The 52,522-nt window shown below is 37.0% G+C and overlaps 3 protein-coding genes and 4 long non-coding RNA genes across 7 annotated transcripts in view; all 7 read left to right on the top strand.

The window, feature by feature from the left end:
* The first annotated feature begins 4,174 nt into the window (after positions 1-4,174).
* On the top strand, positions 4,175-8,991 carry LOC106964805 (uncharacterized). The gene is made up of 4 exons (XR_001428508.1): positions 4,175-4,247; positions 6,218-6,296; positions 6,381-6,464; positions 8,896-8,991. It is a non-coding gene; the product is annotated as an uncharacterized LOC106964805 (long non-coding RNA).
* A 4,544-nt stretch (positions 8,992-13,535) lies between these two features.
* LOC106964804 (uncharacterized) lies at positions 13,536-14,315 on the top strand. Its single transcript, XR_001428507.1, has 3 exons — positions 13,536-13,880; positions 14,062-14,191; positions 14,300-14,315. It is a non-coding gene; the product is annotated as an uncharacterized LOC106964804 (long non-coding RNA).
* A 2,393-nt stretch (positions 14,316-16,708) lies between these two features.
* On the top strand, positions 16,709-27,769 carry LOC106964800 (uncharacterized). Its single transcript, XM_015060511.1, has 7 exons — positions 16,709-16,798; positions 17,256-17,316; positions 24,799-25,038; positions 25,164-25,401; positions 25,476-25,529; positions 25,620-25,883; positions 25,979-27,769. Exons 2-7 carry the CDS (start codon positions 17,269-17,271, stop codon positions 26,011-26,013), a joined length of 879 nt encoding a protein of 292 aa, XP_014915997.1. The 5' UTR covers positions 16,709-16,798; positions 17,256-17,268; the 3' UTR covers positions 26,014-27,769.
* On the top strand, positions 21,181-22,081 carry LOC106964801 (uncharacterized). The gene is made up of 4 exons (XR_001428506.1): positions 21,181-21,220; positions 21,507-21,646; positions 21,828-21,957; positions 22,066-22,081. It is a non-coding gene; the product is annotated as an uncharacterized LOC106964801 (long non-coding RNA).
* A 1,428-nt stretch (positions 27,770-29,197) lies between the features above and the next one.
* LOC106964798 (uncharacterized) lies at positions 29,198-30,474 on the top strand. Its single transcript, XM_015060509.1, has 4 exons — positions 29,198-29,571; positions 29,700-29,934; positions 30,009-30,062; positions 30,153-30,474. The coding sequence occupies exons 1-4, from the start codon at positions 29,494-29,496 to the stop codon at positions 30,434-30,436; spliced, it is 651 nt and encodes a 216-aa protein (XP_014915995.1). The 5' UTR covers positions 29,198-29,493; the 3' UTR covers positions 30,437-30,474.
* A 3,643-nt stretch (positions 30,475-34,117) lies between these two features.
* On the top strand, positions 34,118-36,393 carry LOC106964799 (uncharacterized). Its single transcript, XR_001428505.1, has 3 exons — positions 34,118-34,188; positions 35,701-35,793; positions 36,338-36,393. It is a non-coding gene; the product is annotated as an uncharacterized LOC106964799 (long non-coding RNA).
* Positions 36,394-37,521: 1,128 nt separating this feature from the next.
* LOC106964802 (NACHT, LRR and PYD domains-containing protein 12-like) overlaps positions 37,522-52,522 on the top strand; it is a 26,810-nt gene continuing 11,809 nt past the window's right edge. The window contains exons 1-13 of the mRNA XM_015060512.1: positions 37,522-37,566; positions 38,646-38,871; positions 40,131-40,400; positions 40,497-40,533; positions 41,833-41,893; positions 42,183-42,413; positions 42,536-42,770; positions 42,862-42,915; positions 43,005-43,274; positions 43,371-43,404; positions 45,772-45,827; positions 47,968-49,720; positions 52,303-52,479. Of these exons, the coding sequence (XP_014915998.1) occupies positions 37,522-37,566; positions 38,646-38,871; positions 40,131-40,400; positions 40,497-40,533; positions 41,833-41,893; positions 42,183-42,413; positions 42,536-42,770; positions 42,862-42,915; positions 43,005-43,274; positions 43,371-43,404; positions 45,772-45,827; positions 47,968-49,720; positions 52,303-52,479 (3,449 nt within the window). The remainder of the gene's footprint in view (positions 37,567-38,645; positions 38,872-40,130; positions 40,401-40,496; positions 40,534-41,832; positions 41,894-42,182; positions 42,414-42,535; positions 42,771-42,861; positions 42,916-43,004; positions 43,275-43,370; positions 43,405-45,771; positions 45,828-47,967; positions 49,721-52,302; positions 52,480-52,522) is intronic.

The raw sequence follows: 52,522 nt of genomic DNA, 5'->3' as shown, positions 1-52,522 counted from the left end.
AGAAACTCACAGGAGGAGCCAGCAATAAGTACAAGGAGAAGAGGTACTTAAGTACTGGGAAGGTGAATGCTCAAACAAAGCACCTGGACTGATTAGCTAACTGAGAGCAGAAGGCAGGCTGAGGAGACAGAATAAGAGTGGCACAGGGAGAGTACACAGAGAGCTAGGAAATAAATCACATACTGAAGAATGACTTGACCTAAGAAAACAATTAAGCTAGAGTAACAAAGAACTAGACACAATATATAAACATAAGAAACTAGAATCACTAAGGAACAACTGAGTGAAGTAAAACAGAAACAAGACTGATCTAATAAAAAATAAACTAAGGAATACAAAATGATCAAACTGAAATGAAATAATCAAAACAACCCATGATCCTAACGAGAACACCTTCCAAAGCATCCAGTTAGAACAGTGTTTCTCAATTCTGGTACTCAGGCCCTGCATGTTTTAGGTGTTTCCCTTCTGCCACACGTGGATTGAATATTTTGGCGATTAACTGGCTTCAGCAGTACTTGATGGTCATGCAATCATTTGAATCGAGGCACATCTAAAACATGCAGAGCAGGGGAGGGGGCTGAGGACTGGAATTGAGAAGCACTGAGTTAGAGTGAGATGTGGGACATGAACCACACAGAGTTAAACTACCGAGATGCAGCTGCAACAGCGCAGGAGGCAAACTCACAGAGGTGCCAGTAGTGTGAAGGATGCACACTCCACACTTTGTAAAGTCTGGCGCCCACCAAGCCTATAATACACTATAGCTTTCTGCCCATTTGTCTTGGCAGAAAGAAGTATGCAGAAACTCAGAGAGTCATATAATGATGGAATGAGGATGCTGCTTACGGTGGTAAGATGGACTAGTGCATAGGGATGGTAATTGAGAACCTGTTCTTGTAGAGAACCAGTTCTCAGCAGTTCAATTCCTGGAAGTTGTTCATCTTCCTCCCCAACAATTATGCTTCTCAGTTCCCGTAACTTAAGACTTACTTGCCTGAAGACATATCATTCGCAATCTGTATTTTGTTTTAGAACATATCCAGAAGTGCTCCAAAGTATTGTTCCATTTCTCAAAGACAGAACATACTGTTCTCAGCTGCTTCCCAGGAGGTTTGAGCTCAGCATCTTCAAATGTCCCAGGTAACATCCTCAAATCTTCAATGACCTGGTCATAATTTTAACCCCATATCTTTCTCTCATATCGGGAGTCATATTCAATAATTTATAATATGATTTCATTGAGGCTCATTAGCAGATTGAAAGTATCTTTTGAAAACAACCTTTAAGCTGATACTGAACATATTTTTCATTTGACACATTTCTCCATTAAAAATGTTTTTATTTTTATTTTTTGGTAATATTCTAATCTTACACATCATTCTTCATTAGCAGAAAGCAAAAATCCTCATCAATAAAAGAAACAAAAGCTTTGAAACAGTCTGTGTGGAATTAATCTATATAATTTGTTTAACTTGTGAGCTGAGTCACTGAAGTACATTAACGTTTCATTAATACTCAAATTTATGGAACGGGTATGTAGGTGATGAGGACTGGCAGAGTGAGACTGGATCAGAGGTAAGGTCTCACACTTTTAGCTATTTATTTCATTGAGGCAGGAAGACGGAAAATGACAAAGGAGATAACAAGTTAGGCCTGCGACAGACTGGCGACCTGTCCAGGGTGACCCTGCCTCTCGCCCAGAACGTTAGCTGGAGATATGCACCAGCAACCCTCCTAACCCCTCTAGGGACAAGGGTGTTAGAAAATGCATGGATGGATAACAAGTTAGGGTGTTTTCATTCCTTCCTGAAATGAAAACAATGGAAATTTTTTCTGATGTGCAAAAATTGCATTTTATGTCAGAGGGATTTTTATTTTTTAAGCCAGCTTTATTTATTTATTTATTTATTTATTTATTTATTTATTTATTTATTTATTTATTTATTTTGCCTCAAATACAACATGTTACATATTTGAAAGAGTTAATTTCCTAACTCTGTTAAAATATATTAAAGTGTCACTAAGGAATGAAATCAATAAGTGAGATCCATCATGGACTTGTTATTGCTAAATTCTCATAAATTCCCACCCTTCTTCTCCACACATAACATTTTGTATTTTGGCCTAAAAGTTCATTTTTGTTCTGGTCTGACCAAAAGTCCTTCTTCCACATGTTTGCTGTGTCCAACATGACTTCTGGCAAACTGAAAACACAACTTCTTATTTTTGTCTTTTAACAATGGCTTTCTTCTTGCCACTTTTCCATAAAGACCTTGTTTGTGCAGTGATGACTAATAGTTGCCTTGTCAACAGATTACCCCCCTGAACTTTGGATCTCTGCATTTGGTCCAGAGTCACCATGGGCCGCTTGGCTGCCATCTCCTTGTTCATCCTGGAAGTTTAGCTGGATGACTTAGACTTGTAGGTTTACAGTCGGGCCATACTCTGTGTGTATGCTGATAAAAATAAAAATACATGGTACTGGTTGGCTAGTGAGTTAGTGGTTAAGTGGTTCAGCCTGTGGAGCTCGTCCTCATAAATTACAATGGTTTTATTTTATCTTATTATTATTTATTTTTAGTATTTTTTTCGGGTTACACCACTCATCAAACCATATCAGATACTTTGTCCACTTAGTCAGCTAGAGTTGATGTGCGCGGAGATCTGAAAAACTTGTCCCATAAAGCTTGGGCAACCAAAACAGTTTCTGTGGCGCTTATTAAAACTTAACAGACACAAAATGGAAGAGCTACTAAAGCCACATTAGCAGCATTGAATTAAATCTCCTGTTTGCTGTGCATCTCTGCACTTCACATCTCTGCCTTGAACATTAGCACCTCTAACAGCATTTCAACATAATTTTAGCGAAATCTGGGAGAGGGGGAGTAATTTAAAAAGCCATCAGTGATAATTGTAGTTTATTGAGATTTATTTGTAAACAAAAGGAGCTCAAACTCAAGGAATAAACTCTCAGCATCAGATTGTTGCTATGGTAACAAAACAATCTAACTATAAATATTGTTCTTTGAACTTTTACCAAGTAAACTTGCCAGCTCCTTAAAATCTTAAATTTAAATGTTAAACAATTTAAAATATTTTAGTTTATGTATGCTGAAACCATTATATCAAATGTAGCAGCATTGATCATCTCAATAAACAAGTGTTACATTCATGTATCTGTGGTCTGTGTTAAAATATCAGCATTTATGGGCCCCTGAAGCTCTGGGGGGCCTGATGGAGCCACTGACTTAATTTGCCTTAAGCAGAATTGTTAAAAATTGATACTCATTTTAATTGCATTTTTTTCTTGTTTTTAAGACTAGTTATGGATGTAAATAGCATTTCACTGGTGATGTTTTCCCATAGTGGCAGTTTCTGATATGGGTGACATGGGCAACTCCCCAGGGTGGGATTTTGCTGGGGGCAGCATGAGTGTCCGCTGCCCCCCTTTGGTTGTCGAATCAGGTCAGGTAGTGGTCAACCAAACACTCAAAATGTTCCCTCAAAATGTAGCTAACTTGTGCGGATGTGAGAGAAACAGTCACAATGTGATTTATAAACAGTTTTTTTTACTTTAAAAAGAGTCTGTTTCACTCTGCCGCTCTCTGTAGTGCATTCTCGTGGGTTAATTTGCCCTTCTCAGTGTCTGACAGGTAGAGGTGGTGAGGTTTGTCCTGTGTATTGTCTTGAAGGGATAAAGTGAGACTAAGGGGGAGGGGCGCTGGAAAGGTGGTTCGCTCGGATGCCAAACATTCTAGGATCGCCTCTGCCACAACATATAGTTACCCAGTAATATTTTACATTTCCTGTCAATTTAACATCTTTTAATACAAAAACACAGTGGACTGCCGGTGGATCACCTTGGCACCCTGACCACCGGGTTTAGCAAGTTCTTTGTGGGAAACCCTGTAATTATTTAGGATTTAACTGAAGTTCAAAATATTTATATTTATTTTAACTGTATTTTTATCTGACCTTTTAAAGACTGTATGGATGATATTTAGGTATTGAGAATAATGTCTTACAATAACATGATTAACTACTCTATCCTAGCTCTCCTACATCTGGATTTAGCAAGTTTCCTGGGGGTAAATCCTGGATGCCCACACCTCTTGAAGAGAAAGGGGCGGAGCCTCAGGTGGGCCAGTTGTAATAAGTTCAGGAGAAACAGGTGCAGTTTGTTCAAACTCCAATGTGTGTAAACAAAGCAGAAGGAAAATCAAAGATTTGGATCAGGGTATAGGGTAAGTTTTAACTTCATATTGTTCTTCTGTTGCTCTCAGAGTCCTGAGTGGGTTTTTTCTCTCTTAACTCTTGGATAGAACCAGAGGCAGAATTTAGCCTGGCACTGCTTCAGCTTTATGGAGGAGAGCTTGACCATGTGATTTCAGTCATCTGTAACCCAAACAACAAACTAAATGTACCCACACCAATGTGTCATCACCATCTGGTGTTGCAGTTCATCGTCAAACCAGTGGTTTACGGATTCTAACTCCCATTCTGTCCATCTTCGTCAATGTAGTCTGGGGGAAGACATTTCACTTGCAGTAAGTTTAAACTTACTGCTTAAACTTTACCTTTAATAATATAAAGTTACCTAATTTTTAAAGTGCAATCAATAATACTTTTATAACAAATTTATATAAGTAATGATTTATTGGTTAATGTCAAGTTGTCATAACAAAGACATTTTGAATAATGTCAACTTTGTATTAAAAGTGTCATAATTTACTGAATGATGTTTTATGACAACAGTCATACATATTCATGTTCATGTTCATGACAGGTGTTTATGACAGTGTCATGTCAGTCTTATTCACCCCCTTTCAAATAAAGTGTTACCAAAATTCCTATTTCAAGCTGATTGCAGGTTAGTGAATATCTCAATGGTCAATACCTCAAACTGTGCAGTAGGTGGTGACAGCAGACAGCTGATTACATTTTAATCAAGTCTCAAACATTTATCCATGTAAAATGATTGTGGTCATGGTGAAATGACAACAGAGAGCCACTTAGATTATTTCAATAGATCACACCTCCCTCTACTGCTTTTATAAACATATGAAAATGTTTGCTAGAGATCTGTTCCACACTGTAGTTTCAATGAGGTCTTAAAATTCCAACCCAGACCTGCTATAACTACTTCTCTTGTAAGAAGGGGCGGAGCTTAAAGTGTGTAAGTATGGTGAGATCAGGAAAAACCGGTCTACAGTGATTACATTTTACATGGTGGAATGGCAACAAATACAGTTTAACAGAAGAGAGAATTGATTTTCTTGAAATACATAGTGGACTGTGTATTGATTGGGTTTAAATATTAAGCAAAATTCTTCAAACCAGAGATTGTTGCATTTCATTTTCAAAGGAGGTCACTGAGACACTACAATGAATGAATGAATATACATTTTTAATCTCTGGGAGAGAAATTGACATTTCAGTACGCCCCATCCAAAGAACGAAAAACAAGGACATGGGTAGACAGGTGCCTGAGGCTGGAGCCATTGGACGTGCTAGCCTTTTGTTAGATAATAATAACATTAGGGTAGGTTACATGAGGGAAATAAGGGACACACTGTGGGGTTGCAAAAAACGTCTGCACATCAAAACAAGATATGGACAACAGGGTGAGGGCGGCAGCGAAGGCTGTGAGTTCAGGGGGTGTCCTTGATAGTAGTCCATATTCCTTGATGAGTAATGGAGGGTTTATCAACCAGCCTCGGTAGAGGTCCACATATGCCCCTAGAAAATATAAAAAAAATCAGCCCTCGCTGCCCCTGCTTTTATTTAGACCTGTGTAAATAAGTTAACACATTAAAACCCATCTATAAAATACCTCTTGGAGCTAAAATGTTTCCAACTGTGAATGGATTGACATTTCTATACAGTCACCCAGAGTTTCTCCATTCCAGTCCTCAGGGACTACTGCCTTGTATGTCTCTCTGTTCCAGAATACTTGATTGAAATAATTACATGACCTGCATGTCAAGTTCCACAGATCCCTGTTATTCACCCACTTATTCAAATCAGGTGTGGTAGAAGGGAAACACCAAAAACATGCAGGGAAGTGGCTCCTCAGAACCCGAAGTGAGAAACACTGCTTTTGGCCCTAACCTTCAGGTCCAGGACTTTCACTAGAGCAGACATACAGCAGACTATATATGCATTCAAGACACTTTGGAAAAGAACAGAGATGATTATGAAGTTTCTTCTACAGGAGAAGGTGAGGCCAAGTGGTCTGACCTCATGGACCAGAGAATGGACACGGAAAACAAGAGTCTGAGCAAAGCTCAAAGGTGGGATGACCCTCACTTTATTTATTTACAATGTCTCAAGAAAAAAACTACATCATCTGTTTCATGTGTTCTTATGTGCTCCAGCAAGAAAAAGGCAGCAGGACCTAAAACCAGCAAACAGTCCTCTAAGAACTGCTCAACATGTCCTTCATGGTGTTGTTGTTTTCGGTAAGTTCTTCTGAAACCAGTCTTCATCATGGCAGCAACTTAATTTATAAAGGAATAGATCTCTACTATTTGTTTTGGGTTTTGTTTTATTGACTTTAAAGTAAGCATTTTGTTTTTTTAATCAGTGCTCATTCATTATGGTGAGCTATTTTACAATATTGTTTTTGACTCGCATTCACACTGTTCTGTTTGGCTCAGTTTTTGCAACAATGATAGACCTTTAGAACCATCATAATGACAAACATGATGGTTCTAATTAAATCAGAGGTTTGTTTAACAGCACCAGTTTTACATTTAAGATTCCCATAAATCTTTTCAACTGTGACTGTCAGGAAAACATTTTTGTGAACCAAAGACACTGAGACCTAAGTGTCACCCCTGAATAATAATATTTTACAAAGCAAGAACTTTTACATATAAGTATTATCTGTGTTTTAACCTCACAAATGTGTGTGTCAATCATCAATACTGTGACAGTGTTATTGTCACAAATCAACCTATTAGCCTTCTTCAAAGTTAGTTAACACCAGTTATCTAACCAAGCTAGATAACATTGCTGCCTATACTTTATTGTGCATGTGTATTATTTGTGTGTGTGTGTGTGTGTGTGTGTGTGTGTGTTTGTGTGTGTCTCTCTGTGTGTGACACCTTAGATGAGAAAACCAAAAGGAGAATGTGTTGAATGACATGCAAAACCTGTTGATCAATATTTTCAAGGTTCTTTCTGTTATCATCTTTTATCTCAATAAATAAAATAAAAAATCATAGCTATATCAATATATGCATAAATAAATGAGCTGAAAAAGAATAGAGTGCCTTCTCCAGGTCGGGGAGGGTGTCCTTTCCAAAGTGGAACGGGAGATCGACAGGTGAATTGGTGCAGCGTCTGCAGTGAAGCGGGTGATGTACTGGTTTGTCGTGGTGAAGAGAGAGCTGAGTCAAAAAGGAAGCTCTTGATTTACTGGTCTAAGTTCCTGCCCTCATCTATGGTCATGACCCTTAGGTCATGTCTGAAAGAACGAGGTCACAGATACAAGCAGCCGAAATTAGTTTTCCCCCTAGTGTCCCCAGACACCCTATCTTAGAGATATGTTACAGGGAGTAGTTGAAGTTCACTTGATTCGTATGTTGAGAGAGAGAGAAAGAATGAGAGAGAGAATTTCAAATCAAATCAGACATAGATCTCCACAAAAACAATGCATTTGATGATCATACTTTACATGTAGTAAAGTTTCCTACAACCTCATGCCTTGTTATATACTTGCGTTTCTCTTCATTAAAGGTGAGATTTTTAAATGTAATAAAAGGTGATTTTAAGACAGATATGTGTGTAATAATCAGTGAGTGCATTAATCTATCTTTGGCCAATAACTGGTTCAGGATGTTGTTCATTGATGATGGTATTATTAGTACTATAATCATATTTCATATGTTGTGACTGCTGTTTTGTATATTTTATAATCCCCCTTCTGGGTAATAGGCAAGATGTGATAACATCAAACATTTAACTGCTGTTTTCAAGATATTTAAATTAATAAAACTTGCATGTTCTCCTATAATTGACAAGCCTCTACCCTTATATACAATCATGTTTTTGATGTTTTTTTCCATAATAATTCATCATCAACCCTTAATTTCATAAGTTATTTTTGTCAGTTGCCTGGTATTTAGGGATGTTGTTAATTTAATATTAAATATTGAATTACCACTATTAAATTATAATTTCACTGCAAAATCATACAATTAGTTTTAGATAAACTCAGGACCATCTTATTTGCATTAACTCATTCTGTCACTGTTTTTAATTCCTTGCTCATAATGGTGTCTAGTTTTGTATTAGTTAATGCTGATGTATATATGCTTAAATCATCTGGATGCATTACTATGTTAGCTTTATTTAACATAGTGGAGTGCAGATTGTTAATTTTGGATAAAACAGAAAAGTAATAGCAGAGTGATCCCACCAGTAGGTGTCACCAGCACTGCTGTCCAACATGTGGTGAAGAAAGAGCTGAGCCAAAAAGCAAACCTGTTAGTGACTTATCTACATTCCTACCCTCACCTATGGTCAGGGAAAATGGATTAGGACCAAATGGAGGATACCCTGGATATAAAAGGAGCTGAAATGAGCTTCCTGCTTTTGAGGTTTTCCATGTAAGTCCCAGATGGAGGCAATTCCAGGCAAAATCAGACCTCACTGGAGGTATTATAAATCCTTTCTGGCCTGGAAAGGCCTTTGGGATCTCCCAGAATGAAACACAGGATGTTGTTAGGAAGAGTGAAGTCTGAGGTTCCCTCCTAGACTTGCTGCCCCTAACAAAATATTTCCTGAGAAGCATAAGACAATTAATAAATGGGCATTTAACCTGAATGTGAGACTCTAAATACTTACCTGAAAGCATTTCCTTTTTGGTTGTCTGGTCATGTTCAGACGACAGAAACATCATGAACCTGAACGTGCTCAGACACTTCAACCTGGACCAGTACCTGAACCTCAGAGTGAAACTTACACTAAAGCTTCATTAAATCAGAGGTAAGTTTAGGCTATTTTCTACACTCCATCTCATATCTCCATGGAGACACAAACCAATCTAAGTCTATAAGATCCTCTGTCTGACTGAAAGTATTGCATTTTATACTCACCACTTTGGATCAGGTTAGGACAGAAGAAAGAACAATTTATCTGCACACTGAACTCAACATGATTATTCAACATTACATTATATCAAGAGTTTGAATGTACTCTGTTAGTTTGTTAGTCCTTATAGTAATTTTCAGATGTTTGATGTTTGTATGAAAGTATGCAGGGGGAGGTTAGGAATTTGGTAAAAATCCAACCAGATCATAAATCTCCTCAGAGTGACTCATATTCTAATATCTAGTGGCTGGAACATGATTACAACATGTATAATAATTTTATCTGCTGTAGCTGATAACATTTTTACAAAAATGAACCGTCACTAAAATTTGCATCATCTTTTGACCCAAAGACTTCCCGAGGACATGAAGAAAACCTGGCAGGAGATTTGTCCCAAAGGGGACAAGGATGCTGTAAGTGACCGTCCATCTTCTTTAAGCTTGTTGCTGTTTGTTTGTTCTTGTTTGTGTATTCTGGTTTAATTCTGTCATAGCTGATTTTAAAGTCAGATTTTCACTGTTACTCATACATTTGCAAATGTCACAGTTCCAAACTAAATTCTTAGTTTACAAAGTATATATTTAGAAGCAAATAATTCAATATGTACTTTAAATATTTAGTTCAACATATATTTTGAGAAATAAGTATTAATTTTCCTAACTATATTTACTTACTTACTTCTTCATGTATCATCACAAAATGGCTGATGCAAATGGGATACTTATGGTGAGCCTAACAAAACAGCCTGAAGTGTTAAATCAATAATTTCTTCATTCTACACTGACTGAAAAGGTTTGCTGGCCTCACAATGGGTAATGTGCGAATTATTCCATGTAAATCCTGGAAACTTACCTGGCCTCCAGGATTTCATGCAGCAAATGAAGCTAGTCTGAAAAAAATAAATGAGACACTTAGTAACTTAGTATACTTGGACAGTACGTCAACTAGCTTGAACAAAGAGTCAGAGCAACTGTGGATGACATTACAGACTTGGCCAAGCGTGTAAAACTGAAAATGAAAACTCTGACCTGAGAGAATGAATTAAAGACGTGGGGAACTGAAGCATATGCTAAAACTTGCACTTTATCCACATCCCCGAGGGGGCATTCAACTGATAAAAATCAACAGCCATTCTTTTGAAAGTAAGCCATAACTCTTTAAAGTGTAACTAACCTCTGAAAGCTAAACCGCACCCATGGCAAATTTTGAAAAATTCCAGCAAACGTGGCGGAGCCGAGAAACACGACCGAGTGAGGGGATGAGCATGGAGATGGATGGGAGTGTGATCAGTACGAAAGAAGCTGTTGTCAACTTACCAACTTTGTCACTATTTTTGTAAATCTTTCCTCTAGTGACTTCTTTTTTTCAAAACAATAACTAATAATAATTCTTATTCAAATTCTGACTCGCCATCAGGCAGGTGGGGTAATAGAGGTGGAGAGGGAGGAGGCTATGTGCTTTTATAGGTAAACAGGGGCTGTGACGAATTTATACAAAGCTGTACCACTGAAAACTGAACCGTGGAAAGCCAGTAGTGAGACACTTTAGGCAAAATAATGCCAAACTAAACAAATTGCGCAAACTCGTCAAAATTGAATCTAAACTGAAATAACATTATTAAAACTATCTCAAGCTAGGCTTCAGCCCAAAGCCTTCATCTGAAGGGCTATGCTCAAAAAGAGATTCATAGATATACCGTATTTTGAAAGGGTAATTCATTGAGGCTGAGATGTACCACCATATGTCATCACATGCCTTAATGTGAGGGAACATACTTAGAATGGAGTTTCGCAGGAGTTAGTTTAAAGTACAATGTTTTACATTACTCTTAAGATTTTACTTAAATCTAAAGTAACAGTATACAAACTGGATTCCAAAAAAGTTGGGACACTAAACAAATTATGAATAAAAACTGAATGCAATGATGTGGAGGTGCCATCATCTAATATTTTATCTACAATAGAACACAAATCACAGATCAAAAGTTTAAACTGAGAGAATGTATCATTTTAAGGGAAAAATATGTTGTTTCAAAATTTCATGACGTCAACAAATTCCAAAAAAAGTTGGGACAAGGCCACTTTTACCACTGTGTGGCATCTCCCCTTCTTCTTACAACACTCAGACATCTGGGGACAGAGGAGGCCAGTTTCTCAAGTTTAGAAATAGGAATGCTCTCCCATTCATGTCTAATACAGGCCTCTAACTGTTCAATCGTCTTGGGCCTTCTTTGTCGCACCTTCCTCTTTATGATGCGCCAAATGTTCTCTATAGGTGAAAGATCTGGACTGCAGGCTGGACATTTCAGTACCCGGATCCTTCTCCTACGTAGCCAGCAATGTTGTGATTGCTGCAGAATGTGGTCTGGCATTATCTTGTTGAAAAATGCAGGGTCTTCCCTGAAAGAGATGACGTCTAGATGGGAGCATATGTTGTTCTAGAACCTGAACATAGTTCTCTGCATTAATGGTGCCTTTCCAGACATGCAAGCTGCCCAGGCCACCAGCTCTCATGCAACCCCATACCATCAGTGATGCAGCTTCTGAACGGAGCGTTGATAACAACTTGGGTTATCCTTGTCCTCTCTGGTCCGGATGACATGGCGTCCCAGTCTTCCATAAAGAACTTCAAATCGTGACTCATCTGACCACAGAACAGTCGTCCATTTTGTCTCACTCCATTTTAAATGACTCCTGGCCCAGTGCAAACGGCTGAGCTTGTGGAGCTGCTTAGAAATTGCTTCCTCTTTGCACTGTAGAGTTTCAGCTGGTAGCAGTGGATGGCATGGTGGATTGTGTTCACTGACGATGCTTTCTGGAAGTATTCCTGAGCCCATGCTGTTATTTCTTTGACAGTGACATTCCTCTTTGAGGTGCAGTGACGTTTAAGGGCCCGGAGATCACGAGCATCCAGTAGAGGTTTACGGCCTTGACCCTTATGCACAGCGATTGTTCCAAAATCTCTGAATCTGTTGATGATGTTATGCACGGTTGATGATGATAACTTAAAAGTCTTTGCTATTTTACGCTGCGTAACACCATTCTGGTATTGCTGCACTATCTTTCTGCGCAACAATGGTGGAATTGGTGATCCTCTTACCATCTTGGCTTCAGAGAGACACTGACACTCTAAGAAGCTCTTTTTATATCCAATCATGTTGTCCATTGACCTAATTAGTGTTAATTGGTCTTCCTGTTATATTCAATTTCCTTTTTCCAGCCACTTATCGCTACTTGTCCCAAATTTTTTGGGATTTGTACCCAGGTGAAAAAAAAGTATACTTTAGTATATTTCAAACATACTTAAATTTGTGAAAGTACACTTTAAGTATACTAAATATTATGTGTACTACCTATAAGTATATCTGAAGTATACTAAAAGTACCAATTTTGAAATTAGAACTTTAAACACACTTAAACATAATTGTACCAAAATACACTTTTAATATATTAAATAAAGTATACTTTAAGTGAACAAAATATATATTTGCCCAAGTGTAAATATACACTTGCTCAAGTATATTTAAAATATATTTAAAATATATTTTGTGTATATTTTAAAATATATGCTCAAAATAGAATTTTTTAAAATTCACTTAACACTACTTTAAATTATTAATTTTACTGTTTTAAATTACATCTCAGTGTAAATTGTAGGCTAATAAAGTATGCCTTTTTTAACTTCTTTATTTAACCGGGTGAACCCCGTTGAGATCCAGATCTCATTTTCAAGAGGGACCTGGGCAGAAGTCTGCAACACGCAGCAACCTGATTACAAAATAAAACTAATTAATACATATGCAGAAGTATGTCTTTTAGGCACCTTTAAAGTGTGTTTAATGTAATATGTAGGCATCCTTTTTAAGTATCTAAAAAGTATGATTTTTTTAAGTTCCTTAATAATCTTTTACTATTTACTAAAATTGCATACAATAAAAAAATGATAATCATGATGTAATTTTTAAGAAAGTACCCAATCCATTTTCAGATGTGTGATGTAAAACCTTATATAATCAATGGCATTAACTCCAGTTCATACTCCAGACCAGATGGTGGTGTATTGCACACTTTCATTTTTTTAAACGCCATCAAGAGAAGAAAAACTTGAACGCAGGGAAAATAACAGACGCTGTTCAAGTTCGCCATTTTTACTCGCATAATATTGCTTTTAAAGTAGAGAGGGCGTTGAAAATAGTTACTAATTTTGGTAAATTCAAGCTGGTGACGTCCTAATCCGAGTTGGACGACAATACAACGGGACAACAACCGATGGAAATGAAATGTGTGTCACAAAAGGAGCCCGGAGGGACGAAGGCTGCTAACGTGTTGCTAGCTAGTGGTAAGTTTGCTTATTAATTATCTTCATTTAATTGTAAATAGTGCAGTAAAGATATATAACTTACGTTGGTTTCATAAATAATTATTTTATCAATTTTATTGTGACATGTATGATTGTTACAATAGAAATCATTCAGCTTCATGTTATAACTGCATGGAAGCTGTTTGTTGCGTCTTATACTTTAATTCATAAACTCAACCTGGTTTTAATTAAGCTCCATAAGACAAAGAGACTTTGATATTGTGATGTTGTTTTTCTAACTCGTTCATCAATGTTTTTATCTTCAACATATGTTTGCAGTCTAAGCAAATGAAGATGAAGGAGGAAGCCAGAGAAATCAGGTGTTAGGAAACTAAAGACTTTCCTGTCTGAGAAGAGGCTCTGACTCCACCAGATCACCAACCAGCTCTGAAGATGAACCTTCACATCGTCTTCATGATGTAAGTTTGTTTTTGTTTTTTTAATGAGGAGCTAGCTACATTTTCAACAACAAAAACTGGTGTGTTACCAACACCAAGTGCTTAATAAACATGATTTGATTTAAAGATAACTGGACAGAATTTTTACCCTTGCTAATCTAACATTTCTCTTTCATACATTTTATTTGTTGTTGGCTTTCAGGGCCCTGTGATGGACTGGTGACCTGTCCAGGATCCTCTCATCTAATGGCTGCTGGAGATGGGCACCACTAGCCCCCCTCGCTACCCTGCAAGGATCAGTGTGTTCACATCATGGATGGAAAGATTTTAAGGTAGTTTATCTCCTTAAGTCCACACTTAAAACAGTTTCATAGTTAATGCCAACATCAACTGATTATATGACATTGCTGACTATTTTTTTCTTCTTCTAACACAAACAGGCAAAGAAGACACCCATAAATGTTTTACCACATGTCGGTAATAAAACAAAATATTTGAATTACCTTCGGCAACTTGTGTAATTAATCTTTCCATTTAATTGTAGCCTAAAACAATGTAAGTACTGTAGTGTAGTTATGCATGTAATGTACAAAAGACTTATGAGTAATTAAAATTGTACTTTATTAGCAATAGCAGTAACTCAAAACTGAAAATTAAGTGTAATTTAAATACATTACTAATATATTAGTAGTATATCTAAAATACATTAAAAATATATTTTTAATATAATTCTATGATGGAATTAGTACACTCAATATGGAATATTTTTGGAATATTTCTCTTGTATACTACATAAAAAAAGTATACTTAAAGNTTTTACATATAAGTATTATCTGTGTTTTAACCTCACAAATGTGTGTGTCAATCATCAATACTGTGACAGTGTTATTGTCACAAATCAACCTATTAGCCTTCTTCAAAGTTAGTTAACACCAGTTATCTAACCAAGCTAGATAACATTGCTGCCTATACTTTATTGTGCATGTGTATTATTTGTGTGTGTGTGTGTGTGTGTGTGTGTGTGTGTTTGTGTGTGTCTCTCTGTGTGTGACACCTTAGATGAGAAAACCAAAAGGAGAATGTGTTGAATGACATGCAAAACCTGTTGATCAATATTTTCAAGGTTCTTTCTTTTATCATCTTTTATCTCAATAAATAAAATAAAAAATCATAGCTATATCAATATATGCATAAATAAATGAGCTGAAAAAGAATAGAGTGCCTTCTCCAGGTCGGGGAGGGTGTCCTTTCCAAAGTGGAACGGGAGATCGACAGGTGAATTGGTGCAGCGTCTGCAGTGAAGCGGGTGATGTACTGGTTTGTCGTGGTGAAGAGAGAGCTGAGTCAAAAAGGAAGCTCTTGATTTACTGGTCTAAGTTCCTGCCCTCATCTATGGTCATGACCCTTAGGTCATGTCTGAAAGAACGAGGTCACAGATACAAGCAGCCGAAATTAGTTTTCCCCCTAGTGTCCCCAGACACCCTATCTTAGAGATATGTTACAGGGAGTAGTTGAAGTTCACTTGATTCGTATGTTGAGAGAGAGAGAAAGAATGAGAGAGAGAATTTCAAATCAAATCAGACATAGATCTCCACAAAAACAATGCATTTGATGATCATACTTTACATGTAGTAAAGTTTCCTACAACCTCATGCCTTGTTATATACTTGCGTTTCTCTTCATTAAAGGTGAGATTTTTAAATGTAATAAAAGGTGATTTTAAGACAGATATGTGTGTAATAATCAGTGAGTGCATTAATCTATCTTTGGCCAATAACTGGTTCAGGATGTTGTTCATTGATGATGGTATTATTAGTACTATAATCATATTTCATATGTTGTGACTGCTGTTTTGTATATTTTATAATCCCCCTTCTGGGTAATAGGCAAGATGTGATAACATCAAACATTTAACTGCTGTTTTCAAGATATTTAAATTAATAAAACTTGCATGTTCTCCTATAATTGACAAGCCTCTACCCTTATATACAATCATGTTTTTGATGTTTTTTTCCATAATAATTCATCATCAACCCTTAATTTCATAAGTTATTTTTGTCAGTTGCCTGGTATTTAGGGATGTTGTTAATTTAATATTAAATATTGAATTACCACTATTAAATTATAATTTCACTGCAAAATCATACAATTAGTTTTAGATAAACTCAGGACCATCTTATTTGCATTAACTCATTCTGTCACTGTTTTTAATTCCTTGCTCATAATGGTGTCTAGTTTTGTATTAGTTAATGCTGATGTATATATGCTTAAATCATCTGGATGCATTACTATGTTAGCTTTATTTAACATAGTGGAGTGCAGATTGTTAATTTTGGATAAAACAGAAAAGTAATAGCAGAGTGATCCCACCAGTAGGTGTCACCAGCACTGCTGTCCAACATGTGGTGAAGAAAGAGCTGAGCCAAAAAGCAAACCTGTTAGTGACTTATCTACATTCCTACCCTCACCTATGGTCAGGGAAAATGGATTAGGACCAAATGGAGGATACCCTGGATATAAAAGGAGCTGAAATGAGCTTCCTGCTTTTGAGGTTTTCCATGTAAGTCCCAGATGGAGGCAATTCCAGGCAAAATCAGACCTCACTGGAGGTATTATAAATCCTTTCTGGCCTGGAAAGGCCTTTGGGATCTCCCAGAATGAAACACAGGATGTTGTTAGGAAGAGTGAAGTCTGAGGTTCCCTCCTAGACTTGCTGCCCCTAACAAAATATTTCCTGAGAAGCATAAGACAATTAATAAATGGGCATTTAACCTGAATGTGAGACTCTAAATACTTACCTGAAAGCATTTCCTTTTTGGTTGTCTGGTCATGTTCAGACGACAGAAACATCATGAACCTGAACGTGCTCAGACACTTCAACCTGGACCAGTACCTGAACCTCAGAGTGAAACTTACACTAAAGCTTCATTAAATCAGAGGTAAGTTTAGGCTATTTTCTACACTCCATCTCATATCTCCATGGAGACACAAACCAATCTAAGTCTATAAGATCCTCTGTCTGACTGAAAGTATTGCATTTTATACTCACCACTTTGGATCAGGTTAGGACAGAAGAAAGAACAATTTATCTGCACACTGAACTCAACATGATTATTCAACATTACATTATATCAAGAGTTTGAATGTACTCTGTTAGTTTGTTAGTCCTTATAGTAATTTTCAGATGTTTGATGTTTGTATGAAAGTATGCAGGGGGAGGTTAGGAATTTGGTAAAAATCCAACCAGATCATAAATCTCCTCAGAGTGACTCATATTCTAATATCTAGTGGCTGGAACATGATTACAACATGTATAATAATTTTATCTGCTGTAGCTGATAACATTTTTACAAAAATGAACCGTCACTAAAATTTGCATCATCTTTTGACCCAAAGACTTCCCGAGGACATGAAGAAAACCTGGCAGGAGATTTGTCCCAAAGGGGACAAGGATGCTGTAAGTGACCGTCCATCTTCTTTAAGCTTGTTGCTGTTTGTTTGTTCTTGTTTGTGTATTCTGGTTTAATTCTGTCATAGCTGATTTTAAAGTCAGATTTTCACTGTTACTCATACATTTGCAAATGTCACAGTTCCAAACTAAATTCTTAGTTTACAAAGTATATATTTAGAAGCAAATAATTCAATATGTACTTTAAATATTTAGTTCAACATATATTTTGAGAAATAAGTATTAATTTTCCTAACTATATTTACTTACTTACTTCTTCATGTATCATCACAAAATGGCTGATGCAAATGGGATACTTATGGTGAGCCTAACAAAACAGCCTGAAGTGTTAAATCAATAATTTCTTCATTCTACACTGACTGAAAAGGTTTGCTGGCCTCACAATGGGTAATGTGCGAATTATTCCATGTAAATCCTGGAAACTTACCTGGCCTCCAGGATTTCATGCAGCAAATGAAGCTAGTCTGAAAAAAATAAATGAGACACTTAGTAACTTAGTATACTTGGACAGTACGTCAACTAGCTTGAACAAAGAGTCAGAGCAACTGTGGATGACATTACAGACTTGGCCAAGCGTGTAAAACTGAAAATGAAAACTCTGACCTGAGAGAATGAATTAAAGACGTGGGGAACTGAAGCATATGCTAAAACTTGCACTTTATCCACATCCCCGAGGGGGCATTCAACTGATAAAAATCAACAGCCATTCTTTTGAAAGTAAGCCATAACTCTTTAAAGTGTAACTAACCTCTGAAAGCTAAACCGCACCCATGGCAAATTTTGAAAAATTCCAGCAAACGTGGCGGAGCCGAGAAACACGACCGAGTGAGGGGATGAGCATGGAGATGGATGGGAGTGTGATCAGTACGAAAGAAGCTGTTGTCAACTTACCAACTTTGTCACTATTTTTGTAAATCTTTCCTCTAGTGACTTCTTTTTTTCAAAACAATAACTAATAATAATTCTTATTCAAATTCTGACTCGCCATCAGGCAGGTGGGGTAATAGAGGTGGAGAGGGAGGAGGCTATGTGCTTTTATAGGTAAACAGGGGCTGTGACGAATTTATACAAAGCTGTACCACTGAAAACTGAACCGTGGAAAGCCAGTAGTGAGACACTTTAGGCAAAATAATGCCAAACTAAACAAATTGCGCAAACTCGTCAAAATTGAATCTAAACTGAAATAACATTATTAAAACTATCTCAAGCTAGGCTTCAGCCCAAAGCCTTCATCTGAAGGGCTATGCTCAAAAAGAGATTCATAGATATACCGTATTTTGAAAGGGTAATTCATTGAGGCTGAGATGTACCACCATATGTCATCACATGCCTTAATGTGAGGGAACATACTTAGAATGGAGTTTCGCAGGAGTTAGTTTAAAGTACAATGTTTTACATTACTCTTAAGATTTTACTTAAATCTAAAGTAACAGTATACAAACTGGATTCCAAAAAAGTTGGGACACTAAACAAATTATGAATAAAAACTGAATGCAATGATGTGGAGGTGCCATCATCTAATATTTTATCTACAATAGAACACAAATCACAGATCAAAAGTTTAAACTGAGAGAATGTATCATTTTAAGGGAAAAATATGTTGTTTCAAAATTTCATGACGTCAACAAATCCCAAAAAAGTTGGGACAAGGCCATTTTTACCACTGTGTGGCATCTCCCCTTCATCTTACAACACTCAGACGTCTGGGGACAGAGGAGACCAGTGTCTCAAGTTTAGAAATAGGAATGCTCTCCCATTCATGTCTAATACAGGCCTCTAACTGTTCAATCGTCTTGGGCCTTCTTTGTCGCACCTTCCTCTTTATGATGCGCCAAATGTTCTCTATAGGTGAAAGATCTGGACTGCAGGCTGGACATTTCAGTACCCGGATCCTTCTCCTACATAGCCATGATGTTGTGATTGCTGCAGAATGTGGTCTGGCATTATCTTGTTGAAAAATGCAGGGTCTTCCCTGAAAGAGATGACGTCTAGATGGGAGCATATGTTGTTCTAGAACCTGAACATGGCTCTCTGCTTTAATGGGGCCTTTCCAGACATGCAAGCTGCCCAGGCCAGCAGCACTCATGCAACCCCATACCATCAGTGATGCAGCTTCTGAACGGAGCATTGATAACAACTTGGGTTATCCTTGTCCTCTCTGGTCCGGATGACATGGCGTCCCAGTGTTCCATAAAGAACTTCAAATCGTGACTCATCTGACCACAGAACAGTCTTCCATTTTGCCTCGCTCCATTTTAAATGACTCCTGGCCCAGTGCAAACGGCTGAGCTTGTGGAGCTGCTTAGAAATGGCTTCCTCTTTGCACTGTAGAGTTTCAGCTGGCAGCGGCGGATGGCACGGTGGATTGTGTTCACTGACGATGCTTTCTGGAAGTATTCCTGAGCCCATGCTGTTATTTCCTTGACAGTGGCATTCCTGTTTGAGGTGCAGTGACGTTTAAGGGCCCGGAGATCACGAGCATCCAGTAGAGTTTTACGGCCTTGACCCTTACGCACAGCGATTGTGCCAAATTCTCTGAATCTTTTGATGATGTTATGCACGGTTGATGATGATAACTTAAAAGTCTTTGCTATTTTACGCTGGGTAACACCATTCTGGTATTGCTGCACTATCTTTCTGCGCAACAATGGTGGAATTGGTGATCCTCTTACCATCTTGGCTTCAGAGAGACACTGACACTCTAAGAAGCTCTTTTTATATCCAATCATGTTGTCCATTGACCTAATTAGTGTTAATTGGTCTTCCTGTTATATTCAATTTCCTTTTTCCAGCCACTTATCGCTACTTGTCCCAAATTTTTTGGGATTTGTACCCAGGTGAAAAAAAAGTATACTTTAGTATATTTCAAACATATTTAAATTTGTGAAAGTACACTTTAAGTATACTAAATATTAAGTGTACTACCTATAAGTATATCTGAAGTATACTAAAGGTACCAATTTTGAAATTAGAACTTTAAACACACTTAAACATAATTGTACCAAAATACACTTTTAATATATTAAATAAAAGTATACTTTAAGTGAACAAAATATATATTTGGCCAAGTGTAAATATACACTTTCTCAAGTATATTTAAAATATATTTTGTGTATATTTAAAAATATATGCTCAAAATAGAATTTTTTAAAATTTACTTAACACTACTTTAAATTATTAATTTCAGTATGTTTGAAACTGCATCTCAGTGTAAATTTTAGGCTAATAAAGTATGCCTTTTTTAACTTCTTTATTTAACCGGGTGAACCCCGTTGAGATCCAGATCTCATTTTCAAGAGGGACCTGGGCAGAAGTCTGCATCACGCAGCAACCTGATTACAAAATAAAACTAATACATATGCAGAAGTATGTCTTTTAGGCACCTTTAAAGTGTGTTTAATGTAATATGTAGTCATACTTTTTAAGTACCAAAAAAGTATGAATTTTGAAGTGCCTTAATAATATTTTACTATTTACTAAAATTGCATACAATAAAAAATGATAATCATGATGTAATTTCTAAGAAAGTACCCAATCCATTTTCAGATGTGTGATGTAAAACCTTATAATCAATGGCATTAGCTCCAGTTCACACTCCAGACCAGATGGTGGCGGTTTTGCACACTTTGATTAAAAAAAAAAGCCTTAAAAAGAAGCCATGAGCCAGAGAAAATAACAGACGCTGTTCAAATTCGCCATTTTTACTCGCATAATATTGCCTTAAAAGTAGAGAGGGCCTTGACAATAGTTACTAATTTTGGTAAATTCAAGCTGGTGACGTCCTAATCCGAGTTAGACGACAACACAACGGGACAACAACCGATGGAAATGAAATGTGTGTCACAAAAGGAGCCCGGAGGGACGAAGGCTGCTAACGTGTTGCTAGCTGGTGGTAAGTTTGCTTATTAATTATCTTCATTTAATTATAAACAGTGCAGTAAAGATATATAACTTACGTTGGTTTCATAATTTTATTGTGACTTGTATGATTATTACTATAGCAATCATTCAGCTTCATGTTACAACAGCATGGAGGCTCTGTTTGTTGCGACTTATACTTTTATTCATAAACTAAACCTGATTTTAATTAAGCTCCATAAGACAGAGAGACTTTGATATTGTGAGGTTGTTGTTATAACTTCATCATCAATCTTTTTATCTTCAACATATGTTTGCAGTCTAAGCAAATGAAGATGAAGGAGGAAGCCAGAGAAATCAGGTGTTAGGAAACTAAAGACTTTCCTGTCTCAGAAGAATCTCTGGCTCCACCAGATCACCAACCAGCTCTGAAGATGAACCTTCACATCGTCTTCATGATGTAAGTTTGTTTTTGTTTTTTTAATGAGGAGCTAGCTACATTTTCAACAACAAAAACTGGTGTGTTACCAACACCAAGTGCTTAATAAACATGATTTGATTTAAAGATAACTGGACAGAATTTTTACCCTTGCTAATCTAACATTTCTCTTTCATACATTTTATTTGTTGTTGGCTTTCAGGGCCCTGTGATGGACTGGTGACCTGTCCAGGATCCTCTCATCTAATGGCTGCTGGAGATGGGCACCACTAGCCCCCCTCGCTACCCTGCAAGGATCAGTGTGTTCACATCATGGATGGAAAGATTTTAAGGTAGTTTATCTCCTTAAGTCCACACTTAAAACAGTTTCATAGTTAATGCCAACATCAACTGATTATATGACATTGCTGACTATTTTTTTCTTCTTCTAACACAAACAGGCAAAGAAGACACCCATAAATGTTTTACCACATGTCGGTAATAAAACAAAATATTTGAATTACCTTCGGCAACTTGTGTAATTAATCTTTCCATTTAATTGTAGCCTAAAACAATGTAAGTACTGTAGTGTAGTTATGCATGTAATGTACAAAAGACTTATGAGTAATTAAAATTGTACTTTATTAGCAATAGCAGTAACTCAAAACTGAAAATTAAGTGTAATTTAAATACATTACTAATATATTAGTAGTATATCTAAAATACATTAAAAATATATTTTTAATATAATTCTATGATGGAATTAGTACACTCAATATGGAATATTTTTGGAATATTTCTCTTGTATACTACATAAAAAAAGTATACTTAAAGTATACTAAGAACAACTTTAAGTTGTTCCAAAAAAGTACGTTGAGTATACTAAAGTATACTAAACGTTGTAATTTAATACTATTTAAATACTACTAAAGTATACTAAGCACAAAAAATGTTCCAAAATAGAATAGTTTAAGTACAGAAAGCAAATTATGCTAAAGTATCTTAAAATTTAGTATACTAAAGCATACTTCTTTTTTTTTACTTGGGTAGACACTGTGAAATTTTGAATCAACATATTTTTCCTCTAAAATGTTACATTTACTCAGATTAAACTTTTGATCTGCCATCTATGTTCTATTACGAATAAAATATTGACATTTGCCATCTCCACATCATTGCATTCAGTTTTTATTCACAATTTGTTTAGTGTCCCAACTTTTTTGGAATCCGGTTTGTAATTCAGAAACACCTACTGTCCACTGACATCCAAACATAGACTATCACATGCTATTATTATGTGCTGCCATGTGAAGCCACGTGAGGTCACGTGTCCAATTATGTCATCATGCCCCTCCACTTGGCTCTCTCCTCAAATGTCAAAAGTCACCTGTCAAAATTTTTGATCAAAGGGCACCCTTAATGTTTTCTAACAGCACTTGAGACATTTTTGAAAAAGACTTAAAATTTCATTGAGGAGCTAATAAGTTTGACCTCCACTGTATATAACCAAATATTTCAGTCTTAGTATTCATCATACCTTCCCAATAGGGCCTATATTTTTAAATAATATTAGATGAAGGCATAAGTCCAGCACTGGCAATATCTGAACTGCACGATGCTACACATGTATGGTATAAATACAAATCTGGAGAGACTGAGACAGAGAAAAACAACGATTTAAAAGGTTTATTGACATAAATGAATTAAAGTTTTTTGGCGCTCAGACCCTGGCAGAAGACTGTGCTGTGAATTGCAATAAGCTAAGATGAGCATTCCCGATGCTGATTAGGGATGTCTTCTCCCCTGGGCCCTTACACTGGTGATGGAGATCAGAGGAAGGATGGCAACTTGGGAGAATGCAGGTGGAGAAGGGGTGGAAGTGGGTTGAGCGTAGCTGGAAAGCGAATATTGCCATGGATGAGGGTTCTTATAAGCGGGAACTTGATTGGTGATTGGACGTGACAGGGCATGGGCATGTAATTATTTCCACCACCGAGGTGGTGGTGAGCGTGATGCGGCGATTGGATGATGCAGGTAAGGCTGAAGAGTCTTCCAGTTTGAATTTGCGCCAAGGCTTCATTAAAATATACAAGAGTTTATCAACAAAATTAATCTACCTTCAGGTTTTAGTCAATTAACTTCCTAAGCTAGTAACACAGAAGCAAAAAGAACTGACAAAAAGATACAAAAGTAAAACTAATACTAGAAGTAAAAATACATAAAAATAGAACCAATAAAATGAAATAAAAAGCTAACCAAAGTTCTAGCCAACTTTGGTTGTCTAGAAGTAATATTTACTAGAAGTATATAATATTTCTGCTACTTGAAGTGTTATTTACTTCTAGTAGTAATAATAGAAGTAAAAAAAACATAAAAATAGAACCAATAAAAATTGACAGTGATGTCATATTTTAGTGTGATTTACAAATATTGAGAATTGTGGAAAAAAATAACGCCTTAGTTTGAAGTCATCATCTTCAAATTTAGGGAGTGCAACCAGACAAACTGGCAGCTGGTCGGTTATAAGTCTGATCCTTGACTTTCATGGCAAGGATAGCACTTGTGATGAAAGGTATACTTTATTCGAGGAGATCAGATTTACAGGCAAGTACTTTGTAGACATTTCTCAAAGTACAGGAAAGAACTTGTTCTCTTCAGGCTGGTGTCCCAGTTGGAGTTTCTCAGCAGAGCCTCATGACCCAAGTACATTGGGCTTGAAAAACCAAGGAAAGGACCTTTATTGTCAAGGCATGGAGGCCACTATCGTAGGCCTCTGCAGGTAAAACGCATCAAGAGACTTTCATGTCTCTATGGGAACCCAGAAAAATGGGCTTTACAGACTGCTAGAAGTTCTCCATTGAACACTTTGAAGGTTTTGAAATAAATCTTGCCACCAGGTTAGAAAAAAAGGTTCAAAGTTCTTGTGTGTCAGTTGGAGGTTGATTCCAAAAGCAAAGCTTAGGTCTTGCTTTTGTAGTGGTTTTTGTAGCAGATTCGTATCTGATCCCCTTATCGCAATGGGGGTAGCTTGGCAGAGGTGTCTTTAGCACAACGAAGCTGATATCTCCAACAAAAGAAATAATTAGGAATTAGATCCCATCAGTTTGTTTATAAAAATGGATTCCAACAAGGGTAGGCTTTCTGACAGCCTTGATGGTGATTTATGTATTATTCCCTTTATCTGTTTTTTAAAGGAAACTAAGGAATGGTTGAAGAAGGGTCTGGAAGATCTGGACAACAAAGAGTTTAAGTACTTCCACTGGTACCTTCATACTTCAGACAAGTCCGAGGTTGATTTCCCACGAATCAAAAAGAGCCGTCTGGAACATGCAGACAGATTGGACACAGTAGATCTGATGTTTCAGAAGTACACCACAAACACCAAGGAGGTGGCAGACAAGATTTTCAAGACGATAATTCCACACGAAGGACATGTAATTCCATTTACCTTTATTCCCTACACACAGGAAGGTCCTTCATTTCTCTCATCAGAGGGAGTATGAGTTCAGAGAAGATTTTATTGACTGGTATGATACTAATTAATCTTTTTCATTTATAGAAGGACTTTAAAGTTTGGTTTCTGGACAAATTGGAAAACCCGGATAAGAAGCAGCTGAAGTTATTCCAGTGGTACCTTCACACTGCAGACGAGTCCAAGGATGGCTTCAAACCCATCACAAAATCTAAGCTGGATGGTGCAGACAGTCTGGAAACGGTAGATCTGATGATTAAGACGTACACCCCAAACACCAGGGAGGTCACGAAGAAGATCCTGAAGAAGATTGAAAGCAATAAAGGTCTGTTTGATGGAGCAAAAAACTTGAAACATCAGAAGAAGTTCCTGCTAAACATTTATTCTGGTTCCCAACAGACAAAGTTATACCTGAAACTGAAGAGCAGATTAATTCATCTTCTCCAAGTGAAGGTACAACTAGCATGGGCTCCATAATCTGAGCTTTATGGCTTCACAAAATTTCCATCAAGGAACTGCAGTGATTTGTATTTCTTCCTACAGAGAAAGAACTCAACAGGATGCTTCTAGATTGTTTGAAGAAGGTACCAAAAGAAACCTTTACACAACTCACAGAGGATCTCATGAGTGCAAACATCTTGAAGTCATCGGACAAGGATAAAATCTTTCAAAACCACACCCCAGTTAACATGGCCACTTGCTTAGTTGACAGAGTGGAGGAAAATAAAACCTCCAAAAAGCTGATTGATCATCTTCAAACCGAATATCCACAACTGTTGTCTGATGTACAGTCACCTTCTAAACCAGGTCATTCCACAACTTTCTAATGACAACTGTTTCTCTTTTCTTTACTACTATTGCTAAAGCTAAACACCATCTCATGTTGTTTTAACTTTCTCCAGGTCGAGAGTCTAGTAAACACGTAAGCAACACGTAAGTTCAATAAATGGTTCTAAAATCCAGAGTCAGATCAAATTTCTTCAGCTGCCCTTCCAACATTCTTATCCAATTATTAATATGAACTAAGGTCAGCTTGTTTTGGAATTTAGTAAATTAAATTAAAAGTATGAGGAGTAGGGAGGAACAGCACAAGGCTAGTTTATATCATATTTGTCTGGCAGATATCAGGATCTAAAATTCCAGGATTATTGGTGGAGTACCACAAGGCTGCTGGGTCATTTTTCTCAACTATATATTTGCTTCCTCATGGGATAACGTTCCACTTTTATGCTCATGATACTAATACTTTTTTTATCCAAAAATACTGATGAATCCAACCAGTTCAGTAGATTACAATTTTCTCTGAAACAGAAACTGTGTTATCAGTCACTTGACATGGATGACATTAAATTATCATCCATGTCAATGATGACAATTTAAAAGTTGCAGGAAACTAGAATTCAAGGTCTGTATTCGGAAGCACCTGGTCTACATGGTTCCTTTCTGAAAAGCAACTCTGAAACATCTTTAGGCCCAAGACTGTTCAGGGGTTTAGTCGATGAGATTTTAAAGGCGTAGTATTATGTAAAATCAACTTTTATGAGCTTTACATCATGTTGTAATGTTATTCCGTCATCGGAGACGTGTTGCAGGATTTAATGTGATTCATTTTCCAGCAAGCGTTTATAGAGCTACGTTAGTCTCAGAAAGATTTATCAAGTGTACAATGATGCCCAAAAGAATACAAGATTTGTAAGTGTACCTCATAATTAACAGATGTACTTAAAACAATGCATAAATACTAACCTGAACACTCACATATGTATAAAGAGTTTGTCAAATTTACACACTTCGAATTGTCCACAACTTCACAACTAACATCGCTGATTGTAATCACTGACGACAGCTTTTTGCCCTCCAGCAGGGAGGCATTTCAATAACAATGGTTAACATATTAGGAAAGCCTCAATCACAATGTGTAATTAAAACACTTATAAAGTATTTTAAAACACAAAGACAGCTGAGAGAATTTAATATATTTATTTATTTAATTCATTCAAAAAGTGTATGGACCCCTTGCAGCGTGACGTTGTACTCACAAGATCCCAACCACAGCTCCTCGATTGAGGGCAAAAAGCTGCTTGCCTGAGACTAATTTAACTCATAAGTGTTTCTTATTGTCAAAATTCAGTGTGTTTTGTGTTAATCTTGAACCACTATGATCAAATAGTGTATTGAAAATCCCACTGAATCTTCAAGTTTGAACCATGCTCCAGAACAAGGTTGATCTGTTCTCTTGCACTGATAAGTCGGTACCAGGATGAAGCCTTGTGCCAAACTCAGTGTAGAAACAGAATAAAATAGTGTGAAAAAAGTGTTAGCACTGGTTCATCACTGGACCCAGTTTAGCTAAACATCACCCTCTGATGAAGTGTTTTAATTAGTCTGTGTTGGAGGATCAGTCATTTGAAACAATCACCATTTCTGATTGCATATTTCCAAGTATAAAATGTTAAAGCTTTAGAAACTGACATATCAAGATACAGTTTAGGAATCTGTAGTAAAATCCAACCAGGTGATAAATCGTCTCAGATTGACAAAGGCTTGTTTTCAACTGGTCTTTCTAGAGTTGAAGCATGATTTCAACTCTAGAAAGTGATATAAGCAAATTTTCTGTAACTGATATTTCTATAAAAATGAACCTTCACTAAAGTTAGGATAATCTTTTGACCCATAGCTACTTCGATGACGGGAAGGAATTCTTGCGGGAGATCTGTCCTGAAGGACAAGACGCTGTAAGTCACCATCCATCATGTTCAAGCTATATGCTATCGAGTGCAGCTAGTAAAATAACACAATAAAAAAATATTGCAGTATTTTGGTCTGTTTAACTTGTCATAAAAGAATAAAAAGGATGTTAATTTTCAAATTCGTATTTTCACCATATTTTTGTTCCAAATGAAATATTTATTTTACAAGCAATATTTAGTTAACAAAGTGCATATTTAGCTCATAATTAAATATTTAGTTTCAAAGTAAATGTTTGTTTTACAAAACAAAAGTTTATTTTACAAACTGAAAATTTTATTTCAGAGCTAAATAGTTATTTTCAAACTAACATGTTAATTTGCCATATTAAATGTTTATTTTAAAACTAAACATTACATTTCCAAACTAATTATTTCATTTTCAAACTAAATATTTAAATTGAACCTAAATATTTAGTTTGCTAACTTTATATGTATTGAATAGTGATGAGTCGGTCATGAACGTTTTGGCTGTCTTTGAAGTGAGCCAGTGCTCTGACGATCTGTGATACCTTGTCAGATTTTCCTACCATAGTGCATCTAGATAGCTTTGTCTATTTTCATCTTTGTTACCTTAAAAAAACCGCTACTATCATGTTTGCAGGCTGAAGACCATAGCAGTTAATGTTAATGTTAAATATAATAACCAGAAGTTATTATATATGGGATTATGTGCTTGTGAGCCATAATAAAGTACATGAGGACTAAACCATTTAAAGTTGATATAAATACTCACATGAAGCACTGTGTGTGAGATTGTAGACCGTTGCTGGGCTAGATAAGATGGGCAACACATTCTCTCTGTCAGTAGACACCGGTGACGAGCAAAATGCTTTATGTTTTTGTCCAGATATTTTAAACTGCAGTTTAAAGATATTTTATAATATGCAAGATAATAAAAAATAATATTATGAGTCTATCCAGTAGATTAGTTTTCAGTGTTTTGTTCATTAATTTTGGTGTTAAAAATGTTTTGTGTTAAAAAAAAGTTTGATTAAAATATGCAAAAATAAGAATGACTGTTTTCTTAACAAAACAAATACATAAAATTAAGCAAGTATAAGGCTTGTCATATGGAATACTAATTGCAAAAAAGAATTCATCTTACAAGACATTCATTTATTTTAAAGTTAAGCTAAAATATGAGGTAGTAAATTAGGAGCCGTGGTTAAAATAGGACTCTAAAAACATCCACATTCATATTTTTTTTCTGGCTAAATCAATCAAAAATAATAATGATTATTTTTTATTTTGTAAGATTGAAAACAATACTGCCTATGATACCAAGATTTTCTGTGGTTTGAAAGACTCCAGTAATGTTCATGGTTATTGTTAGGCTCTTTGGGAACAGTTTTTCTTCACTTGTCTGTAAGAAGATATTTTGTACACTGCTTTAAGATATAGTCAGGCAAAAAACCTGAAGATGTGACCCTGGACCCATCAATACTAGAGTCCTAACATCAGTGAGCTGCCTTGTTGATGACATTTGTCTACCTTCCATTATCTGTTTTATAAAGGAATGGTTGAAGGACCGCTTGGATGATCTGGACAGCAAAGAGTTTAAGTACTTCCACTGGTACCTTCATACTTCAGACAAGTCCGAGGTTGATTTCCCACGAATCAAAAAGAGCCGTCTGGAACATGCAGACAGATTGGACACTGTAGATCTGATGTTTCAGAAGTACACCACAAAGACCAAGGAGGTGGCAGACAAGATTTTCAAGAAGATAATTCCATATGAAGGACATGTAATTACATTTACTTTGATTCCCTACACACAGGAAGCTTCTTAATTTCTCTCATCAGAGGGAGTATGAGTTCAGAGAAGATGTTCTTAACTTGTTTAATACTAATGAATATTTTTCAACTATGGCAGGGTTTTAAAATTTGGCTTCTGGACAAATTGGAAAACCCGGATAAGAAGCAGCTGAAGTTATTCCAGTGGTACCTTCACACTGCAGACGAGTCCAAGGATGGCTTCAAACCCATCACAAAATCTAAGCTGGATGGTGCAGACAGTCTGGAAACGGTAGATCTGATGATTAAGACGTACACCCCAAACACCAGGGAGGTCACGAAGAAGATCCTGAAGAAGATTGAAAGCAATAAAGGTCTGTTTGATGGAGCAAAAAACTTGAAACATCAGAAGAAGTTCCTGCTAAACATTTATTCTGGTTCCCAACAGACAAAGTTATACCTGAAACTGAAGAGCAGATTAATTCATCTTCTCCAAGTGAAGGTACAACTAGCATGGGCTCCATAATCTGAGCTTTATGGCTTCACAAAATTTCCATCAAGGAACTGCAGTGATTTGTATTTCTTCCTACAGAGAAAGAACTCAACAGGATGCTTCTAGATTGTTTGAAGAAGGTACCAAAAGAAACCTTTACACAACTCACAGAGGATCTCATGAGTGCAAACATCTTGAAGTCATCGGACAAGGATAAAATCTTTCAAAACCACACCCCAGTTAACATGGCCACTTGCTTAGTTGACAGAGTGGAGGAAAATAAAACCTCCAAAAAGCTGATTGATCATCTTCAAACCGAATATCCACAACTGTTGTCTGATGTACAGTCACCTTCTAAACCAGGTCAGTCCACAACTTTCTAATGACAGCTGTTTCTCTTTTCTTTACTACTATTGCTAAAGCTAAACACCATCTCATGTTGTTTTAACTTTCTCCAGGTCGAGAGTCTATTAAACACGTAAGCAACACGTAAGTTCAACAAGTTCTTAAGTCAAGATTTAGATTTCCTGTTCTCAGCTGACCATCTAATATTATTACCCAGTCATTCATATACTATATTGCCAAAAGTATTTGCTCACCTGACTTGACTCACATGTGAGTTTAAGTGACATCCCATTCCTAATCCATAGGGTTCAATATGATGTTGGTCCCCCTTTGCAGCTAGAACAGCTTCAACTCTTCTGGGAAGGCTGTTCACAAGGTGTAGGAGTGTTTATGGATTTTTCTGACCATTCTTCCAAACGTGGATTTGTGAGGTCACATACTGAAGGCCTGGCTCTCAGTCTCTCTCTAATTCATCCCAAATGTGTCCTGACAGGTTTAAGTCAGGACTTTGTGCAGGCCAGTCAAGTTCATCCACACCAGACTCTGCCATCCATGTCTTTATGGACCTTGCTTTGTTCACTGGTGTTCAGTCATGATTGAAGAGGAAGGGACCAGCTCCAAGCTGTTCCCACAAAATTGGGAGCATGTAATTGTCCAAAATGTCTTGTTATGCTGAAGCATTCAGAGTTCCTTTCACTAGAACTAAGTGGCCAAGCCCAGCTCCTGAAAAACAACCCCACACCATAATCCTATCACAGTTCCATGCTGGAATTCACTGAGATCCTGAGAGCTCGCCATTCTTTCACAAATGTTTGTAAAACCAGTCTGTGTGCCTATGTGCTTAAATTTATACGCCTGTGGCTATGGAAGTGATTGGAACATCTGATTCTGATCATTTGGATGGGCGAGCAAATACTTTTGGCAATATAGTGTACGAACTAAGACCCAATTGGTTTGGAGTTTAAGGAATTCTTTTTCAAGTATAAGGAGCAGAGAGGAATCACAAGAACAGCACCAGGCTGGTTTAGATTGTATTTCCCTGCCAGATTCCAGGAGCTCCAAGCACCAGGATTACTTGTAGAGTAACTACAGTGGTCTGTGCTTGAGTAATTTTTTCTTGATTATACATTCGCTTCCATATGAGATAAATTCCCACTGTTGTGCTGATGATACTAATCCTTTTTTACCCAAAAATTCTGATTAATTCAACCAGTTAGGTAGATTACCATTACTACTTGAGCAGGACCTCTGAAACAGAAACTGCTTTGTCAGTCACTTGATCTGGGTGGCGTTAAATCAGCCTCCAAAACACATCTAAAAGTTGCAGGAAACTGGCCCTCAAGATCATTATTTGGAGATCTTGAGGAGACCTTGGTTCCTTTCTGACCAGCAACTCTGAAATAGAACCTGTGCAGGAATTCATGTGAATTCATTCTAGCAAGCAGTGCTTTCCTATTGTCAAAACTCAGTGTGTTTTGTGTGATGGGCGATCAAATACTTTTGGCAATATAGCGTACGAACTAAGACCTAATTGGTTTGGAGTTGGAGTTTAAGGAATTCTTTTTCAAGTATAAGGAGCAGAGAGGAATCAAAAGAACAGCACCAGACTGGTTTAGATTGTATTGTGAGCAATCACAATTTCTGCCCGAACACAGACAAGCATATCCAGACTTGTCAGATATGTCTGGATCAAGAGTAGTTTTGGAATCTGCGGAAAAATTCAACCAATTCATCTTCTCATAGTGACTCATTTAAAGTATGTTAAACTTGTTACCCTCTCCTCAATGTTGGGATGGCCCTCATTTATTTCCTTTAGAACTTCTCAGGATTAAACTATATCATCTTTTCCATGTGTTCTTAACATATTTTTTCCAGAGAGAAACACCCAGCAGAACCTGCAGCTAGCAAACACTCCTCTAAGAACTCCTGTCCTGTGTGGTGTTGTGCTTTTCTATAAGTTCTCTCCAAACCAGTCTTTATCATGGCGACTTCTTTTACAACTGAGTCAATCTCTCAATGTCCCAAATGAATTTAATGTAAGCAGCTTGTTTTTTTCAGCTAATGCTCCTGTAATCCACTGGTTATGTGGTGCCTTAGCTATGAGCAATTTTGCAACATTGGTTTTTACTTACTTTGTTTTTCCAGTCCCAGTTCTGTCCCCTTGTCCTTTCAGAATTATAAAGAAGACCAAAGAGGACAGTACTTCACATTACTTTCGAGTTCACATATTTTAAGCATTTTGACCTATATTTTTGGACATGTTTACTAGAAAGTAACCATTTCCATTTGACATATTTCTTCTACAGTAGCTGACCATTCTGTCAATATTGGTGGGTCCCCTTTAAGCCATTTCCTTGTTATTGAGCCTTTGCTTTGCCATCAGTTATATTTTTAAATGGCACTTATCCTGAGAGCTTAGTTCATTTGATAAATTACATATATGGTTTATATGGTTACAATTTACTTTAGTAGATGATGAACTCCGACAGCTGAAGATGGAACAGCTTATCCTGCTCTCTCTCGTCCTTATTGATAGTTTTCCCAGTTAAAGTTATTTTAAGAAAGTTAATACTTTCTTAACTCATTTTTAGCTTAACTTTTCAAAAATGCTTTAATTGAACTCAACACAAAAATACTCATCACATGAGAAAAAAACAAACTAAAAGCTCATGTACGCTTCTGTGACCTTTGTTAGTTTTTTTCTGGAAATAGTGCTGTCCAGGGCCATTTCCATTGCTCTATCAAAACAGAACAGTTTGTTTTCTTTTTTCTTAAAGGAATGTCTGATTCAGGACACAGAGCAATAGTCACCTTACAGATTAAATATTTAAGAATTGATAAGTGACTATAGTACTGCTGACCATTTAAATATTTAAGACTGACAGAAGCTAACTAGCTAGTTTCTCTATATTTCTGAGTATTTGTTGTATCCTTGTGTGCTGACAAAACATGCAGAAAATTTCCCCCTGTTTCATAAAACTCAGTGGCCCTGAAGCCTGTGCTAAGCTTTGAGTTGTTTTCTTTTATCTTTGGGAAAACATGTCTGTGTTTCAGAAAGTTTTTTTTTTCTATGGCTGACCAGTTCATTCTGTCTGTATGAAGAGAAGAGCCAAGCAGAGGCAGAACTGAGCCTCAAGTAACCAGGTGACAGTGTGTACAGGAGCTGCTCTGGCCAAAACACTACAGAATCTACTGAACAACATCCATAAGTTGTTTTTCACTTTTATGCATCATCAGATAGTGAATCTCTAAATTAGGCCCACCTGGAACAACACTCAAGCAATCCGGTCTCATATAGCTCTTTGTTATGTGGCCCTCCACCATAAAGCAAATAGCATTGGACAAATAATGCATTTGTCTAAGGCGCTTTCAGAATACGGTTCCAATTTATGATTTAAATATAGACAGGCACTAATTGCATCTCCTGTAATGTTGGAGATTATACCTTAATTTTGTCTGTTTTAAATAAACACATAAATAAATATGTAAATACTAAAAAGCATAAATGTACAGAAAGTTTTAGAAACAGATGTATCCAGAAAGAATTTAGGAATCTGCAGCAAAATCCAATCAGATCATAATGACTCACAATGTTCTAAACTGGTCATCCTCTCCTCCTTGTTGGGATGATCATCATTTAGTCCCTTCACAACATGTCAGTATTAAACTACATAATATTTTATGTGTTTTTGTCTTTTTTTTTTTTTGCTTTTTTCAGAAAGAAACCTGCATCCAGCGACCCGCCTTGTATGGACTGCTTCCCATGCCTTACATGGTGTTGGGATTTTCTGTAAGTTCTCTCCAAACCAGTCTTCATCATGGCAGCGGCTTCATTTATAACAGAGTATTATTTTTTTGTATTTTCTCAACGGAATTTAACAGGCAGTTTGTTTATTTCAACTAGTGTTCTTTCTTTTCACTGGTTTTATGGTGCTCTGAGCTGTGAGCGATTGTGCAACATTGGTTTTGAATTGCATAATTTTTTTTTTACACCCACTTTTGCCCCACCTGTCCTTTCGGGGTTCCGTCCTTTTAAAACACATGCACACTGTTGTGTTAGACCCAGTTTTTGCAACAATGACAAACTTCAGAATCATCAGGGTGATAAAATCTGATGGTTAAATTCGAGGTTGGCATCAGAGGACCGGTGCTACTGGAAAATCATCATTTTGAATGAAAGAGACCAGGAAGAGCAGACTGATTCCACAAGGCAGTATTGCCAGTACTGCTGTTCCAGTGTGTTTTGGTACAGAAAACGCTGAGCCAAAAAACAAAACTCTTAGTGGTTACCATACATTCCAACCCTTGCCTTTGGTCAAGAAACATGAATCAGGATCAAAACACTGAGATCCTGCACAAGTGTCTGAAATGAGCTTCCTTCATAGGGATGAACTCAGCCATAGATATTCAGTGAGGAGTTGAAAATCTGCTGGTTTTCTGTTTTTTCTGATCTGTTGGCTCTTTTGTGTAACCAGGTTGTTGTGTGTTTATGATTTCCTCCCAGGTATTTCTTAAAAATGAGATCTGGATCTCAGTGGGGTTTTACTTGGTTAAATAAATGAAATTATTATAAAATCTGACCTTACTGGAAGGTTTCTGGCCTGGAAACACTTTATTATCCTCCTGAATGAGAGGATGAATGTCACTAGGGAGGAGGGAGTTTGGAGTTCCCTCCTGGACATGTTGCTCCCAACAACCCATTACCTGCTGTTATTATGCAGTAATCAGCCACGCCCCTAACACCTCCCAGACTCCAGCGGACTGACTACTGACCAGCTCTCCAACTAACGGGTCCGAAAAGCCTCTAATTCCTGAGTATTACCACAGATACAAATGTAGAGGACATTTTGTTTAAGCTGGGCGCGAGAAAGATGCATCTAAGCTCTAACTACCTTCAGATCCAGACGTTACGACCCGCTACAGTTCATGCTACATATTTTATGTTTTTTCCATTTCTATTTTCCAACCAGAATCACATTACTCATAACCGTAGTTCTTAATGTCATTAAGAAAAGGATTACATGTATTTTAATCATCATTAAATCGTAATAAATTCATATTGCATTTAAAATAAGGATTACATAAGTTTCCATCAACATTAATCATAATGCAAGATTACTTATTGCCTCCAGGCTTTTGTGACCTGTTTTCTGTGTGTTCTGGAAAGATCTCAACCAGTTCCAACCAGGTTTCATGACACTGCCAAGCATAAGACAACTAATGGGTGGATGTTTAACCTGAATGTGAGAATGTAAATATTCACCTGAAAACATTTCCTGTTTGGTTGTCACATTATTTACAGAAACCATCACAAAGCTGAAGATGTTATGACACATCCTAGACGAGAACCTGGACCTCAGACAGAAAATGACATTAGGGTGTCATTATTTGAACGGTAAGATGGGACTATTTTATACACAACATCTCCTGTCACCATGGAGAAATTAAGAAATGTGTCAGTTCAGAGTCTGCAGGCTCCTCTGTCTGGCAGAAACTTTTACTGTTTTGTTTTTCTGTCTATTCTCACAACAGATAAAGGTATAATAGCTCAATTGAAGCTGATGCTGCATCTGTGTGGTTGGTCAGTTTATGAAGAGGAAAGAGAATGATTCTTCTGCACACTGAATTCAGCAGGATTAAAGCAATATTACATGATTTCAGGAGTTTTAATATACTCCTTGAGTCAACTCTAAATGTTCTGCTTCTTCTAGTCAGATGTTTTATGTTTGTAATGAAGCATCCAGATGGGTTTACGGAAGCTGTGGTAAAATCTAACCAGATATTAAATCTTCTCTGAATGATTCAATAAAAATGTTTTAAATTGGTCTACCTTAAGGGCTGGAACATGACTTCAGCATGTATGATAAAAGTTAGTCTTTGGTAGCAGATATTTCCTTAGAAATTAACCTTCACTAAAGTTACTATCATCTTTTGACTAGAAGAATCATCGAGGAAAATAAGGAATACAGATGGCAGACTGGGGACAATGATGATGTAAGTCACCATCCATCATCTTCAATCTTGTTGCGACAGCATGCAGTTTGTAAAGTTACACAGTAAAAAATTTATAGCAATAATTTAGTTATTTAGCTGTCATAAGACAAAAAAGGGGTGTTGATTTTTTTACACCATGTTAGTCATACATTTATGATAACTGATCAGAACTCCAAGCTGAATATTTAATTTGCAAGCCACATAAGTGTACAAAGGAAATGCACACTCAAAATACAATATTTAATCAACAATATTTTTTATTTTGCAAAATAAATGTGTATTTTTTTCACATTGTTCATTTTTCAAATTAATATTTAATTTCCAAACTAAATATTTATTTTCAAGCCTACATACTTAGCTTGGACAAAGAGATTTTGCTTGCTAGCTAACTGAATATTTAGGTTGTTAACTAAATTGCAAATTTGCTTATTGATAAGCGAAAGTGGATTATCAAAATAAAAGCTGGGTTTTACTGACCTCTTTAAACTCCTGTTGCTGGCAAGTTCACTGGATCACTTCAGCTGATGCTCAAGTAACTTACATTATCAATTATCTTCCTCTTGACATGTCTAACATCTTAGCTGCAAACAAAAGATTTGCTTACTCATGCATCTACAGCAAGCTATGCAGCAAAATCTGCATAACACTTCTGCTTTATGTTTAATTCACATGAAACTTTCTCTGGAGCTGAGTTATTGCATATGTATGGTTGAAATGTTTACTTTTGCACAAATAGTATATTTCATCATTTTCATAAACATAATTTTAAACACTGAAGCAACTTAAGAGTGAATGGAACATAAACCAGGAAGTTATGGCTTGTACAGAGACAAATGTTGCTGCAGTTCCGCTAGATTCATGAGTAAAGGTCTATATCACCACTAAAACCGCATTGTGTATGTTTTCAACATCAGCTGTACCGGTGCATTGTAAAAAGAATCTATGATAAAAGAATTACTTCAGCAAAGACTGAAGCAATCTAGTCTGACCAGAAGCAGGAGTTTAAAAAGGTCAACAGGACCAAGCTTTTTTTCATATCCCACTTCCACTTATCAGCAAGTGGATTTGCATATAAACTAAATATTTATCTACCAATCTAAATATTTAGCCCTCCCTTGGTCTTAGACCAATGCTCAGGCAGAGCGCAGCAGATGTCACGATCAGACAGCTGGGGGTGTGTGTTCCGACAGACTGTCAGTTTCTGAAACCACACAAAAAAGACCTTGTAAAACTTGGGTTTGATGCAACCCTGCCAGACTGCGCACAGGTTAAAAAAAAGAATATACCCCACCTCTTAAGACCGCAGAAGGGTTAAATAGCGTGCTAGCTTACTTGCTAAATATTAACTTGTTTTAATAATTATATCCAAGCTAAATATTTAGTTTGGAAAATAAATATTTTCTTAAGAACTTAAATGCTTAATTTGTAAAAGAAATATATACATAGAAAAATAAATGTTTAGTTAAACTGCACTTTTAATTTAAAACATAATTTTCAGTTTGCAAACTATTTTGTTTCTAAACAAAGACATGAAGCTTCGGCGCAAATTCAATCTGGAAGACTGCTTAGCCTCATCTGCCTCATCAATCAGTGCCTCCTATGTAGCATCAGGAATGTTTGTCGAGCTTATCAAATTTCCACCTCGACGTCCACAGCCGGGGCCTGAACGCTGAAGGACTTTAATGTTTATTTGTTATTAAACTTTCTTTAATCGCTTTCTTTCTCTGTCTGAGTCTCTCCAGATTGAAATGTAGTTCAGATTTAAATATTGAATTTGTAACTGAATATTTAGTTTCCAAATTAATATTTGTAAATTTGAAAGCTAAATATTTTTTGTATGCTAAATATTTAGCTTGTGATTTATGCCCCTGTAATAAGGGCATTAATAGATGTATGAATAACAGTCAAAATATGACTGAAAAATGTACAATAATTTTTTAGGCTAAATAAACATAAATATTAATATACTTTTTTACTGTGTGACTTTATAAACAGCCTCCCTTATGATGCTATTGTATAAAGTCTAAGACTTGAGAGACTCCTGTAAGGTTGGTGTTATGGGCAGGCTCTTTGTGGAAAAAACATCCTCACTTGTGTGTAAGAGTACATTATGTACACTTTTAAAATAACATGAGACTTAGTTTGGTTGGAATCCTGATGCTGTGACCCTTGATCCACCAACTCTGGAGTCACAAAAGCTGTTAACTGCCTTGTAGATGACATTTATCTAATTCCAGTTATCTGTTTTTAAAGGACAAGCGATCTCTGAAGGAGCATCTGGAAGAACAAGACGACAGAGACCTGAGGTACTTCCAACCTAACCTCCACACTGCAGACGGGTCGAATGTTTGCTTCCAGCCCATCAACAGGCTGCAGGGTGCAGACAGACTGGACACAGCAGACCTGATGACTGAGACACACACCACAAACACCAGGGAGGTCAAGAAGAAGATTCTGAAGAAGGTTAAGAGCAATAAAGGTTTGTTAGATGAAGAGAAAAAATTTTAACATCCAAAGATGTTTCTGCTAAACATGTATTCTGTTTCTCAACAGACAAACCTATGCCAACTCAATTGCCAGGCTCAATTAATTTATTTTTAAAGTTTACTTAAGTTAAGTTTCTTTTTAAGTTTAACCAACTCAACTTATGTCTATCCAACTCAATTTGCCAGGTTTATCCAACTCAATATATTATGATCATCCAGCTTAGGTATTTTTTTTCTCAGACAGCCTTTATTTGAGAGAAGTTAGACAGGAAAGTGGGTGATGACGGTGAGAGAAGACAGCAGCAAAGATCATCAGAACTTATGCAGTGTGTTTTCCCTCTGCGCCCCCACAACACCACGACTGGTACAGGATCTGTTCCTGATGAAGTTTGCGTCATGACACTTTCAAATACACTTTTCAGAGTGCACTCAAAGAAGTGTACTCTAAAGATAACGTAAACAATTAAGTTCAATGCTGCGTTTGTATCCTACGTCTGATGTCATACCGGAAGCTTCACCAAAGATCGTAGTGACTGTGGTGCTATGATGGTGCGGCCATCGCAAGTTAAATTCCAGCCTGATGACCTTTACTGCATGTCCTCCCTCTTATTTACCAAGATAAACCAACTTAACAAACTAAGTTGGATGAACTATTTTCTTTATTCAGTGTACAGGATCTTTAAAAAACTAAAATAACATGTTAAAACATACATTTACATACATACGTACAGTGTGAGTGACAATGTAATTTTTGACAGTTTGGAAGAAATTAAAAGTTTGAGTTGACTTTCTGTAGAATTAAGTCAACGAGATTTGAATTTATTAGACAAAAATAAATAATTTGAGTAAGAGTGACTAATCTTGTCATGTCACTTGATGAATTAAGTTATAAAAACTTGGTAAACTGAGTTTGATAAACTTAATAAATTGAGTTGGTCAGACATAGGATATGAAACTGGCATTGTTCCAAGTAAAGTCAAAGTAAAAAGTTCTTTTAAATTAATAAAGTTAATTTACGTTAGTTAGATTTGGTACTTTTAAGTTAATTGAACAAAAAAAGTAAGTTAACACTGAACCAAATGAATGAAGTGAGATTAATGTAAATGCCAAAAACACTATTTAGTGTGTAGAGAAGCAGATTACTCCATCATTTACAAATAAAGGTACAGCTAGATTCCATAATCTGGCCTTTATTACATCATAAAGTTTCCATCAAGGAACTGCAGTGATTTCTTTGTGTTCCTGCCTACAGAGAAAGAACTCAACAGGATGCTTCTGGATTTTGTGAGGAAGGTACCAAAAGAAACCTTGACACAACTTATGGAGGCTCTGCTGAGTGCAAACATGTTGAAGTCATCAGAGAAGGAGGCAATCCTTCAAAACCACACCAGAGTAAACATGGCCACCTGCTTAGTTGACACTGTAATGGAGAAGGAAACTAATGCCTCCAAAGAGATGATTCATCATCTTCAAACCATCGATCCACAACTGTGGTCTGAGCTACAGTCATCTTCTATCACAGGTCAGTTCACAAGGTTTCTATTGGCCACTGTTTTTCTTTTTTATTAATCCTATAGTTAAATTGAACACTGTCTGCTGTTGTTTTGCATTTTTCTAGGTCAAGAGTCTGGTGAAGATCTCTTTGATAATGAAAAGTAAGTTCTACAAGTTCTTCTGAAGTCCAGATTCAAATCAAGTTTATCTAGACATCGACCTCTGAAGTGACCTAATTACTCTGTGTTGGAGGACCAGTAACATGGACTAATCACTATTACTTCCTGGATACCATCAAGTATAAAATATTCACACATTTTTATAAACACAAGTATTAACAGATAAGTTAGGGATCTGTGTTAAATTTCTACCAGATAATGAATCATTTCAGAGTGACTTATTTACCAAGTTCTAAACTTAGTTTCAACATGTATGATATACGCACTCCCGGCTCCAGAGCAGTTTAGCAGGAGGGGTACCTTTGCTTAATTTGAGGGGGGCAGACTAAACATACTTTTACTTTAATATTAATACATAAACAAACATTTATGTAACATTTCAGATAAAATTACCATGTTTATTTATACAAGATAAAAAGTAAGGATGTAAACAGTGACATGTGTAACATGCAATTTGAGCATAATGTTTATGCTCAAATTTGCATTAACATTAGTTCATATGTTGTGGAAATCCAAGGTGTCCCATGAAGTCTAATTAAATGCAAAATCAACTCAACTCAAGTAAGAGTAGAATAATATTACTCAAGTAAAGGGAAAATGTACAGTAAAACTATTATCAATGCATCCTTTCCCAAAAAGTTACTCAAGTGAATGTAACCAGCACTACCCTGTTTTGAACATAGATAACAGCAATACTAGAAACCTATTCTTGTTGAAAAGCTTAACGTGATTTATTGACATTAGTTGGTCATTTAGCTAACATTACCTGCATCCAACAGCATTAATCAACTCACTCGGTTAGTTTGTCGGGGTTGTGGGGGGAACTGTGCAAAGTTCTTTGACTTTTGCTAGTTTGCTGCCATAATTCTAAGACACACCAGCATGCCATTCCGCACAGCAGTAGCATGCCTCTGTCGCATTTACACTAGTGTTGCATTAAAGGCGGCTCATGAAAACACGTTATGACATGTTTGCAATGGATTAAACACTTGTAATGGCTAAAAAAGGTGCGGGAGACAGAGGGACCAGTACAGGATGTGTGGGAGCCCCTACTGTACCAAATCAAGATAGGAATAATAGAAAGTTGGCCACTCTGAGGTAAAGATATAAGAAATACCTTCCAGTCCAGGGGGAGCTGACTCTGTGGGTGGACAATGCCTCCCAGTGCCCCCTATTGTCCTCCTTTCCAACCAGGCCTGGATGTATGACATTTTCTGTAATAGATATTTCCATTAAAAAAATTTACCTTCAGTAAATTTAATGTCATCTTATGACCCATAGACCCTTCTGGGACATGAAGGAAATCTGGCAGCCGAAATCTCTTGAAGACAACAGTGATGCTGTAAGTTGCCATCTTTGTCTATGAGCTTAATGCCACTAGATAGTCTAAGTTTTGACTGACTCCTGTAAGGTTAGTAGCTATGCTCAGGTTATTTTGGAATAGATTTTCTTCACTTGTTCTTAACAATGTGTTTTGTACATTGCTTTAAAAAACCCCCATCAGACATAGTCATGCAAAGAACCTGAAACGGTGACCCTGGATCCTCCAATTATGGAGTCCTAATAGCTCTTGGCTGTCTTGTTGATAACATTTATCTAATTAACCTCATTTATTTTTAAATGGTATAAAGCAATGGTTGAAGGACCAACTGGAAGATCTGGATAGCAGAGAGTTGAAGTACTTCCACTGGTACCTTCACACTTTGCCCGAGTCCGACGTTGACTTCAAACCAATCAAAACGAGCCGTCTGGAACATGCAGACAGATTGGACACAGTAAATCTGATGTTTCAGAAGTACACCACAAACACCAAGGAGGTGGCAGAAAAGATTTTCAAGAAGATCATTCCACAAGAAGGACATGTAATTATACTTTTTCCTGTATTGTCTACAAATCGGAACGTCGTTATCTTCTCTCATAATGAATGAGCTCGAATATTTTATTTCCTGATATTCTAACAAGGAATCTTTTCCTGAACTGCCAGGTGTTTAAAGTTTGGCTTCTGGATATTTTGGAAGACCTGGACAAAAAGGAGCTGAAGTTATTCCAGTGGTACCTTCAGAATGCGGACGAGTCCAAGGATGGCTTCAAACCCATCACAAAATCCAAGCTGTATGGTGCAGACAGACTGGAAACGGTAGATCTGATGATTAAGACATACACCCCAAAGACCAGGGAGGTCACAAAGAAGATCCTGAAGAAGATTGAAAGCAATAAAGGTATGTTTGATGGAGCAAAAATATCCTTCAAGAGTTTGTTCTGAAACATCTGAACAAGTACCTGCTAAACATTTATTCTTCTTATCAACAGACAAAGTTACCCCTGAAGTAGAGGAGCAGATTACTCCATCATCTACAAATGAAGGTACAGCTAGATTCCAAAATCCGGTCTTTACTGCATCATAAAGTTTCCATCAAGGAACTGCAGTGATTTCTTTGTGTTCCTGCCTACAGAGAAAGAACTCAACAGGATGCTTAGTGACTTTGTGAGGAAGGTACCAAAAGAAACCTTGACACAACTCATGGAGGCTCTCCTGAAGGCAAACATGTTGAAGTCATCAGAGAAGGAGGCAATCCTTCAAAACCACACCAGAGTAAACATGGCCACCTGCTTAGTTGACACTGTAATGGAGAAGGAAACTAATGCCTCCAAAGAGATGATTCATCATCTTCAAACCATCGATCCACAACTGTGGTCTGAGCTACAGTCATCTTCTATCACAGGTCAGTTCACAAGGTTTCTATTGGCCACTGTTTTTCTTTTTTATTAATCCTATGGTTAAATTGAACACTGTCTGCTGTTGTTTTGCCTTTTTCTAGGTCAAGAGTCTGGTGAAGATCTCTTTAATGAAAAGTAAGTTCTACAAGTTCTTCTGAAGTCCAGATTCAGATCAAATGTATCTATGCTGCCTCACCAACACTGGTACCCAACCCTTCATATGAATTAAAGCCTAATTAGCTTGGAGTATAATTGGTAACACTTTATTTGAAGGGGTGTGCATAAGACTGACATGACACTGTCATAAACATGACATAACATCTCAAGTCTTTATGATTATTTATGACAGTTGTCATGAAGTGTCATTTGGGAAATAATGACACTTTTAATGCAAAGTTGCTCTAAAAGTTGAATTGAAAGTCCATTAAAAGTGCCAACTTTGCATTAAATTATCATTTACAACATCAGGCAATGTTGGCACTTTTAATGGACTTTCAATTCAACTTTTAGAGCAACTTTGCATTAAAAGTCATTATTTACCAAATGACACTTCATGACAACAGTCAAAGACATTCATAAAGACTTCTTCATGTTCATGACAGATGTTATGTCATGTTTATGACAGTGTCTTGTCAGTCTTTTGCAAATAAAGTGTTACCGAATATTTTAATTGAATTTAAAGTATGAGGAGTAGCGGGCATCAAAGAAACAGCACCACCCAGTACCTTAAGATCCAGGATTACAGATTAAGTACCAAAGTTTTTGTACGTGGGTCTATTTTCTCGATTATATGCATGCTTCCACGTATGATAAATTCCCACATTGAAAGTTAATTTACTGTGCCCCTCTGGAGTCAGGTCTCTGCTTGATGTGTGATGGGATCTAGATTGTCTGTTGAACTTAATTAAGCCGCAAAAAATTAAGTGCAACTGAATAGCTTGTGTCAGTATTATTTAAATTTGATAGGTAAAAACAGAATATGGTAGATTTTTTTTTTATGCCATCAGTCAAAATGATGGACAACAAAAAATTCTATTGCAACCTCTGAAGATGAGACTTTTAATTTCCTGAGAGGTCATTTGACATATGTGAGATTTCAAAAATGTACTTTTGACCCCAAAAGCTAATGTCTTGTTGATTTTATGACATACCTCTCTACTTAACATTTTTTTTCAAATGTCTTGAAGGTATCTAATCTATCTGTGAGCTAAATTTCAAATGATTTATACCATTTTCAATGGGTTAACTTTAGAGGATGTTGTGAAGCTATTTGGTCACACCCCTTTTCAATTATAGTGAAATACTTTCTTTTCTGCACATTTGATGTGTTCAAAAGTTGGTGACTTTTCATAATTAGGGCCTCCAAAAAGTTACTTTGATTCAGAAAAGAATAATAAATGACTACAATTACAATAGGCCTTTGCAGGAGTTTTGTTACTCAAATAATGAAAGATGAGAACCAGCTGGTATCTGACCATCTAAAGCTGGTAAACAATCTCATTTACAGACTGCAGGTTTGTGGAGGTCAAAGACAGTTTGAGTTTTTGCTGATCTGTGGTTCTGTTTCTGAGGAAAAAGAGAACGTCCTTTTGGTTTCATGCCAGCGTCATGCCCTACAAGCCTAAGCTAAGCAGAGCTGGATCAGGACCAGCCTTGTCCCAAATATACACCCTGATAGAAAGCCCCATATAACACCTTCTGCAGCAGTTCTTCAGTTTGGTCCAAAACAGCAACTTCAGTAAAAACAGAACTTGATTTCTGCTTCAACAATATGAAGCTGCAGTTTTCCAGAGATGTTTCCCACATCCTTTTCTCTTTATATCTGCTGCTACCCATCAGCGCAGATACGGTGATGGCAGCTTAAGAAGCTGCTAGATCCAGATAAGGTTCACTCTGCTCACCTGAAAACTAAACCAAACAAATGATCAGGGGTCCAAACACCTCTGTGGTGGAGCTTATGCACCCACTTTATGACATAAGACCAATAAGCCAGCCAGTGAAGTCCTTTCCAGTCTGAGTCACCTGGTTGTATTTATCTAAACCACTGAGTCAGTTTATTGTCCACATGTTCCTGTTTTCTTAAACCCTCACTTAGAAAAGTATTCATATCTTTCTGCCCACATGCAGGGCCCCCTCTTGAATCATAGTTTTTCTACCTTAGTACCTGGAAGCAGTCTGTTATCCTACTTACATGTTTCAGCTTTAATAACTGCAGATGTATTTTATATATGCAGGCGAAATAAACTGTGCTGATGTTTTGGTTGCTGTTTCTGGCATCAGTAGTGTGTTTTCTGGTGGGGATGGGGTCTTCTTGGCATTTAGAGAAAATTTCTGTGTGGATTTTATGTGATTTATTTATTTATTTATTTATTTTTTCCATTTCTTTAATTTATTTTGGTTTTTTGCTCCAATATTAATTGTTTTCCTTCTGAATGGATACAAGGGAAAGACAATAGAATTTGTAAATAGAACCTGAAACATAAATAAATAATGTATTTTCAGGAATAAGACTGAGAAACCCCAAGTAGAAGAGCAGCAGGAAGACCAGCAGGACTCAGGTAAGTGGTGAGAGTATTTTAAACTGGTAACTGTTAGAAACTGTTATAGAGAGAAGACAGCATATTTAGTTGTCTTTATATATGTATGTAATCAGAAAACTTAATGATTTGCAGTTCTCAGGAGTTTATTTCTGTATCAACCATTAAAATAGTACAAATCTAAACTGACAAATTACAGCTTGTATGATGAACCACAGCTTCAGTCTATAAAGAGAGATCTTTTTCATTTCTTTCTGTTCAGTGAAACACTGTGGGGAGCAGTTAGAATCTTTGTAAAGCCTGAATATAACAGGTTTTACAAAAAATGGACTCAGACTCCAGAACTCTGCAGAAACACAAAGTTATGATGGAATGATATGAAGAACAGGGGTGTAACTGTCTGATACATCAGTCTTTACTCTATCCACCAATACCTGGACTCAGAAAGTAGACAGGGAGAGCAATTCAATGTTTATCGCATCATTCATTCATATCACGATTATTATATTTTCCTAATATGTTCTGGAGCTCCAGAACATTGGAGCTTATTGCAGTGGAGCTTGTGAAATAAATTACACATTTATTACAACAGCGTTATGAGCACAAAGGACCGGTTGTCCTTCATTCACTTATTTCGGTAACACTTTATTTGAAGGGGGTTGAATAAGACTGACATGACACTGTCATAAACATGTCATAACACCTGTCATGAACATGAATAAGCCTTCATGAATATTTATGACTGTTGTCATAAAGCGTCATTCGGTAAATAATGACACTTTTAATACAAAGTTGACATTATTCAAAATGTCTTTCTTATGACAACGTGACCTTAACCAAGAAATCATTACTGATATAAATTTGTTATAAAAGTATTACTGATTGCACTTTAAAAATTAGGTAACTTTATGTTATTAAAGGTAAAGTTTAAACAGTAATGATTTCTTAGTTAATGTCAAGTTGTCATAACAAAGACATTTTGAATAATGTCAACTTTGTATTAAAAGTGTCATTATTTACCGAATGACGCTTTATGACAACAGTCATAAATATTCATGAAGGCTTATTCATGTTCATGATAGGTGTTATGTCATGTTTATGACAGTGTCATGTCAGTCTTATTCAACCCCCTTCAAATAAAGTGTTACCCTTATTTCTTTCTTGGTAGTAGTTTTTTTGGACTTTGTTTTGCTTTAGTCCTGTATTAGCAATGGCTTCAATGGTTCTGTATGGGGTTGATCTAGAGAAACTCATCCATGCGTTTATCTTTAGCCACATTGATTACTGCAACAGCGTCTTCACAGGTCTGTCCAATAAATCAATCCTCCAGCTGCAGCTGATCCAGAACGCTGCTGCTCATGTTCTCACTAAAACCAGGAAGATAGAGCACATAACACCAGTTTTAAAGTCCCTACACTGGCTCCCTGTAGCTCAGAGAATAGACTTTAAAATACTGTTGTTAGTTTAAATAACACCACTATTTGTTACGATGTAAAGCACTTTGAAATGCCTTGTTGCTGAAATGTGCTACACAAATAAAATTTGATTGATTTATTAATTAATTGTTTGGTATTGCATAGCTTGCACAATTTTCAAAAAATAATTAAATTATTTCCGTATTGCTTTAGCAGCTTGGTCCATAGATGTTATGTTAGAGCAAAAAAAAAATCTAGGCAGAAGTGGGCGTGGCCAAAGTAAAACTGTTGCAGAATCATCTAAGGTTTAAGATCCCATCAAGATTTTGAGTGTAGGACTTGAGGTTTAGGAGTTACCACCCAAAATGTATTTTCCTTTGTAATAGTGCCCACTAAGTATTGGGAAACATGAAGAGTTTTCTCTAAGCAGCAAAGTTTTTCAACCAGAGACTCATTAGCTTTATTCCAGCATTCCCTGCTTTTTCTGACCAATATGTATTCGAGGAGAGGAATAAAAAGAATAACAAATTACTCCACAGGAGCAAGAGAATGGCCATGGCCTGACTTGGCCATCTGCTCGCTTCCACAGGCTTGGAAACATAATTAATTTACTGTGAATATATTTTGCATTTTAATGTGTCCATGTGACATTATACACAAACACCCCTCTGAGAGGATCAGTAATAGTTTGTATTCTTTTTTTTTTTTTTACGTGTATCCTGTTTTCTGTTTGTCTCTTCATTCAGATATTAGTCGGTGTCAAAGTGACCTTAAAGAGTCTCTAAAGAAGATGTTCCGATATCTCCATGAAGACATTGTTGAAGCTCAAAATCAAACCTTTCAGAATCAGATCTCCACAGAGCTCTACATCACAGAGGGATTGATTGGAGTAGTTAATGACAAAAAGGGAGTCAAAGTAAGTAAATGGAAACAGATTCGAACAGCATCCAGGAAACATAAGTCAACAATCACACAAGAAAACATTTTCAAACTCCCTCCTGGAAGACAGGAACCAATCAGAACAGTGATGACAACAGGTGTGGCTGGAATTGGGAAAACAGTCTTAACACATAAGTTTATTCTGGATTGGGCTGAAGACAAAACCAACCAGGACATCCACTTCATATTTCCATTCACTTTCAGAGAGCTGAATGCCTTGAAAGAGAAAACATTAAGCTTGGTGGAACTTGTCAATCTCTTCTTTTCTAAAAACAAAGAAATGTGTAGCTTTGAACACTTAAAGGTTTTGTTCATCTTTGATGGTTTGGATGAGAATCGACTTACTCTGGACTTCTGCTGCACTCAAATCCTGACTGATGTTACAGAGTCCACTTCAGTGGATGTTCTGCTGATAAACCTCATTAGGGGGAAACTGCTTCCCTCTGCTCTCATCTGGATAACCACACAACCTGCAGCAGCCAATCAGATCCCAGATGAGTTCATTGACATGGCGACCGAGGTCAGAGGGTTCACTGACACACAAAAGGAGCAGTACTTCAGGAAGAGATTCAGAGATGTGCAGCAGGCCAACAGGATCATCTCCCACATGAAGACATCACGAAACCTGGACAGCATGTGTCACATCCCAGAGGTCTGCCGGATCGCTGCAGATGTTCTGGAGAATGAACTAAAGTTCAAAGAGGGAGCAGAGCTGCCAAAAACTTTAACTGAGCTGTACATTAAGTTCCTGGTGATTCAGAAGAACACCAACAAGGAAAAATACAGTGGTGGAGCTGGAAATACATACATCCAAGAGATGGTTGAGTCTCTGGGAAGACTGGCTTTGGAGCAACTGCTTAAAGAAAAATTTATCTTCAACAAATCAGACCTCAAACAGTGTGACATTGACATCAAAGATGCCTTGTTATTCTCAGGAGTGTTCACTGAGCACATTAAAGAGGAGAGAGGATTAGGCAAAACTTCAGTCTACTCCTTTGTTCATCTAAGCATCCAGGAGTTTCTGGCTGCAGTCTACATGGCTCACTGTTTCGCCATTAGGAACACAGAGGTGATAGAGAGCTTCCTAAGGGAAAACCATAATTACTCAGCTTTGGATGAGTTCCTGAAGAAAGTCATGGAGAAATCCCTCAGGAGTAAAACTGGCCAACTAGACCAGTTTGTTCGCTTCCTTCATGGCCTCTCTGTGGAATCAAACCAGAGACTCTTAGGAGACCTGCTGAGGAAGACAGAGAACAGCCCTGAAACCATTCAGAGAATCATCAACAATTTGAAGGAGATGAACACTGATGATATCTCTCCAGAGAGGAGCATCAACATCTTCTGGTGTCTGACAGAGATGAATGACCTGTCATTTTTTCAGGGGATCCAACAGCTCTTGCAATCAGGGAAGAAGCTCTCACAGAGCCAGTGCTCAGCTCTGGCCTTCATGCTGCAGATGTCACCGGAGGTCGTTGATGAGTTGGACCTGGAGAAGTACAACACATCAGAGGGGGGAAAACTGAGACTGGTTCCAGCTGTGAAGAACTGCAAAAAGGCTCGGTGAGTCAAGGAGTTTTCGTTGTGTGGATGTTGATTCAGCACTACTGTACTAATGTTTATTCTTAGTTCTTCAAGTTGCTTCTGGATGCTTCTTGGCCTTTAGCTGCGTCCTTAATACTTTGGTCTATTAAACCATTCAATTCAATTCAATTTATTGGCACTAAGAAAAATGATTCAGTCACACAAATGACTGAATCATTTCAGTCATTTGTCCTAGTTATAAAAAGGCTTGGTAAGCCCAGTGAATTATTCAAAGTAGTTTAAAGCATTTCTGTCTAAGGAAAATGTACTTTTAAGACCATTTCATCATCCTATTTTCCATCTTCTTTAAAATGCCTTAAGATCTTCTACTTAATTCTGGCATTTTCTCATTGTTGGTATCTGAGATATCAATTGAAAAATGTAAATGTTCAGCTTACTCATGACAGCACTGCTGTAGCTTTTGGTATTTAGAGATTTTGCTCATTTAAAAGTGTCCCATGTTTTTTCTGTTTTCATATTCAATTGCAATGAATAGAAGACATTGGGAACTAGAAAATCTATATTGTATATGAAAGATCCAGTCAGCCACAGGCACAATTTAAAAGTTAAATACCTGTATGCTCATTGGGCCATTAGTCCCTAATTTGTCTTTTAGGATCTTTGACTGTTTTAATAAAAAAAGTTTTGGTTTCATAGAATCTTGGATCATTAAAATAAGTACTTCATTGTAGTTGTTGCCATGAAAAATAATTGTTTGCACACAGAAAACCTTGTTAACAAATTTTTCCTCTTCTCACTAATTTTCTCTGAGCTTGTAAATCAGAGTAAAAGTTTCTGGAGGAGTCTTAGTTTTTGTCAAGTTCTCCCAAAGATCTGAGGACTCAGATTCCAGAGTTTGAAACATTTTCTTCATCAGCACCTCATCTGCAGCCTTTAACACTTTAGACATTTCATCCTCTTAATTACTGGAACGACTTTCATTGTTTTCACATGAAAAATGCTCATTGGTCAGTCACTCTGTCTCCTTCCACTATCTTCTGTCTTCAGCTCTTTGTTTATGTTATGTCTGTAAAAAATGAAAATGCACATATTTTTAAGAGTTCACAACATCAGATGTCTTTTTTTATCTCACCTGCCCCTTGTTTTGGTATCATGAAGACAACAGATTGTTTCTGTATGTCATGAAGTGGGGTTGTTGATGGTGAGGAGAGACGCTGAGACCCAGGTTATGGTGATGATGATTTAATGAAGAGATAAAGCTCAAAAACAGTCCAAGACAGGCAGCACGGCGAGAGGCAAGCACACAGCTAAAAACCGGTAGCAACTGTCAAACGGACTAGACGGAGCAAACACAAACCACAGTACATACGACGATGATCCGACACAGACAAAGACAACAGGTGGGGTTAAATACACAGGGAAGGTAATCAGGGAACGGGATACAGCTGGGAGCAATCAACAGGGAAGACAGAGACAGACTCACAGGACTACACAGAAACTCAAAAATAAACACACAGAAACACGGAACATGACACTGTAAAAACAAAAGATGGACTTAAAACATGTAAAAGCATTATGCACCACATAAAAAGTGTTCTTACCATGAGTCCTGGAATGAACGGGCTTAATCTGAGAGACATGAAACACTGGATGAACATAATGGAGGTGAGAGGGAATTTAAGGCAGACTGCAGAAGGACTGATGACAGAGACAATCTACTTGAGCTGCCTGAATGAGGCCCTCTGGACCCCAAATAATGGAACCACCATAACAGGAGGGTGGAAGGATAGGTTTGGAGGAGTCTTCAGAAAGGATAGGTTTGGAGGAGTCTTCAGAGTTATAAGAAGAATATTGTTTTGAGAGGGTGTCTAGTTTGGAATTTCTGAAACCAGTGCGATTGTAGTTGAACTGAAAAAAGAACAATGTCCAGTGGGCCTGTCTAGGATTTATGTGTTTAGCAGACTGTAGATTGACCAGGTTTTTGTGGTCTGTCCAAACAAGGATGGTTTGTTCTGTGTCTTCCAGCCAGTGTCGGCAACGCTAATTTATTGGCTTGAAGCTCCTGGTCATAGTTGTGTTATAGTTGCGTTCAGGTGGAGTGAAATGTTTTGAGAAAATGCACATGAGTGTCTTGTTTGTTATACCTGAGTCTGGTGTAGATGACAGTTACAAATACAGACACAGTTAAAGGGTAAGTACGTAGTTTATTTTATAGCAGCAGGAACAACAGGAGAACAGATAGCAGGAGGTGAGGACTGGTCGGCGATTCACACTGGCGGGGAAAAGGAGTAACTGATGGAGAGCAATGTGAGAGCAATATGCAGGTGGAAAGGAGGCAGCTCTTACTGTTGGCTGAGATGGGGTGGTGCTGTGGGGGGAATGTATATCCAGGCAGAGATCGGCTGTGAGCTGGAGAGCTGTGTTGAGGCTAGGGTTCTCTGAAAGCTGTCTTCCAAGAGCTTAATCATGAACAGCAGAGATTCTGTTGTGGCAGTCTCAGTAAAATGATATTCAGATGATATGATTGAGATCACATCTTAGTCTGTTTATAATCTAGATTGTCTGATTTAATCAGAACTGACTTTCTTCTCCAATCACAGACTTGGTGGCTCTGATCTCTCAGAGACTGAATGTAAAGTTGTGGCTTCAGCTCTGAAGTCCACCCCCTCCCATCTGATTGATCTGGAAATAAGTAGGATCATTGAACTGAAAGACTCTGGAATGAAGCATCTGTGTCAGATCCTGGAGAGTTCAGTCACTAAAGTGACATTTCTGAGGTTTGTTTCATCTATTTATTCAACAAATAAATACTACAATAAA

The sequence above is a fragment of the Poecilia latipinna genome, unplaced genomic scaffold, assembly GCF_001443285.1.
Source record: "Poecilia latipinna isolate Pla-1442-1.1 unplaced genomic scaffold, P_latipinna-1.0 Scaffold1721, whole genome shotgun sequence".
NCBI lineage: Eukaryota > Metazoa > Chordata > Actinopteri > Cyprinodontiformes > Poeciliidae > Poecilia > Poecilia latipinna.
Note: the sequence above shows the minus strand (reverse complement) of the source record. Positions and strands in the feature narration are given on the sequence as shown.

What these genes read in the sequence shown, in the direction of transcription:
- LOC106964798 (XM_015060509.1), top strand. Translation starts at nt 29,494, where the DNA reads ATGTTTCAGAAGTACACCACAAAGACCAAGGAGGTGGCAGACAAGATT. An exon ending in TAATTCCATATGAAGGACAT is followed by an intron (nt 29,572 to 29,699) that starts GTAATTACATTT and finishes CAACTATGGCAG; the next exon opens with GGTTTTAAAATTTGGCTTCT. An exon ending in TTCATCTTCTCCAAGTGAAG is followed by an intron (nt 30,063 to 30,152) that starts GTACAACTAGCA and finishes TTCTTCCTACAG; the next exon opens with AGAAAGAACTCAACAGGATG.
- LOC106964800 (XM_015060511.1), top strand. Translation starts at nt 17,269, where the DNA reads ATGAAGAAAACCTGGCAGGAGATTTGTCCCAAAGGGGACAAGGATGCT. An exon ending in TAATTCCACACGAAGGACAT is followed by an intron (nt 25,039 to 25,163) that starts GTAATTCCATTT and finishes TTTCATTTATAG; the next exon opens with AAGGACTTTAAAGTTTGGTT. An exon ending in TTCATCTTCTCCAAGTGAAG is followed by an intron (nt 25,530 to 25,619) that starts GTACAACTAGCA and finishes TTCTTCCTACAG; the next exon opens with AGAAAGAACTCAACAGGATG.